This window comes from Schistocerca serialis, unplaced genomic scaffold (genome assembly GCF_023864345.2).
Source record: "Schistocerca serialis cubense isolate TAMUIC-IGC-003099 unplaced genomic scaffold, iqSchSeri2.2 HiC_scaffold_1417, whole genome shotgun sequence".
Taxonomy (NCBI): domain Eukaryota; kingdom Metazoa; phylum Arthropoda; class Insecta; order Orthoptera; family Acrididae; genus Schistocerca; species Schistocerca serialis.
The window spans coordinates 30,715,389-30,787,477 of record NW_026047644.1 but is presented as its reverse complement, the minus strand read 5'-3'; positions in this window follow the sequence as shown (position 1 = coordinate 30,787,477).

Genomic DNA, 72,089 nt, shown 5'->3' with positions numbered 1-72,089 from the left:
CGGCACTGTGCCTTTTGAATTTAATTCCGAAGCAATTTCTGTGTTTCATCGTCAATAAGAGGGGCCAAGGGATACAGTAAACCTGAAGTGAAGCATCGGAATGTAAATCTGACCTCACAGGAGAGGTTCGAATCATAGAAAGTGAGAGTGTCAGTCCTCTTGTACTTAAGTCGGCATTGTGCCATTTGTATTAAATTCGGATGCAATTTCTGTGTTTCATCGTCAATAAGAAGGTCCAACAGATACAGTAAACCTGAGGTGAAGCATCGGAATCTAAAACTGTACTCATAGGAGAGATTCAAATGTTCGAAAGTGAGAGTGTCAGTCCTCTTGTACTTAAGTCACCATTGTGACTTTTGTATTAATTTCGGATGCAATTTCTGTGTTTCATCGTCAATATGAAAGTCCAAGGGATACAGTAATCCTGAAGTGAAGCATCGGAATCTAAAACTGGACTCACAGGAGAGGTTCAAATCATAGAATGTGAGAGTGTCAGTCCTCTTGTACTTAAGTCGGAATTGTGCCTTTTGTATTAAATTCGGATGCAAACTCTGTGTTTCATTGTCAATAAGAAGGTCCAAGGGAAACAGTAAAACTGAAGTGAAGCATCGGAATCTAAAACTGGACTCACTGGAGAAGTTCAAATCATAGAAAGGTAGAGTGTCAGTCTTCTTGTACTTAAGTCGGCATTGTGCCCTTTGAATTTAATTTTGATGCAATTTCTGTGTTTCATCGTCAATAAGAAGGTCCAAGGGATACAGTAGACCTGAAGTGAAGAATTGGAATCTAAAACTGAACTCGCAGGAGAGGTTCAAAGCAAAGAAAGTGAGAGTGTCAGTCCTCTTTTGCTTAAGTCGACATTGTGCGTTTTGAATTTAATTCCGATGCAATTTCTGTGTTTCATCGTCAATAAGAAGGTCCAAGGGATACAGTAAACCTGAAGTGAAGCATCGGAATCTAAAACTGGACTCACAGGAGAGGTTCCAATCATAGAAAGTTAGAGTGTCAGTCCTCTTGTACTTAAGTCGGCATTGTGCCTTTTGTATTAAATCCAGATGCAAACTCTGTGTTTCATCGTCAATAAGAAGGTCCAAGGAATACAGTAAACCTGAAGTGAAGCATCGGAATCTAAAACTGGACTCACAGGAGAGGTTCAAATCATAAACAGTTAGAGTGTCAGTCCTCTTGTACTTAAGTCGGCATTGTGCCTTTTGAAATTAATTCCGATGCTATTTCTGTGTTCCATTGTCAATAAGAAGGTCCAAGGGATACAGTAAACCTGAAGTGAAGCATCGGAATCTAAAACTGGACTCACAGGAGAGATTCAAATCATAGAAAGTGAGAGTGTCAATCCTCTTTTACTTAAGTTGGCATTGTGCGTCTTAAATTTAATTCCGATGCAATATCTGTGTTTCATCGTCAATTAGAAGGTCCAAGGGATAAAGTAAACCTGAAGTGAAGCATCGGAATCTCGAACTGGACTCACAGGAGATGTTCAAATCATAGAATGTGAGAGGGTCAGTCCTCTTGTACTTAAGCCGCCATTGTGATTTTTGTATTAAATTCGGATGCTATTTCTGTGTTTCATCGTCAATAAGAGGGTCCAAGGGATACAGTAAACCTGAAGTGAAACATCGGAATCTAAAACTGGACTCACAGGAGAGGTGCAAATCATAGAAAGTTAGAGTGTCAGTATTCTTGTACTTAAGACGGCATTGTGCTTTTTGAATTTAATTCCGATGGAATTTCTGTGTTTCATCGTCAATACGAAGGTGCAAGGTATACAGTAAACCTGAAGTGAAGCATCGGAATCTAAATCTGACTTCACAGGAGAAGTTCGAATCATGGAAAGTGAGAGTGTCAGTGACCTTGTACTTAAGTCGGCATTGTGCCATTTGTGTTAAATTCGGATGCAATTTCTATGTTTCATCGTCAATAAGGAGGTCCAAGGGATACAGTAAACCTGAAGTGAAGCATCGGAATCTAAAACTGGACTCACAGGAGGGATTCAAATCATAGAAAGTGAGAGTGTCAGTCCCCTTTTACTTCAGTCGGCATTGTGCGTTTTAAATTTAATTCCAATGCAATATCTGTGTTTCATCGTCAATAAGAAGGTCCAAGGGATAAAGTAAACCTGAAGTGAAGCATCGGAATCTAGTACTGGACTCACAGGAGATGTTCAAATCATAGAATGTGAGAGTGTCAGTCCTCTTGTACTTAGGCCGCCATTGTGACTTTTGTATTAAATTCGGATGCAGTTTCTGTGTTTCATCGTCAATAAGAAGGTCCAAGGGATACAGTAAACCTGAAGTGAAGCATCGGAATCTAAAACTGGACTCAAAGGAGAGGTGCAAATCATAGAAAGTTAGAGTGTCAGTCCTCTTGTACTTAAGTCGGCATTGTACCTTTTGTATTAAATTCGGAAACAAACTCTGTGTTTCATCGTCAATTAGAAGGTCCAAGGGATACAGTAAACCTGAAGTGAAGCATCGGAATGTAAAACTGGACTCACAGGAGGGGTTCAAATCATAGAAAGTGAGAGTGTCAGTCCTCTTGTACTTAAGACGGCATTGTGCCTTTTGAATTTAATTCCGATTCAATTTCTGTGTTTCATCATCAATAAGAAGCTGCAAGGTATACAGTAAACCTGAAGTGAAGCATCGGAATCTAAAACTGGACTCACAGGAGCGGTTCAAATCATAGAAAGTGAGAGTGTCAGTCCTCTTGTACTTAAGTCGGCATTGTGCCTTTTGTATTAAATTCGGATGCAAACTCTGTGTTTCATCGTCAATAAGAAGGACCAAGGGATACAGTAAACCTGAAGTGAAGCGTCGGACTGTATAATTGGACTCACAGGAGTGGTTCAAATCATAAAAAGTTAGAGTGTCAGTCCTCTTGTACTTAAGTCGGCATTGTGCCTTTTGAATTTAATTACGATGCTATTTCTGTGATTCATTGTCAATAAGAATGTCCAAGGGATACAGTAAACCTGAGGTGAAGCATCGGAATCTAAAACTGGACTCACAGGAGAGGTTCAAATCATAAAAAGTTAGAGTGTCAGTCCTCTTGTACTTAAGTCGGCATTGTGCCTTTTGAAATTAATTCCTATGCTATTTCTGTGTTCCATTGTCAAGAAGAAGGTCCAAGGGATACAGTAAACCTGAAGTGAAGCATCGGAATCTAAAACTGGACTCACAGGAGAGATTCAAATCATAGAAAGTGAGAGTGTCAGTCCTCTTTTACTTAAGTCGGCATTGTGCGTTTTAAATTTAATTCCGATGCAATATCTGTGTTTCATCGTCAATAAGAAGGTCCAAGGGATGAAGTAAACCTGAAGTGAAGCATCGGAATCTAAAACTGGATTCACAGGAGATGTTCAAATCATAGAAAGTGAGAGGGTCAGTCCTCTTGTACTTAAGCCGCCATTGTGATTTTTGTATTAAATTCGGATGCTATTTCTGTGTTTCATCGTCAATAAGAAGGTCCAAGGGATACAGTAAACCTGAAGTGAAACATCGGAATCTAAAACTGGACTCACAGGAGAGGGGCAAATCATAGAAAGTTAGAGTGTCAGTATTCTTGTACTTAAGACGGCATTGTGCTTTTTGAATTTAATTCCGATGGAATTTCTGTGTTTCATCGTCAATAAGAAGGTGCAAGGTATACAGTAAACCTGAAGTGAAGCATCGGAATCTAAATCTGACCTCACAGGAGAGGTTCGAATCATAGAAAGTGAGAGTGTCAGTCCTCTTGTACTTAAGTCGGCATTGTGCCATTTGTATTAAATTCGGATGCAATTTCTGTGTTTCGTCGTCAATAAGAAGGTCCAAGGGATACAATAAACCTGAAGTGAAGCATCGGAATCTAAAACTGGACTCACAGGGGAGGTTCAAATCATAGAAAGTGAGAGTGTCAGTCCTCTTGTACTTAAGTCGCCATTGTGCCTTTTGTATTAAATTCGGATGCAATTTCTGTTTTCATCGTCAATAAGAAGGTCTAAGGGATACAGTAAACCTGAAGTAAAGCATCGGAATCTAAAACTGGACTCACAGGAGAGGTTCCCATCATAGGAAGTTAGAGTGTCAGTCCTCTTGTACTTAAGTCGGCATTGTGCCTTTTGTATTAAATCCAGATGCAAACTCTGTGTTTCATCGTCAATAAGAAGGTCCAAGGGATACAGTAAACCTGAAGTGAAGGATGGGAATCTGAAACTGGACTCACAGAGAGGTTCAAATTATAAAAAGTTAGAGTGTCAGTCCTCTTGTACTTAAGTCGGCATTGTGCCTTTTGAAATTAATTCCGACGCTATTTCTGTGTTCCATTGTCAAGAAGAAGGTCCAAGGGATACAGTAAACATGAAGTGAAGCATCGGAATCTAAAACTGGACTCACAGGAGAGATTCAAATCATCGAAAGTGAGAGTGTCAGTCCTCTTTTACTTAAGTCGGCATTGTGCGTTTTAAATTTAATTCCGATGCAATATCTGTTTTTCATCGTCAATAAGAAGGTCCAAGGGATAAAGTAAACCTGAAGTGAAGCATCGGAATCTAAAACTGGACTCACAGGAGATGTTCAAATCATAGAAAGTGAGAGGGTCAGTCCTCTTGTACTTAAGCCGCCATTGTGATTTTTGTATTAAATTCGGATGCTATTTCTGTGTTTCATCGTCAATAAGAAGGTCCAAGGGATACAGTAAACCTGAAGTGAAACATCGGAATCTAAAACTGGACTCACAGGAGAGGTGCAAATCATAGAAAGTTAGAGTGTCAGTATTCTTGTACTTAAGACGGCATTGTGCTTTTTGAATTTAATTCCGATGGAATTTCTGTGTTTCATCGTCAATAAGAAGGTGCAAGGTATACAGTAAACCTGAAGTGAAGCATCGGAATCTGAAATTTGTCTCACAGGAGAGGTTCAAATCATAGAAAGTTAGAGTGTCAGTCCTCTTGTACTTAAGTCGCCATTGTGCCTTTTGTATTAAATTCGGATGCAATTTCTGTTTTTATCGTCAATAAGAAGGTCCAAGGGATACAGTAAACTTGAAGTAAAGCATCGGAATCTAAAACTGGACTCACAGGAGTGGTTCAAATCATAAAAAGTTAGAGTGTCAGTCCTCTTGTACTTAAGTCGGCATTGTGCCTTTTGAATTTAATTACGATGCTATTTCTGTGTTTCATTGTCAATAAGAAGGTCCAAGGGATACAGTAAACCTGAAGTGAAGCATCGGAATCTAAAACTGGACTCACAGGAGGGATTCAAATCATAGAAAGTGAGAGTGTCAGTCCTCTTTTACTTAAGTCGGCATTGTGCGTTTTAAATTTAATTCCGATGCAATATCTGTGTTTCATCGTCAATAAGAAGGTCCAAGGGATAAAGTAAACCTGAAGTGAAGCATCGGAATCTAGAACTGGACTCACAGGAGATGTTCAAATCATAGAAAGTGAGAGTGTCAGTCCTCTTGTACTTATGCCGCCATTGTGATTTTTGTATTAAATTCGGATGCAGTTTCTGTGTTTCATCGTCAATAAGAAGGTCCAAGGGATACAGTAAACCTGAAGTGAAGCATCGGAATGTAAAACTGGACTCACAGGAGAGAATCAAATCATAGAAAGTGAGAGTGTCAGTCCTCTTGTACTTAAGACGGCATTGTGCCTTTTGAATTTAATTACGATGCTATTTCTGTGTTTCATTGTCAATAAGAAGGTCCAAGGGATACAGTAAACCTGAAGTGAAGCATCGGAATCTAAAACTGGACTCACAGGAGGGATTCAAATCATAGAAAGTGTGAGTGTCAGTCCTCTTTTACTTAAGTCGGCATTGTGCGTTTTAAATTTAATTCCGATGCAATATCTGTGTTTCATCGTGAATAAGAAGGTCCAAGGGATAAAGTAAACCTGAAGTGAAGCATCGGAATCTAGAACTGGACTCACAGGAGATGTTCAAATCATAGAAAGTGAGAGTGTCAGTCCTCTTGTACTTAGGCCGCCATTGCGATTTTTGTATTAAATTCGGATGCAGTTTCTGTGTTTCATCGTCAATAAGAAGGTCCAAGGGATACAGTAAACCTGAAGTGAAGCATCGGAATGTAAAACTGGACTCACAGGAGAGAATCAAATCATAGAAAGTGAGAGTGTCAGTCCTCTTGTACTTAAGACGGCATTGTGCCTTTTGAATTTAATTCCGATTCAATTTCTGTGTTTCATCATCAATAAGAAGCTGCAAGGTATACAGTAAACCTGAAGTGAAGCATCGGAATCTAAAACTGGAATCACAGGAGAGGTTCAAATCATAGAAAGTAAGAGTGTCAGTCCTCTTGTACTTAAGTCGGCATTGTGCCATTTGTATTAAATTCGGATGCAATTTCTGTGTTTCGTCGTCAATAAGAAGGTCCAAGGGATACAGTAAACCTGAAGTGAAGCATCGGAATCTATAACTGGACTCACAGGAGTGGTTCAAATCAAAAAAGTTAGAGTGTCAGTCCTCTTGTACTTAAGTCGGCATTGTGCCTTTTGAATTTAATTACGATGCTATTTCTGTGTTTCATTGTCAATAATAAGGTCCAAGGGATACAGTAAACCTGAAGTGAAGCATCGGAATCTAAAACTGGACTCACAGGAGGGGTTCAAATCATAGAAAGTGAGAGTGTCAGTCCTCTTTTACTTACGTCGGCATTGTGCGTTTTAAATTTAATTCCGATGCTATATCTGTGTTTCATCGTCAATAAGAAGGTCCAAGGGATAAAGTAAACCTGAAGTGAAGCATCGGAATCTAGAATTGGACTCACAGGAGATGTTCAAATCATAGAAAGTGAGAGTGTCAGTCCTCTTGTACTTAGGCCGCCATTGTGATTTTTGTATTAAATTCGAATGCAGTTTCTGTGTTTCATCGTCAATAACAAGGTCCAATTGATACAGTAAACCTGAAGTGAAGCATCGTAATCTAAAACTGGACTCACAGGAGTGGTTCAAATCATAAAAATTTAGAGTGTCAGTCCTCTTGTACTTAAGTCGGCATTGTGCCTTTTGAATTTAATTCCGATTCAATTTCTGTGTTTCATCGTCAATAAGAAGCCGCAAGGTATACACTAAACCTGAAGTGAAGCATCGGAATCTATAACTGGACTCACAGGAGATGTTCAAATCATAGAAAGTGAGAGTGTCAGTCCTCTTGTACTTAAGTCGGCATTGTGCCATTTGTATTAAATTCGGATGCAATTTCTGTGTTTCGTCGTCAATAAGAAGGTCCAAGGGATATAGTAAACCTGAAGTGAAGCATCGGAATCTAAAACTGAACTCACAGGGGAGGTTCAAATCATAGAAAGTGAGAGTGTCAGTCCTCTTGTACTTAAGTCGACATTGTGCCTTTTGTATTAAATTCGGATGCAATTTCTGTTTTCATCGTCAATAAGAAGGTCCAAGGGATACAGTAAACCTGAAGTAAAGCATCGGAATCTAAAACTGGACTCACAGGAGAGGTTCAAATCATAGAAAGTTAGAGTGTCAGTCCTCTTGTACTTAAGTCGGCATTGTGCCTTTTGTATTAAATCCGGATGCAAACTCTGTGTTTCATCGTCAATAAGAAGGTCCAAGGGATACAGTAAACCTGAAGTGAAGCATCGGAATCTATAACTGGACTCACAGGAGTGGTTCAAATCATAAAAATTTAGAGTGTCAGTCCTCTTGTACTTAAGTCGGCATTGTGCCTTTTGAATTTAATTACGATGCTATTTCTGTGTTTCATTGTCAATAAGAAGGTCCAAGGGATACAGTAAACCTGAAGTGAAGCATCGGAATCTAAGACTGGACTCACAGGAGGGATTCAAATCATAGAAAGTGAGAGTGTCAGTCCTCTTTTACTTAAGTCGGCATTGTGCGTTTTAAATTTAAATCCGATGCAATATCTGTGTTTCATCGTCAATAAGAAGGTCGAAGGGATAAAGTAAACCTGAAGTGAATCATCGGAATCTAGAACTGGACTCACAGGAGATGTTCAAATCATAGATAGTGAGAGTGTCAGTCCTCTTGTACTTAGGCCGCCATTGTGACTTTTGTATTAAATTCGGATGCAGTTTCTGTGTTTCATCGTCAATAAGAAGGTCCAAGGGATACAGTAAACCTGAAGTGAAGCATCGGAATCTAAAACTGGACTCACAGGAGAGGTGCAAATCATAGAAAGTTAGAGTGTCAGTCCTCTTGTACTTAAGTCGGCATTGTACCTTTTGTATTAAATTCGGATGCAAACTCTGTGTTTCATCGTCAATTAGAAGGTCCAAGGGATACAGTAAACCTGAAGTGAAGCATCGGAATGTAAAACTGGACTCACAGTAGAGGTTCAAATCATAGAAAGTGAGAGTGTCAGTCCTCTTGTACTTAAGACGGCATTGTGCCTTTTGAATTTAATTACGATGCTATTTCTGTGTTTCATTGTCAATAAGAAGGTACAAGGGATACAGTAAACCCGAAGTGAAGCATCGGAATCTACAACTGGACTCACAGGAGAGGTTCAAATCATAGAAAGTGAGAGTGTCAGTCCTCTTGTACTGAGGCCGGCATTGTGCCTTTTGAATTTAATTCCGATGCAATTTCTGTGTTTCATCGTCAATAAGAAGGTCCAAGGGATACAGGAAACGTGAAGTGAAGCATCGGAATCTAAAACTGGACTCACAGGAGAGGTTCAAATCATAGAAAGTGAGAGTGTCAGTTCTCTTCTACTTAAGTCGGCATTGTTTGTTTTGAATTTAAATCCGATGAAATTTCTGTGTTTCATCGTCAATAAGAAGGTGCAAGGTGTACAGTAAACCTGGAGCGAAGCATCGGAAACTAAATCTGACCTCACAGGAGAGGTTCGAATCATAGAAAGTGAGAGTGTCTGTCCTCTTGTACTTAAGTCGGTATTGTACCTTTTGTGTTAAATTCGGATGCAAACTCTGTGTTTCATCGTCAATTAGAAGGTCCAAGGGATACAGTAAACCTGAAGTGAAACATCGGAATCCAAAACTGGACTCACAGGAGAGGTGCAAATCATAGAAAGTTAGAGTGTCAGTATTCTTGTACTTTAGACGGCATTGTGCTTTTTGAATTTAATTCCGATGGAATTTCTGTGTTTCATCGTCAATAAGAAGGTGCAAGGTATACAGTAAACCTGAAGTGAAGCATCTGAATCTAAATCAGACCTCACAGGAGAAGTCCGAATCATGGAAAGTGAGAGTGTCAGTGCCCTTGTACTTAAGTCGGCATTGTGCCATTTGTATTAAATTCGGATGCAATATCTGTGTTTCATCGTCAATAAGAAGGTCCAAGGGATACAGTAAACCTGTAGTGAAGCATCGGAATCTAAAACTGGACTCACAGGATAGGTTCAAATCATATAAAGTGAGAGTGTCAGTCCCCTTGCATTTAAGTCGCCATTGTGCCTTTTGTATTAAATTCGGATGCAATTTCTGTTTTCATCGTCAATAAGAAGGTCCAAGGGACACAGTAAACCTGAAGTAAAGCATCGGAATCTAAAACTGGACTCACAGGAGAGGTTCAAATCATAGAAAGTTAGAGTGTCAGTCCTCTTGTACTTAAGTCGGCATTGTGCCTTTTGTATTAAATCCGGATGCAAACTCTGTGTTTCATCGTCAATAAGAAGGTCCAAGGGATACAGTAAACCTGAAGTGAAGCATCGGAATCTATAACTGGACTCACAGGAGTGGTTCAAATCATACAAAGTTAGAGTGTCAGTCCTCTTGTACTTAAGTCGCCATTGTGCCTTTTGAATTTAATTACGATGCTATTTCTGTGTTTCATTGTCAATAAGAAGGTCCAAGGGATACAGTAAACCTGAAGTGAAGCATCGGAATCTAAAACTGGACTCACAGGAGGGATTCAAATCATAGAAAGTGAGAGTGTCAGTCCTCTTTTACTTAAGTCGGGATTGTGCGTTTTAAATTTAATTCCGATGCAATATCTGTGTTTCATCGTCAATAAGAAGGTCCAAGGGATAAAGTAAACCTGAAGTGAAACATCGGAATCTAGAATTGGACTCACAGGAGATGTTCAAATCATAGAAAGTGAGAGTGTCAGTCCTCTTGTACTTAGGCCGCCATTGTGATTTTTGTATTAAATTCGGATGCAGTTTCTGTGTTTCATCGTCAATAACAAGGTCCAAGGGATACAGTAAACCTGAAGTGAAGCATCGGAATCTAAAACTGGACTCACAGGAGAGGTGCATATCATAGAAAGTTAGAGTGTCAGTCCTCTTGTACTTAAGTCGGCATTGTACCTTTTGTATTAAATTCGGATGCAAACTCTGTGTTTCATCGTCAATTAGAAGGTCCATTGGATACAGTAAACCTGAAGTGAAGCATCGGAATGTAAAACTGGACTCACAGGAGAGGTTCAAATCATAGAAAGTGAGAGTGTAAGTCCTCTTGTACTTAGGATGCCATTGTAATTTTTGTATTAAATTCGGATGCAGTTTCTGTGTTTCAATGTCAATAACAAGGTCCAAGGGATACAGTAAACCTGAAGTGAAGCATCGGAATCTAAAACTGGACTCACAGGAGAGGTGCATATCATAGAAAGTTAGAGTGCCAGTCCTCTTGTACTTAAGTCGGCATTGTACCTTTTGTATTAAATTCGGATGCAATTTCTGTGTTTCGTCGTCAATAAGAGGGTCCAAGGGATATAGTAAACCTGAAGTGAAGCATCGGAATCTAAAACTGAACTCACAGGGGAGGTTCAAATCATAGAAAGTGAGAGTGTCAGTCCTCTTGTACTTAAGTCGCCATTGTGCCTTTTGTATTAAATTCGGATGCAATTTCTGTTTTCATCGTCAAAAGAAGGTCCAAGGGATACAGTAAACCTGAAGTAAAGCATCGGAATCTAAAACTGGACTCACAGGAGAGGTTCAAATCATAGAAAGTTAGAGTGTCAGTCCTCTTGTACTTAAGTCGGCATTGTGACTTTTGTATTATATCCGGATGCAAACTCCGTGTTTCATCGTCAATAAGAAGGTCCAAGGGATACAGTAAACCCGAAGTGAAGCATCGGAATCTATAACAGGACTCACAGGAGTGGTTCAAATCATAAAAAGTTAGAGTGTCAGTCCTCTTGTACTTAAGTCGGCATTGTGCCTTTTGAATTTAATTACGATGCTATTTCTGTGTTTCATTGTCAATAAGAAGGTCCAAGGGATACAGTAAACCTGAAGTGAGGCATCGGAATCTAAGACTGGACTCACAGAAGGGATTCAAATCATAGAAAGTGAGGGTGTCAGTCCTCTTTTACTTAAGTCGACATTGTGCGTTTTAAATTTAATTCCGATGCAATATCTGTGTTTCATCGTCAATGAGAAGGTCGAAGGGATAAAGTAAACCTGAAGTGAAGTATCGGAATCTAGAACTGGACTCACAGGAGATGTTCAAATCATAGAAAGTGAGAGTGTCAGTCCTCTTGTACTTAGGCCGCCATTGTGACTTTTGTATTAAATTCGGATGCAGTTTCTGGGTTTCATCGTCAATAAGAAGGTCCAAGGGATACAGTAAACCTGAAGTGAAGCATCGGAATCTAAAACTGGACTCACAGGAGAGGTGCAAATCATAGAAAGTTAGAGTGTCAGTCCTCTTGTACTTAAGTCGGCATTGTACCTTTTGTATTAAATTCGGATGCAAACTCTGTGTTTCATCGTCAATTAGAAGGTCCAAGGGATACAGTAAAACTGAAGTGAAGCATCGGAATGTAAAACTGGACTCACAGGAGAGGTTCAAATCATAGAAAGTGAGAGTGTCAGTCCTCTTGTACTTAAGTCGGCATTGTGCCTTTTGAATTTAATTACGATGCTATTTCTGTGTTTCATCGTCAATAAGAAGGTCCAAGGGATAAAGTAAACCTGAAGTGAAACATCGGAATCTAGAATTGGACTCACAGGAGATGTTCAAATCATAGAAAGTGAGAGTGTCAGTCCTCTTGTACTTAGGCCGCCATTGTGATTTTTGTATTAAATTCGGATGCAGTTTCTGTGTTTCATCGTCAATAACAAGGTCCAAGGGATACAGTAAACATGAAGTGAAGCATCGGAATCTAAAACTGGACTCACAGGAGAGGTGCATATCATAGAAAGTTAGAGTGTCAGTCCTCTTGTACGTAAGTCGGCATTGTACCTTTTGTATTAAATTCGGATGCAAACTCTGTGTTTCATCGTCAATTAGAAGGTCCATTGGATACAGTAAACCTGAAGTGAAGCATCGGAATGTAAAACTGGACTCACAGGAGATTTTCAAATCATAGAAAGTGAGAGTGTCAGTCCTCTTGTACTTAGGCCGCCATTGTGATTTGTGTATTAAATTCGGATGCAGTTTCTGTGTTTCATCGTCAATAACAAGGTCCAAGGGATACAGTAAACCTGAAGTGAAGCATCGGAATTAAAACTGGACTCACAGGAGAGGTGCATATCATAGAAAGTTAGAGTGTCAGTCCTCTTGTACTTAAGTCGGCATTGTACCTTTTGTATTAAATTCGGATGCAATTTCTGTGTTTCGTCGTCAATAAGAAGGTCCAAGGGATATAGTAAACCTGAAGTGAAGCATCGGAATCTAAGACTGGACTCACAGAAGGGATTCAAATCATAGAAAGTGAGGGTGTCAGTCCTCTTTTACTTAAGTCGACATTGTGAGTTTTAAATTTAATTCCGATGCAATATCTGTGTTTCATCGTCAATGAGAAGGTCGAAGGGATAAAGTAAACCTGAAGTGAAGTATCGGAATCTAGAACTGGACTCACAGGAGATGTTCAAATCATAGAAAGTGAGAGTGTCAGTCCTCTTGTACTTAGGCCGCCATTGTGACTTTTGTATTAAATTCGGATGCAGTTTCTGTGTTTCATCGTCAATAAGAAGGTCCAAGGGATACAGTAAACCTGAAGTGAAGCATCGGAATCTAAAACTGGACTCACAGGAGAGGTGCAATTCATAGAAAGTTAGAGTGTCAGTCCTCTTGTACTTAAGTCGGCATTGTACCTTTTGTATTAAATTCGGATGCAAACTCTGTGTTTCATCGTCAATTAGAAGGTCCAAGGGATACAGTAAACCTGAAGTGAAGCATCGGAATGTAAAACTGGACTCACAGGAGAGGTTCAAATCATAGAAAGTGAGAGTGTCAGTCCTCTTGTACTTAAGACGGCATTGTGCCTTTTGAATTTAATTACGATGCTATTTCTGTGTTTCATTGTCAATAAGAAGGTCCAAGGGATACAGTAAACCTGAAGTGAAGCATCGGAATCTAAAACTGGACTCACAGGAGAGATTCAAATCATAGAAAGTGAGAGTGTCAGTCCTCTTTTACTTAAGTCGGCATTGTGCGTTTTAAATTTAATTCCGATGCAATATCTGTGTTTCAAAGTCAATAGGAAGGTCCAAGGGATAAAGTAAACCTGAAGTGAAGCATCGGAATCTAGAACTGGACTCACAGGAGATGTTCAAATCATAGAAAGTGAGAGTGTCAGTCCTCTTGTACTTAGGCCGCCATTGTGATTTTTGTATTAAATTCGGATGCAATTTCTGTGTTTCATCGTCAATAAGAAGGTCCAAGGGATACAGGAAACCTGAAGTGAAACGTCGGAATCTAAAACTGGACTCACAGGAGAGGTGCAAATCATAGAAAGTTAGAGTGTCAGTATTCTTGTACTTAAGACGGCATTGTGCTTGTTGAATTTAATTCCGATGGAATTTCTGTGTTTCATCGTCAATAAGAAGGTGCAAGGTATACAGTAAACCTGAAGTGAAGCATCTGAATCTAAATCAGACCTCACAGGAGAAGTCCGAAACATGCAAAGTGAGAGTGTCAGTGCCCTTGTACTTAAGTCGGCATTGTGTCATTTGTATTAAATTCGGATGCAATATCTGTGTTTCATCGTCAATAAGAAGGTCCAAGGGATACAGTAAACCTGAAGTGAAGCATCGGAATCTAAAACTGGACTCACAGGATAGGTTCAAATCATAGAAAGTGAGAGTGTCAGTCCCCTTGCATTTAAGTCGCCATTGTGCATTTTGTATTAAATTCGGATGCAATTTCTGTGTTTCATCGTCAATAAGGAGGTCCAAGGGATACAGTAAACCTGAAGTGAAGCATCGGAATCTGAAACTTGACTCACAGGAGAGGTTCAAATCATAGAAAGTTAGAGTGTCAGTCCTCTTGTACTTAAGTCGCCATTGTGCTTTTTGTATTAAATTCGGATGCAATTTCTGTTTTCATCGTCAATAAGAAGGTCCAAGGGATACAGTAAACCTGACGTAAAGCATCGGAATCTAAAACTGGACTCACAGGAGAGGTTCAAATCATAGAAAGTTAGAGTGTCAGTCCTCTTGTACTTAAGTCGGCATTGTGCCTTTTGTATTAAATCCGGATGCAAACTCTGTGCTTCATCGTCAATAAGAAGGTCCAAGAGATACAGTAAACCTGAAGTGAAGAATCGGAATCTATAACTGGACTCACAGGAGTGGTTCAAATCATTAAAAGTTAGAGTGTCAGTCCTCTTGTACTGAAGTCGCTATTGTGCCTTTTGAATTTAATTACGATGCTATTTCTGTGTTTCATTGTCAATAAGAAGGTCCAAGGGATACAGTAAACCTGAAGTGAAGCATCGGAATCTAAAAGTGGACTCACAGGAGGGATTCAAATCATAGAAAGTGAGAGTGTCAGTCCTCTTTTACTTAAGTCAGCATTGTGCGTTTTAAATTTAATTCCGATGCAATATCTGTGTTTCATCGTCAATAAGAAGGTCCAAGGGATAAAGTAAACCTGAAGTGAAGCATCGGAATCTAGAACTGGGCTCACAGGAGATGTTCAAATCATAGAAAGTGAGAGTGTCAGTCCTCTTGTACTTAGGCCGCCATTGTGATTTTTGAATTAAATTCGGATGCAGTTTCTGTGTTTCATCGTCAATAAGAAGGTCCAAGGGATACAGTAAACCTGAAGTGAAGCATCAGAATCTAAAACTGGACTCACAGGAGAGTTGCAAATCATAGAAAGTTAGAGTGTCAGTCCTCTTGTACTTAAGTCGGCATTGTACCTTTTGTATTAAATTCGGATGCAAACTCTGTGTTTCATCGTCAATTAGAAGGTCATAGGGATACAGTAAACCTGAAGTGAAGCATCGGAATGTAAAACTGGACTCACAGGAGAGGTTCAAATCATAGAAAGTGAGAGTGTCAGTCCTCTTGTACTTAAGACGGCATTGTGCCTTTTGAATTTAATTCCGATTCAATTTCTGTGTTTCATCGTCAATAAGAAGCTGCAAGGTATACAGTAAACCTGAAGTGAAGCATCGGAATCTAAAACTGGACTCACAGCAGAGGTTCAAATCATAGAAAGTGAGAGTGTCAGTCCTCTTGTACTTAAGTCGGCATTGTGCCATTTGTATTAAATTCGGATGCAATTTCTGTGTTTCGTCGTCAATAAGAAGGTCCAAGGGATATAGTAAACCTGAAGTGAAGCATCGGAATCTAAAACTGAACTCACAGGGGAGGTTCAAATCATAGAAAGTGAGAGTGTCAGTCCTCTTGTACTTAAGTCGCCATTGTACCTTTTGTATTAAATTCGGATGCAATTTCTGTTCTCATCGTCAATAAGAAGGTCCAAGGGATACAGTAAACCTGAAGTAAAGCATCGGAATCTAAAACTGGACTCACAGGAGAGGTTCAAGTCATAGGAAGTTAGAGTGTCAGTCCTCTTGTACTTAAGTCGGCATTGTGCCTTTTGTATTAAATCCGGATGCAAACTCTGTGTTTCATCGTCAATGAGAAGGTCCAAGGGATACAGTAAACCTGAAGTGAAGCATCGGAATCTATAACTGGACTCACAGGAGTGGTTCAAATCATAAAAAGTTAGAGTGTCAGTCCTCTTGTACTTAAGTCGGCATTGTGCCTTTTGAATTTAATTACGATGCTATTTCTGTGTTTCATTGTCAATAAGAAGGTCCAAGGGATACAGTAAACCTGAAGTGAAGCATCGGAATCTAAAACTGGACTCACAGGAGGGATTCAAATCATAGAAAGTGAGAGTGTCAGCCCTCTTTTACTTAAGTCGGCATTGTGCGTTTTAAATTTAATTCCGATGCAATACCTGTGTTTCATCGGCAATAAGAAGGTCCAAGGGATAAAGTAAACCTAAAGTGAAGCATCGGAATCTAGTACTCGACTCACAGGAGATGTTCAAATCATAGAAAGTGAGAGTGTCAGTACTCTTGTACTTAGGCCGCCATTGTGATTTTTGTATTAAATTCGGATGGAGTTTCTGTGTTTCATCGTCAATAAGAAGGTCCAAGGGATACAGTAAACCTGAAGTGAATCATAGGAATCTAAAACTGGACTCACAGGAGAGGTGCAAATCATAGAAAGTTAGAGTGTCAGTCCTCTTGTACTTAAGTCGGCATTGTACCTTTTGTATTAAATTCGGATGCAAACTCTGTGTTTCATCGTCAATAAGAAGGTCCAAGGTATACAGTAAACCTGAAGTGAAGCATCGTAATGTAAAACTGGACTCACAGGAGAGGTTCAAATCATAGAAAGTGAGAGTGTCAGTCCTCTTGTACTTAAGACGGCATTGTGCATTTTGAATTTCATTCCGATTCAATTTCTGTGTTTCATCGTCAATAAGAAGCTGCAAGGTATACAGTAAACCTGAAGTGAAGCATCGGAATCTAAAACTGAACTCACAGGGGAGGTTCAAATCATTGAAAGTGAGAGTGTCAGTCCTCTTGTACTTAAGTCGCCATTGTGCCTTTTGTATTATATTCGGATGCAATTTCTGTGTTTCGTCGTCAATAAGAAGGTCCAAGGAATATAGTAAACCGGAAGTGAAGCATCGGAAACTAAAACTGAACTCACAGGAGAGGTTCAAATCATAGAAGGTGAGAGTGTCAGTCCTCTTGTACTTAAGTCGCCATTGTGCCTTTTGTATTAAATTCGGATGCAATTTCTGTTTTCATCGTCAATAAGAAGGTCCAAGGGATACAGTAAACCTGAAGTAAAGCATCGGAATCTAAAACTGGACTCACAGGAGAGGTTCAAATCATAGAAAGTAAGAGTGTCAGTCCTCTTGTACTTAAGGCGCCATTGTGCCTTTTGTATTAAATCCGGATGCAAACTCTGTGTTTCATCGTCAATAAGAAGGTCCAAGGGATACAGTAAACCTGAAGTGAAGCATCGGAATCTAAAACTGGACTCACAGGAGAGGTGCAAATCATAGAAAGTTAGAGTGTCAGTCCTCTTGTACTTAAGTCGGCATTGTACCTTTTGTATTAAATTCGGATGCAAACTCTGTGTTTCATCGTCAATTAGAAGGTCCAAGGGATACAGTAAACCTGAAGTGAAGCATCGGAATGTAAAACTGGACTCACAGGAGGGGTTCAAATCATAGAAAGTGAGAGTGTAAGCCCTCTTGCATTTAAGTCGGCATTGTGCCATTTGTATTAAATTCGGATGCAATTTCTGTGTTTCGTCGTCAATAAGAAGGTCCAAGGGATACAGTAAACCTAAATGAAGCGTCTGAATCTAAAACTGAACTCACAGGGGAGGTTCAAATCATAGAAACTGAGAGTGTCAGTCCTCTTGTACTTAAGTCACCATTGTGCCTTTTGTATTAAATTCGGATGCAATTTCTGTTTTCATCGTCAATAAGAAGGTTCCAGGGATACAGTAAACCTGAAGTGAAGCATCGGAATCTAAAACTGGACTCACAGGAGAGGTGCAAATCATAGAAAGTTAGAGTGTCAGTCCTCTTGTACTTAAGTCGGCATTGTACCTTTTGTATTAAATTCGGATGCAAACTCTGTGTTTCATCGTCAATTAGAAGGTCCAAGGTATACAGTAAACCTGAAGTGAAGCATCGTAATGTAAAACTGGACTCACAGGAGAGGTTCAAATCATAGAAAGTGAGAGTGTCAGTCCTCTTGTACTTAAGACGGCATTGCGCATTTTGAATTTAATTCCGATTCAATTTCTGTGTTTCATCGTCAATAAGAAGCTGCAAGGTATACAGTAAACCTGAAGTGAAGCATCGGAATCTAAAACTGAACTCACAGGGGAGGTTCAAATCATTGAAAGTGAGAGTGTCAGTCCTCTTGTACTTAAGTCGCCATTGTGCCTTTTGTATTATATTCGGATGCAATTTCTGTGTTTCGTCGTCAACAAGAAGGTCCAAGGGATATAGTAAACCTGAAGTGAAGCATCGGAATCTAAAACTGAACTCACAGGAGAGGTTCAAATCATAGAAAGTGAGAGTGTCAGTCCTCTTGTACTTAAGTCGCCATTGTGCCTTTTGTATTAAATTCGGATGCAATTTCTGTTTTCATCGTCAATAAGAAGGTCCAAGGGATACAGTAAACCTGAAGTAAAGCATCGGAATCTAAAACTGGACTCACAGGAGAGGTTCAAATCATAGAAAGTTAGAGTGTCAGTCCTCTTTTACTTAGTCGGCATTGTGCTTTTTGAATTCAATTCCGATGCTATTTCTGTGTTTCATTGTCAATAAGAAGGTCCAAGGGATACAGTAAACCTGAAGTGAAGCATCGGAATCTAAAACTGGACTCACGGGAGAGATTCAAATCATAGAAAGTGAGAGTGTCAGTCATCTTTTACTTAAGTCGGCTATGTGCGTTTTAAATTTAATTCCGATGCAATATCTGTGTTTCATCGTCAATAAGAAGGTCCAAGGGATAAACTAAACCTGAAGTGAAGCATCGGAATCTCGAAGTGGACTCACAGGAGATGTTCAAATCATAGTAAGTGAGAGTGTCAGTCCTCTTCTACTTAAGCCGCCATTGTGATTTTTGTATTAAATTCGGATGCAATTTCTGTGTTTCATCGTCAATAAGAAGTTCCAAGGGATACAGTAAACCTGAAGTGAAGCATCGGAATCTAAATCTGGACTCACAGGAGAGGTGCAAATCATAGAAAGTTAGAGTGTCAGTCCTCTTGTACTTGAGTCGGCATTGTACCTTTAGTATTAAATTCGGATGCAAACTCTGTGTTTCATCGTCAATTAGAAGGTCCAAGGGATACAGTAAACCTGAAGTGAAGCATCGGAATCTTAAACTAGACTCACAGGAGAGGTTCGAATCATAGAAAGTGAGAGTGTCAGTCCTCTTGTACTTAAGTCGGCATTGTGCCATTTGTATTAAATTCGGATGCAATTTCTGTGTTTCATCGTCAATAAGAATGTCCAAGGGATACAGTAAACCTGAGGTGAAGCATCGGAATCTAAAACTGGACTCACAGGAGAGGTTCAAATCATAGATAGTGAGAGTGTCAGTCCTCTTGTACTTAAGTCACCATTGTGACTTTTGTATTAATTTCGGATGCAATTTCTGTGTTTCATCGTCAATAAGAAGGTCCAACGGATACAGTAAAGCTGAAGTGAAGCATCGTAATGTAAAACTGGACTCACAGGAGAGGTTCAAATCATAGAAAGTGAGAGTGTCAGTCCTCTTGTACTTAAGACGGCATTGTGCATTTTGAATTTAATTCCGATTCAATTTCTGTGTTTCATCGTCAATAAGAAGCTGCAAGGTATACAGTAAACCTGAAGTGAAGCATCGGAATCTAAAACTGAACTCACAGGGGAGGTTCAAATCATAGAAAGTGAGAGTGTCAGTCCTCTTGTACTTAAGTCGCCATTGTGCCTTTTGTATTAAATTCGGATGCAATTTCTGTTTTCATCGTCAATAAGAAGGTCCAATGGATACAGCAAACCTGAAGTAAAGCATCGGAATCTAAAACTGGACTCACAGGAGAGGTTCAAATCATAGAAAGTAAGAGTGTCAGTCCTCTTGTACTTAAGGCGCCATTGTGCCTTTTGTATTAAATCCGGATGCAAACTCTGTGTTTCATCGTCAATAAGAAGGTCCAAGGGATACAGTAAACCTGAAGTGAAGCATCGGAATCTAAAACTGGACTCACAGGAGAGGTGCAAATCATAGAAAGTTAGAGTGTCAGTCCTCTTGTACTTAAGTCGGCATTGTACCTTTTGTATTAAATTCGGATGCAAACTCTGTGTTTCATCGTCAATTAGAAGGTCCAAGGGATACAGTAAACCTGAAGTGAAGCATCGGAATGTAAAACTGGACTCACAGGAGAGGTTCAAATCATAGAAAGTGAGAGTGTAAGCCCTCTTGTATTTAAGTCGGCATTGTGCCATTTGTATTAAATTCGGATGCAATTTCTGTGTTTCGTCGTCAATAAGAAGGTCCAAGGGATACAGTAAACCTAAATGAAGCGTCTGAATCTAAAACTGAACTCACAGGGGAGGTTCAAATCATAGAAACTGAGAGTGTCAGTCCTCTTGTACTTAAGTCACCATTGTGCCTTTTGTATTAAATTCGGATGCAATTTCTGTTTTCATCGTCAATAAGAAGGTCCAAGGGATACAGTAAACCTGAAGTGAAGCATCGGAATCTAAAACTGGACTCACAGGAGAGGTGCAAATCATAGAAAGTTAGAGTGTCAGTCCTCTTGTACTTAAGTCGGCATTGTACCTTTTGTATTAAATTCGGATGCAAACTCTGTGTTTCATCGTCAATTAGAAGGTCCAAGGTATACAGTAAACCTGAAGTGAAGCATCGTAATGTAAAACTGGACTCACAGGAGAGGTTCAAATCATAGAAAGTGAGAGTGTCAGTCCTCTTGTACTTAAGACGGCATTGCGCATTTTGAATTTAATTCCGTTTCAATTTCTGTGTTTCATCGTCAATAAGAAGCTGCAAGGTATACAGTAAACCTGAAGTGAAGCATCGGAATCTAAAACTGAACTCACAGGGGAGGTTCAAATCATTGAAAGTGAGAGTGTCAGTCCTCTTGTACTTAAGTCGCCATTGTGCCTTTTGTATTATATTCGGATGCAATTTCTGTGTTTCGTCGTCAACAAGAAGGTCCAAGGGATATAGTAAACCTGAAGTGAAGCATCGGAATCTAAAACTGAACTCACAGGAGAGGTTCAAATCATAGAAAGTGAGAGTGTCAGTCCTCTTGTACTTAAGTCGCCATTGTGCCTTTTGTATTAAATTCGGATGCAATTTCTGTTTTCATCGTCAATAAGAAGGTCCAAGGGATACAGTAAACCTAAAGTAAAGCATCGGAATCTAAAACTGGACTCACAGGAGAGGTTCAAATCATAGAAAGTTAGAGTGTCAGTCCTCTTGTACTTAGTCGGCATTGTGCTTTTTGAATTCAATTCCGATGCTATTTCTGTGTTTCATTGTCAATAAGAAGGTCCAAGGGATACAGTAAACCTGAAGTGAAGCATCGGAATCTAAAACTGGACTCACGGGAGAGATTCAAATCATAGAAAGTGAGAGTGTCAGTCATCTTTTACTTAAGTCGGCTATGTGCGTTTTAAATTTAATTCCGATGCAATATCTGTGTTTCATCGTCAATAAGAAGGTCCAAGGGATAAACTAAACCTGAAGTGAAGCATCGGAATCTCGAAGTGGACTCACAGGAGATGTTCAAATCATAGTAAGTGAGAGTGTCAGTCCTCTTCTACTTAAGCCGCCATTGTGATTTTTGTATTAAATTCGGATGCAATTTCTGTGTTTCATCGTCAATAAGAAGTTCCAAGGGATACAGTAAACCTGAAGTGAAGCATCGGAATCTAAATCTGGACTCACAGGAGAGGTGCAAATCATAGAAAGTTAGAGTGTCAGTCCTCTTGTACTTGAGTCGGCATTGTACCTTTAGTATTAAATTCGGATGCAAACTCTGTGTTTCATCGTCAATTAGAAGGTCCAAGGGATACAGTAAACCTGAAGTGAAGCATCGGAATCTTAAACTAGACTCACAGGAGAGGTTCGAATCATAGAAAGTGAGAGTGTCAGTCCTCTTGTACTTAAGTCGGCATTGTGCCATTTGTATTAAATTCGGATGCAATTTCTGTGTTTCATCGTCAATAAGAATGTCCAAGGGATACAGTAAACCTGAGGTGAAGCATCGGAATCTAAAACTGGACTCACAGGAGAGGTTCAAATCATAGATAGTGAGAGTGTCAGTCCTCTTGTACTTAAGTCACCATTGTGACTTTTGTATTAATTTCGGATGCAATTTCTGTGTTTCATCGTCAATAAGAAGGTCCAACGGATACAGTGAAGCTGAAGTGAAGCATCGGAATCTAAAACTGGACTCACAGGAGAGGTTCAAATCATAGAAAGTGAGAGTGTCAGTCCTCTTGTACTTAAGTCGCCATTGTGCCTTTTGTATTAAATTCGGATGCAGTTTCTGTGTTTAATCGTCAATAAGAAGGTCCAAGGGATACAGCAAATCCTGAAGTAAAGCATCGGAATCTAAAACTGGACTCAAAGGAGAGGTTCAAATCATAGAAAGTTAGAGTGTCAGTCCTCTTGTACTTAAGTCGGCATTGTGCCTTTTGTATTAAATTCGGATGCAAACTCTGTGTTTCATCGTCAATAAGAAGGTCCAAGGGTTACAGTAAACCTGAAGTGAAGCATCGGAATCTAAAATAATACTCACAGGAGAGGTACAAATCATAGAAAGTTAGAGTGTCAGTCCTCTTGTACTTTAGTCGGCATTGTGCCTTTTGAATTTAATTCCGGTGCTATTTCTGTGGTTCATTGTCAAAAAGAAGGTCCATGGGATACAGTAAACCTGAAGTGAAGCATCGGAATCTAAAACTGGACTCACAGGAGAGGTTCAAATCATGGAAAGTGAGAGTGTCAGTCCTCTTTTACTTAAGTCGGCATTGTGCGTTTTAATTTGATTCCGATGCAATATCTGTGTTTCATCTTCTATAAGAAGGTCCATGGGATACAGTAAACCTGAAGTGAAGCATCGGAATCTAAAACTGGACTCACAGGAGATGTTCAAATCATAGAAAGTGAGATTGTCGGTCCTCTTCTACTAAAGTCGCCATTGTGATTTTTGTATTAAATTCGGATTCAATTTCTGTGTTTCATCGTCAATAAGAAGGTCCAAGGGATACAGTAAACCTGAAGTGAAGCATCGGAATCTAAAACTGGACTCACAGGAAAGGTGCAAATCATAGAAAGTTAGAGTGTCAGGCCTCTTGTACTTAAGTCGGCATTGTACTTTTGTATTAAATTCGGATGCAATATCTGTGTTTCATCGTCAATAAGAAGATCCAAGGGATACAGTAAACCTGAAGTGAAGCATCGGAATGTAAAACTGGACTCACAGGAGAGGTTCAAATCATAGAAAGTGAGAGTGTCAGTCCTCTTGTACTTAAGTCGGCATTGTGCCTTTTGAATTTAATTCCCATGCAATTTCTGTGATTAATCGTCAATAAGAAGGTGCAAGGTATACTGTAACCCTAAAGTGAAGCATCGGAATTTAAACCTGGACTCACAGGAGAGGTTCAAATCATAGAATGTGCGAGTGTTAGTCGTCTTCTACTTAGGTCGGCACTGTGCCTTTTGAATTTAATTCCGAAGCAGTTTCTGTGTTTCATCGTCAATAAGAACGTCCAAGGGATACAGTAAACCTGAAGTGAAGCATCGGAATCTAAAACTGGACTCACAGGAGAGATTCAAATCATAGAAAGTTAGAGTGTCACTCCGCTTGTACTTAAGTCGGTAATGTGCCTTTTGTATTAAATTAGGATGCAATTTCTGTGTTTCATCGTCATTAAGAAGGTCCAAGGTATACAGCAAATCTTCAGTGAAGCATCGGAATCTAAAACTGGACTCGCAGGAGAGGTTCAAATCACAGAATGTTAGAGCGTCAGTCCCCTTTTACTTAAGACGGCATTGTGCTATTTGTATTAATTTCGGATGCGATTTCTGAGTTTTATCGTCAACAAGAAGGTCCAAGGGATACAGTAACCATGAAGTGAAGCATCGGAATCTAAATCTGACCTCACAGGAGAGGTTCGAATCAAAGAGAGTGAGAGTGTCAGTCCTCTTGTACTTAAGTTGGCATTGTGCCATTTGTATTAAATTCGGATGCAATTTCTGTGTTTCATCGTCAATAAGAAGGTCCAACAGATACAGTAAACCTGAGGTGAAGCATCGGAATCTAAAACTGGACTCACAGGAGAGGTTCAACTCATACAAAGTGAGAGTGTCAGTCCTCTTGTAATTAAGTCCCCATTGTGACTTTTGTATTAATTTTGGATGCAATTTCTGTGTTACATCGTCAATAAGAAGGTCCAAAGGATACAGTAAACCTGAAGTGAAGCATCGGAATCTAAAACTGGACTCACGGGAGAGGTTCAAATCAAAGAAAGTTAGAATGTCAGTCCTCTAGTACTTAAGTCGGCATTGTGCCATTTGTATTAAATTCGGGTGCAAACTCTGTGTTTGATCGTCAATACAAAGGTCCAAGGGATACAGTAAACCTGAAGTGAAGCATCGGAATCTAAAACTGGACTTACATGAGTGGTTCAAATCATAGAAAGTTAGAGTGTCAGTCCTCTTGTACTTAAGTCGGCATTGTGCCTTTTGAATTTAATTCCGATGCAATTTATGTGTTTCATCGTCAATAAGAAGGTCCAAGGGATACAGTAAACCCGAAGTGAAGCATCGGAAACTAATAATGGACTCACAGCAGAGTTTCAAATCATAGAAAGTGAGAGTGTCAGTCCTCTTTTACTTAAGTCGATATTGTGCGGTTTGAATTTAATTCCGATGCAATTTTTATGTTTCATCGTCTATAAGAAGGTCCAAGGGAAACAGTAAACCTGAAGTGAAGCATCGGAATCTAAAACTGGACTCACAGGAGATGTTCAAATCATAGAAAGTGAGGAGTGTCAGTCCTCTTGTACTTAAGTCGCCATTGTGATTTTTGTATTTAATTCGGATGCAATTTCTGTGTTTCATCGTCAATACGAAGGTCCAAGGGATACAGTAAACCTGAAGTGTAGCATCGGAATCTAAGACTGGACTCACAGGAGAGGTTCAAATCATAGAAAGTTAGAGTGTCAGTCCTCTTGTACTTAAGTCGGCATTGTACCTTTTGTATTAAATTCGGATGCAAACTCTGTGTTTCATCGTCAATTAGAAGGTCCAAGGGATACAGTTAACCTAAAGTGAAGCATCGGAATCTAAAACTGGACTCACAGGAGAGGTTCAAATCATAGAAAGTGAGTGTGTCAGTCCTCTTGTACTTAAGTCGGAATTGTGCCTTTTGAATTTAATTCCGATGCAATTTCTGTTTTTCATCGTCAATAAGAACGTCCAAGGGATACAGTAAACCTGAAGTGAAGCATCGGAATCTAAAACTGGACTCACAGGAGATGTTCAAATCATTGAAAGTGAGAGTGTCAGTCCTCTTGTACTTAAGTCGCCATTGTGATTTTTGTATAAAATTCGGATGTAATTTCTGTGTTTCATCGTCAATAAGAAGGTCCAAGGTATACAGTAACCTGACGTGAAGCAAAGAAATGTAAAACTGGACTCACAGGAGAGGTTCAAATCATAGAAAGTGAGTGTGTCAGTCCTCTTGTACTTAAGTCGGCATTGAGCATTTTGAATTTAATTCCGATGCAATTTCTGTGTTTCATCGTCAATAAGAAGGTACAAGGTATACAGTAAACCTGAAGTGAAGCATCGAAATCTAAAACTGGACTTACAGGAGAGGTTCAAATCATAGAAAGAGAGAGTGTTAGTCCTCTTCTACTTAGGTCGTCATTGTGCCTTTTGAATTAAATTCCGATGCAATTACTGTGTTTCATCGTCTATAAGAACGTCCAAGGGATACAGTAAACCTGAAGTGAAGCATCGGAATCTAAAACTGGAGTCACAGGAGTGATTAAAATCATAGAAAGTTAGAGTGTCACTCCTCTTGTACTTGAGTCGGTATTGTGAGTTTTGTATTAAATTCGGATGCAATTTCTGTGTTTCATCGTCAATAAGAAGGCCCAAGGTATACAGTAAACCTGAAGTGAAGCATCGGATTCTAAAACTGGACTCACAGGAGAGGTTCAAATCACAGGAAGTTAGAGTGACACTCCTCTTGTACTCAAGTCGGTATTGTGCCATTTGTATTAAATTCGGATGCCATTTCTGTGTATCATCGTCAATAAGAAAGTCCAAGGGGTACAGTAAACCTGAAGTGAAGCATCGGAATCTAAAACTGGACTCAAAGGAGAGGTTCAAATCATAGAAATTTAGAATGTAAGTCCTCTTGTACGAAAGTCGGCATTGTGCCTTTTGTATTAAATTCAGATGCAATTTCTGTCTTTCATCGTCAATAAGAAGGTCCAAGGGATACAGTAAACCTTAAGTGAAGCATCGGAATCTAATACTGGACTCGCAGGAGAGGTTCAATCACAGAATGTTAGAGCGTCAGTCCTCTTTTACTTAAGACGGCATTGTGCTATTTGTTTTAATTTCTAATGCGATTTCAGTGTTTTATCGTCAACATGAAGGTCCAAGGGATACAGTAAACCTGAAGTGAAGCATCGGAATCTAAATCTGACCTCACAGGAGAGGTTCGAATCATAGAAAGTGAGAGTGTCAGTCCTCTTGTACTTAAGTCGCCATTGTGATTTTTGTATTGAATTCGGATGCAATTTCTGTGTTTCATCATCAATACGAAGGTCCAAGGGATACAGTAAACCTGAAGTGAAGCATCGGAATCTAAAACTGGACTCACAGGAGAGGTTCAAATCATAGAAAGTTAGAGTGTCAGTCCTCTTGTACTTAAGTCGGCATTGTACCTTTTGTATTAAATGCGGATGCAAACTCTGTGTTTCATCGTCAATTAGAAGGTCCAAGGGATACAGTAAACCTGAAGTGAAGCATCGAAATCTAAAACTTGACTCACAGGAGAGGTTCAAATCATAGAAAGTGAGAGTGTCAGTCCTCTTGTACTTAAGTCGGAATTGTGCCTTTTGAATTTAATTCCGATGCAATTTCTGTTTTTCATCGTCAATAAGAAGGTTCAAGGTATACAGTAAACCTGAAGTGAAGCATCGGAATCTAAATCTGCTATCACAGGAGAAGTTCGAATCATGGAAAGTGAGAGTATCAGTGCTCTTGTACTTAAGTCGGCATTGTGCCATTTGTATTAAATTCGGATGTAATTTCTGTGAATCATCGTCAATAAGTAGGTCCAAGGGATACATTAAACCTGAAGTGAAGCAGTGGAATCTAAAACTGGACTCACAGGATAGGTTCAAATCATAGAAAGTGAGAGTGTCAGTCCCCTTGTACTTAAGTCGCCATTGTGCCTTTTGTATTAAATTCGGATGCAATTTCTATGTTTCATCGTCAATAAGAAGGTCCAAGGGATACAGTAAATCTGAGGTGAAGCATCGGAATCTAAACTGGACTCACAGCAGAGGTTCAAATCATACAAAGCGAGAGTGTCAGTCCTCTTGTAATTAAGTCACCATTGTGAGTTTTGTATAATTTCGGATGCAATTTCTGTGTTTCATCGTCAATAAGAAGGTCCAAAGGATACAGTAAACCTGAAGTGAAGCATCGGAATCTAAAACTGGACTCACGGGAGATGTCCAAATCATAGAAAGTGAGAGTGTCAGTCCTCTTGTACTTAAGTCGCCATTGTGATTTTTGTATTAAATGCGGATGCAAACTCTGTGTTTCATCGTCAATTAGAAGGTCCAAGGGATAGAGTAAACCTGAAGTGAAGCATCGGAATCTAAAACTTGACTCACAGGAGAGGTTCAAATCATAGAAAGTGAGAGTGTCAGTCCTCTTGTACTTAAGTCGGAATTGTGCCTTTTGAATTTAATTCCGATGCAATTTCTGTTTTTCATCGTCAATTAGAAGGTCCAAGGGATACAGTAAACCTGAAGTGAAGCATCGGAATCTAAAACTGACTTCACAGGAGAGGTTCAAATCATAGAAAGTGAGAGTGTCTGTCCTATTGTACTTATGTCGGCATTGTGCCATTTGTATTAAATTCGGATGCAATTTCTGTGTTTCATCGTCAATAAGAAGGTCCAACGGAAACAGTAAACCTGAAGTGAAGCATCGGAATCTAAAACTGAATTCATTGGAGAGGATCGAATCATAGAGAGTGAGAGTGTCAGTCCTCTTGTACTTAAGTCGGCATTGTGCCATTTGTATTAAATTCGGATGCAATTTCTGTGTTTCATCGTCAATAAGAAAGTCTAACAGATACAGTAAACCTGAGGTGAAGCTTCGGAATCTAAACTGGACTCACAGCAGAGGTTCAAATCATACAAAGTGAGAGTGTCAGTCCTCTTGTAATTAAGTCACCATTGTGACTTTTGTATTAATTTCGGATGCAATTTCTGTGTTTCATCGTCAATAAGAAGGTCCAAAGGATACAGTAAACCTGAAGTGAAGCATCGGAATCTAAAACTGGACTCACGGGAGATGTCCAAATCATAGAAAGTGAGAGTGTCAGTCCTCTTGTACTTAAGTCGCCATTTTGATTTTTGTATTAAATTTTGATGCAATTTCTGTGGTTCATCGTCAATACGAAGGTCCAAGGGATAGAGTAAACCTGAAGTGAAGCATCGGATTCTAAAACTGGACTCACAGGAGAGGTTCAAATCATAGAAAGTTAGAGTGTCAGTCCTCTTGTACTTAAGTCGCCATTGTGATTTTTGTATAAAATTCGGATGTAATTTCTGTGTTTCATCGTCAATAAGAAGGTCCAAGGTATACAGTAACCTGAAGTGAAGCATCAGAATCTAAAACTGGACTCACAGGAGAATTTCAAACCATAGAAAGTGAGAGTGTCAGTCCTCTAGTACTTAAGTCGGCATTGAGACTTTTGAATTTAATTCCGATGCAATATCTGTGTTTCATCGTCAATAAGAAGGTGCAAGGTATACTGTAAACCTGAAGTGAAGCATCGGAATCTAAAACTGGACTTACAGGAGAGGTTCAAATCATAGAAAGTTAGAGTGTCACTCCTCTTGTACTCAAGTCGGTATTGTGCCATTTGTATTAAATTCGGATGCAATTTCTGTGTTTCATCGTCAATAAGAAAGTCCAAGTGGTACTGTAAACCTGAAGTGAAGCATCGGAATCTAAAACTGGACTCACAGGAGAGGTTCAAATCATAGAAAGTTAGAATGTAAGTCCTCTTGTACTTAAGTCGGCATTGTGCCTTTTGTATTAAATTCGGATGCAATTTCTGTCTTTCATCGTCAATAAGAAGGTCCAAGGGATTCAGTATACCTTAAGTGAAGCATCGGAATCTAAAACTGGACTCGCAGGAGAGGTTCAATCACAGAATGTTAGAGCGTCAGTCCTCTTTTACTTAAGACGGCATTGTGCTATTTGTATTAATTTCTAATGCGATTTCAGTGTTTTATCGTCAACAAGAAGGTCCAAGCGATACAGTAAACCTGAAGTGAAGCATCGGAATCTGAATCTGACCTCACAGGAGAGGTTCGAATCATAGAAAGTGAGAGTGTCAGTCCTCTTGTACTTAAGTCGCCATTGTGATTTTTGTATTAAATTCGGATGCAATTTCTGTGTTTCATCGTCAATACGAAGGTCCAAGGGATACAGTAAACCTGAAGTGAAGCATCGGAATCTAAAACTGGACTCACAGGAGAGGTTCAAATCATAGAAAGTTAGAGTGTCAGTCCTCCTGTACTTAAGTCGGCATTGTACCTTTTGTATTAAATTCGGATGCAAACTCTGTGTTTCATCGTCAATTAGAAGGTCCAAGGGATACAGTTAACCTAAAGTGAAGCATCGGAATCTAAAACTGGACTCACAGGAGAGGTTCAAATCATAGAAAGTGAGTGTGTCAGTCCTCTTGTACTTAAGTCGGAATTGTGCCTTTTGAATTTAATTCCGATGCAATTTCTGTTTTTCATCGTCAATAAGAACGTCCAAGGGATACAGTAAACCTGAAGTGAAGCATCGGAATCTAAAACTGGACTCACAGGAGATGTTCAAATCATTGAAAGTGAGAGTGTCAGTCCTCTTGTACTTAAGTCGCCATTGTGATTTTTGTATAAAATTCGGATGTAATTTCTGTGTTTCATCGTCAATAAGAAGGTCCAAGGTATACAGTAACCTGAAGTGAAGCAAAGAAATGTAAAACTGGACTCACAGGAGAGGTTCAAATCATAGAAAGTTAGAGTGTCAGTCCTCTTGCACTTAGGTCGGCATTGTACCTTTTGTATTAAATTCGGATGCAAACTCTGTGTTTCATCGTCAATTAGAAGGTCCAAGGGATACAGTAAACCTGAAGTGAAGCATCGGAATCTAAAACTGGACTCACAGGAGAGGTTCAAATCATAGAAAGTGAGAGTGTCAGTCCTCTAGTACTTAAGTCGGCATTGAGCATTTTGAATTTAATTCCGATGCAATTTCTGTGTTTCATCGTCAATAAGAAGGTGCAAGGTATACAGTAAACCTGAAGTGAAGCATCGAAATCTAAAACTGGACTTACAGGAGAGGTTCAAATCATAGAAAGAGAGAGTGTTAGTCCTCTTCTACTTAGGTCGTCATTGTGCCTTTTGAATTAAATTCCGATGCAATTACTGTGTTTCATCGTCTATAAGAACGTCCAAGGGATACAGTAAACCTGAAGTGAAGCATCGGAATCTAAAACTGGAGTCACAGGAGTGATTAAAATCATAGAAAGTTAGAGTGTCACTCCTCTTGTACTTAAGTCGGTATTGTGAGTTTTGTATTAAATTCGGATGCAATTTCTGTGTTTCATCGTCAATAAGAAGGCCCAAGGTATACAGTAAACCTTAAGTGAAGCATCGGAATCTAAAACTGGACTCGCAGGAGTGGTTCAATCACAGAATGTTAGAGCGTCAGTCCTCTTTTACTTAAGACGGCATTGTGCTATTTGTATTAATTTCTAATGCGATTTCAGTGTTTTATCGTCAACATGAACGTCCAAGGGATACACTAAACCTGAAGTGAAGCATCGGAATCTAAATCTAACCTCACAGGAGAGGTTCGAATCATAGAAAGTGAGAGTGTCAGTCCTCTTGTACTTAAGTCGCCATTGTGATTTTTGTATTGAATTCGGTTGCAATTTCTGTGTTTCATCATCAATACGAAGGTCCAAGGGATACAGTAAACCTGAAGTGAAGCATCGGAATCTAAAACTGGACTCACAGGAGAGGTTCAAATCATAGAAAGTTAGAGTGTCAGTCCTCTTGTACTTAAGTCGGCATTGTACCTTTTGTATTAAATGCGGATGCAAACTCTGTGTTTCATCGTCAATTAGAAGGTCCAAGGGATACAGTAAACCTGAAGTGAAGCATCGGAATCTAAAACTTGACTCACAGGAGAGGTTCAAATCATAGAAAGTGAGAGTGTCAGTCCTCTTGTACTTAAGTCGGAATTGTGCCTTTTGAATTTAATTCCGATGCAATTTCTGTTTTTCATCGTCAATAAGAAGGTTCAAGGTATACAGTAAACCTGAAGTGAAGCATCGGAATCTAAATCTGACCTCACAGGAGAAGTTCGAATCATGGAAAGTGAGAGTATCAGTGCTCTTGTACTTAAGTCGGCATTGTGCCATTTGTATTAAATTCGGATGTAATTTCTGTGAATCATCGTCAATAAGAAGGTCCAAGGGATACATTAAACCTGAAGTGAAGCATTGGAATCTAAAACTGGACTCACAGGATAGGTTCAAATCATAGAAAGTGAGAGTGTCAGTCCCCTTGTACTTAAGTCGCCATTGTGCCTTTTGTATTAAATTCGGATGCAATTTCTGTGTTTCATCGTCAATAAGAAGGTCCAAGGGATACAGTAAATCTGAGGTGAAGCATCGGAATCTAAACTGGACTCACAGCAGAGGTTCAAATCATACAAAGTGAGAGTGTCAGTCCTCTTGTAATTAAGTCTCCATTGTGACTTTTGTATTAATTTCGGATGCAATTTCTGTGTTTCATCGTCAATAAGAAGGTCCAAAGGATACAGTAAACCTCAAGTGAAGCATCGGAATCTAAAACTGGACTCACGGGAGATGTCCAAATCATAGAAAGTGAGAGTGTCAGTCCTCTTGTACTTAAGTCGCCATTGTGATTTTTGTATTAAATGCGGATGCAAACTCTGTGTTTCATCGTCAATTAGAAGGTCCAAGGGATAGAGTAAACCTGAAGTGAAGCATCGGAATCTAAAACTTGACTCACAGGAGAGGTTCAAATCATTGAAAGTGAGAGTGTCAGTCCTCTTGTACTTAAGTCGGAATTGTGCCTTTTGAATTTAATTCCGATGCAATTTCTGTTTTTCATCGTCAATTAGAAGGTCCAAGGGATACAGTAAACCTGAAGTGAAGCATCGGAATCTAAAACTGACTTCACAGGAGAGGTTCAAATCATAGAAAGTGAGAGTGTCTGTCCTATTGTACTTATGTCGGCATTGTGCCATTTGTATTAAATTCGGATGCAATTTCTGTGTTTCATCGTCAATAAGAAGGTCCAACGGAAACAGTAAACCTGAAGTGAAGCATCGGAATCTAAAACTGAACTCACTGGAGAGGATCGAATCATAGAGAGTGAGAGTGTCAGTCCTCTTGTACTTAAGTCGGCATTGTGCCATTTGTATTAAATTCGGATGCAATTTCTGTGTTTCATCGTCAATAAGAAAGTCCAACAGATACAGTAAACCTGAGGTGAAGCTTCGGAATCTAAACTGGACTCACAGCAGAGGTTCAAATCATACAAAGTGAGAGTGTCAGTCCTCTTGTAATTAAGTCACCATTGTGACTTTTGTATTAATTTCGGATGCAATTTCTGTGTTTTATCGTCAATAAGAAGGTCCAAAGGATACAGTAAACCTGAAGTGAAGCATCGGAATCTAAAACTGGACTCACGGGAGATGTCCAAATCATAGAAAGTGAGAGTGTCAGTCCTCTTGTACTTAAGTCGCCATTTTGATTTTTGTATTAAATTTGGATGCAATTTCTGTGGTTCATTGTCAATACGAAGGTCCAAGGGATAGAGTAAACCTGAAGTGAAGCATCGGAATCTAAAACTGGACTCACAGGAGAGGTTCAAATCATAGAAAGTTAGAGTGTCAGTCCTCTTGTACTTAAGGCGGCATTGTACCTTTTGTATTAAATTCGGATGCAAACTCTGTGTTTCATCGTCAATTAGAAGGTCCAAGGGATACAGTAAACCTGAAGTGAAGCATCGGAATCTAAAACTGGACTCACAGGAGAGGTTCAAATCATAGAAACTGAGAGTGTCAGTCCTCTTGTACTTAAGTCGGAATGGTGCCTTTTGAATTTAATTCCGATGCAATTTCTGTTTTTCATCGTCAATAAGAATGTCCAAGGGATACAGTAAACCTGAAGTGAAACATCGGAATCTAAAACTGGACTCACAGGAGAGGTTCAAAACAAAGAAAGTGAGAGTGTCAGTCCTCTTTTACTTAAGTCGGCATTGTGTGTTTTGAATTTAATTCCGATGCAATTTCTGTGTTTCATCGTCAATAAGAAGGTCCAAGAGATACAGTAAACTTGAAGTGAAGCATCGGAATCTAAAACTGGACTCACAGGAGATGTTCAAATCATTGAAAGTGAGAGTGTCAGTCCTCTTGTACTTAAGTCGCCATTGTGATTTTTGTATAAAATTCGGATGTAATTTCTGTGTTTCATCGTCAATAAGAAGGTCCAAGGTATACAGTAACCTGAAGTGAAGCAAAGGAATCTAAAACTGGACTCAGAGGAGAGGTTCAAATCATAGAAAGTTAGAGTGTCAGTCCTCTTGCACTTAAGTCGGCATTGTACCTTTTGTATTAAATTCGGATGCAAACTCTGTGTTTCATCGTCAATTTGAAGGTCAAAGGGATACAGTAAACCTGAAGTGAAGCATCAGAATCTAAAACTGGACTCACAGGAGAGGTTCAAATCATAGAAAGTGAGAGTGTCAGTCCTCTAGTACTTTAGTTGGCATTGAGACTTTTGAATTTAATTCCGATGCAATTTCTGTGTTTCATCGCCAATAAGAAGGTGCAAGGTATACTGTAAACCTGAAGTGAAGCATCGGAATCTAAAACTGGACTTACAGGAGAGGTTCAAATCATAGGAAGTGAGAGTGTTAGTCCTCTTCTACTTAGGTCGGCATTGGGCCTTTTGAATTTATTTCCGACGCAATTTCTGTGTTTCATCGTCTATTAGAACGTCCAAGGGATACAGTAAACCTGAAGTGAAGCATCGTAATCTAAAACTGGAGTCACAGGAGTGATTATAATCATAGAAAGTTAGAGTGTCACTCCTCTTGTAATTAAGTCGGTATTGTGAGTTTTGTATTAAATTCGGATGCAATTTCTGTGTTTCATCGTCAATAAGAAGGCCCAAGGTATACAGTAAACCTGAAGTGAGGCATCGGAATCTAAAACTGGACTCACAGGAGAGGTTCAAATCATAGAAAGTTAGAGTGTCACTCCTCTTGTACTCAAGTCGGTATTGTGCCATTTGTATTAAATTCGGATGCAATTTCTGTGTTTCATCGTCAATAAGAAAGTCCAAGTGGTACTGTAAACCTGAAGTGAAGCATCGGAATCTAAAACTGGACTCACAGGAGAGGTTCAAATCATAGAAAGTTAGAATGTAAGTCCTCTTGTACATAAGTCGGCATTGTGCCTTTTGTATTAAATTCGGATGCAATTTCTGTCTTTCATCGTCAATAAGAAGGTATAAGGGATTCAGTATACCTTAAGTGAAGCATCGGAATCTAAAACTGGACTCGCAGGAGAGGTTCAATCACAGAATGTTAGAGCGTCAGTCCTCTTTGACTTAAGACGGCATTGTGCTATTTGTATTAATTTCTAATGCGATTTCAGTGTTTTATCGTCAACAAGAAGGTCCAAGCGATACAGTAAACCTGAAGTGAAGCATCGGAATCTGAATCTGACCTCACAGGAGAGGTTCGAATCATAGAAAGTGAGAGTGTCAGTCCTCTTGTACTTAAGTCGCCATTGTGATTTTTGTATTAAATTCGGATGCAATTTCTGTGTTCCATCGTCAATACGAATGTCCAAGGGATACAGTAAACCTCAAGTGAAGCATCGGAATCTAAAACTGGACTCACAGGAGAGGTTCAAATCATAGAAAGTGAGAGTGTCAGTCCTCTTGTACTTAGGTCGGAATTGTGACTTTTGAATTTATTTCCGATGCAATTTCTGGTTTTCATCGTCAATAAGAAGGTTCAAGGTATACAGTAAACCTGAAGTGAAGCATCGGAATCTAAATCTGACCTCACAGGAGAGGTTCAAATCATAGAAAGTGAGAGTGTCAGTCCTATTGTACTTAAGTCGGCATTGTGCCATTTGTATTAAATTCGGATGAAATTTCTGTGTTTCATCGTCAATTAGAAGGTCCAACGGAAACAGTAAACCTGAAGTGAAGCATCGGAATCTAAAACTGGACTCACTCGAGAGGTTCAAATCATAGAAAGTTAGAGTGTCAGTCCTCTTGTACTTAAGTCGGCATTGTGCGTTTTGAATTTAATTACGATGCAATTTCTGTGTTTCATCGTCAATAAGAAGGTCCAAGGGATACAGTAAACCAGAAGTGAAGCATCGGAATCTAAAACTGGACTCACAGGAGAGGTTCAAAACAAAGAAAGTGAGAGTGTCAGTCCTCTTTCACTTAAGTCGGCATTGTGTTTTTTGAATTTAATTCCGATGCAATTTCAGTGTTTCATCGTCCATAAGAAGGTCCAAGGGATACAGTAAACCTGAAGTGAAGCATCGGAATCTAAAACTGGACTCACAGGAGATGTTGAAATCATAGAAAGTGAGAGTGTCAGTCCTCTTGTACTTAAGGCTCCATTGTGATTTTTGTATTAAATTCGGATGTAATTTCTGTGTTTCATCGTCAATAAGATGGTCCAAGGTATACAGTAACCTGAAGTGAAGCAAAGGTATCTAAAACTGGACTCACAGGAGAGGTTCAAATCATAGAATGTTAGAGTGTCAGTCCTCTTGCACTTAAGTCGGCATTGTACCTTTTGTATTAAATTCGGATGCAAACTCTGTGTTTCATCGTCAATTAGAAGGTCCAAGGGATACAGTAAACCTGAAGTGAAGCATCGGAATCTAAAACTGGACTCACAGGAGAGGTTCAAATCATAGAAAGTGAGAGTGTTAGTCCTCTTCTACTTAGGTCGGCATTGTGCCTTTTGAATTTAATTCCGATGCAATTTCTGTGTTTCATCGTCAATAAGAACGTCCAAGGGATACAGTTAGCCTGAAGTGAAGCATCGGAATCTAAAACTGGACTCACAGGAGAGATTCAAATCATAGAAAGTTAGAGTGACACTCCTCTTGTACTTAAGTCGGTATTGTGAGTTTTGTATTAAAGTCGGATGCAATTTCTGTGTTTCATCGTCAATAAGAAGGTCCAAGGTATACAGTAAACCTGAAGTGAAGCATCGGAATCTAAAACTGGACTCACAGGAGAGGTTCAAATCATAGAAAGATAGAGTGTCACTCCTCTTGTACTCAAGTCGGTATTGTGCGTTATGTATTAAATTCCGATGCAGTTTTGTATTTTATCGTCAATAAGAAGTTCCAAGGGATACAGTAAACCTGAAGTGAAGCATCGGAATCTAAAACTGACTTCACAGGAGAGGTTCAAATCATAGAAAGTGAGAGTGTCAGTCCTATTGTACTTAAGTCGGCATTGTGCCATTTGTATTTAATTCGGATGCAATTTCTGTGTTTCATCGTCAATAAGAAGGTCCAAGGGATACAGTAAACCTGAAGTGAAGCATCGGAATTTGAAACTGGACTCACAGGAGAGGTTCAAATCATAGAAAGTGAGAGTGTCAGTCCTCATTTACTTATGTCGGGATATTGCGGTTTGAATTTAATTCCGATGCAATTTTTATGTTTCATCGTCTATAAGAAGGTCCAAGGGAAACAGTAAACCTGAAGTGAAGCATCGGAATCTAAAACTGGACTCACAGGAGATGTTCAAATCATAGAAAGTGAGAGTGTCAGTCCTCTTGTACTTAAGTCGCCATTGTGATTTTTGTATTTAATTCGGATGCAATTTCTGTGTTTCATCGTCAATACGAAGGTCCAAGGGATACAGTAAACCTGAAGTGAAGCATCGGAATCTAAAACAGGACTCACAGGAGAGGTTCAAATCATAGAAAGTTAGAGTGTCAGTCCTCTTGTACTTAAGTCGGCATTGTACCTTTTGTATTAAATTCGGATGCAAACTCTGTGTTTCATCGTCAATTAGAAGGTCCAAGGGATACAGTTAACCTAAAGTGAAGCATCGGAATCTAAAACTGGACTCACAGGAGAGGTTCAAATCATAGAAAGTGAGTGTGTCGGTCCTCTTGTACTTAAGTCGGAATTGTGCCTTTTGAATTTAATTCCGATGCAATTACTGTGTTTCATCGTCTATAAGAACGTCCAAGGAATACAGTAAACCTGAAGTGAAGCATCGGAATCTAAAACTGGAGTCACAGGAGTGATTAAAATCATAGAAAGTTAGAGTGTCACTCCTCTTGTACTTAAGTCGGTATTGTGAGTTTTGTATTAAATTCGGATGCAATTTCTGTGTTTCATCGTCAATAAGAAGGCCCAAGGTATACAGTAAACCTGAAGTGAAGCATCGGAATCTAAAACTGGACTCACAGGAGAGGTTCAAATCACAGGAAGTTAGAGTGACACTCCTCTTGTACTCAAGTCGGTATTGTGCCATTTGTATTAAATTCGGATGCAATTTCTGTGTATCATCGTCAATAAGAAAGTCCAAGGGGTACAGTAAACCTGAAGTGAAGCATCGGAATCTAAAACTGGACTCAAAGGAGAGGTTCAAATCATAGAAAGTTAGAATGTAAGTCCTCTTGTACGTAAGTCGGCATTGTGCCTTTTGTATTAAATTTGGATGCAATTTCTGTCTTTCATCGTCAATAAGAAGGTCCAAGGGATACAGTAAACCTTAAGTGAAGCATCGGAATCTAAAACTGGACTCGCAGGAGAGGTTCAATCACAGAATGTTAGAGCGTCAGTCCTCTTTTACTTAAGACGGCATTGTGCTATTTGTATTAATTTCTAATGCGATTTCAGTGTTTTATCGTCAACATGAAGGTCCAAGGGATACAGTAAACCTGAAGTGAAGCATCGGGATCTAAATCTGACCTCACAGGAGAGGTTCGAATCATAGAAAGTGAGAGTGTCAGTCCTCTTGTACTTAAGTCGCCATTGTGATTTTTGTATTGAATTCGGATGCAATTTCTGTGTTTCATCATCAATACGAAGGTCCAAGGGATACAGTAAACCTGAAGTGAAGCATCGGAATCTAAAACTGGACTCACAGGAGAGGTTCAAATCATAGAAAGTTAGAGTGTCAGTCCTCTTGTACTTAAGTCGGCATTGTACCTTTTGTATTAAATGCGGATGCAAACTCTGTGTTTCATCGTCAATTAGAAGGTCCAAGGGATACGGTAAACCTGAAGTGAAGCATCGGAATCTAAAACTTGACTCACAGGAGAGGTTCAAATCATAGAAAGTGAGAGTGTCAGTCCTCTTGTACTTAAGTCGGAATTGTGCCTTTTGAATTTAATTCCGATGCAATTTCTGTTTTTCATCGTCAATAAGAAGGTTCAAGGTATACAGTAAACCTGAAGTGAAGCATCGGAATCTAAATCTGACCTCACAGGAGAACTTCGAATCATGGAAAGTGAGAGTATCAGTGCTCTTGTACTTAAGTCGGCATTGTGCCATTTGTATTAAATTTGGATGTAATTTCTGTGAATCATCGTCAATAAGAAGGTCCAAGGGATACATTAAACCTGAAGTGAAGCATTGGAATCTAAAACTGGACTCACAGGATAGGTTCAAATCATAGAAAGTGAGAGTGTCAGTCCCCTTGTACTTAAGTCGCCATTGTGCCTTTTGTATTAAATTCGGATGCAATTTCTGTGTTTCATCGTCAATAAGAAGGTCCAAGGGATACAGTAAATCTGAGGTGAAGCATCGGAATCTAAAACTGGACTCACAGGAGAGGTTCAAATCATAGAAAGATAGAGTGTCACTCCTCTTGTACTCAAGTCGGTATTGTGCGTTATGTATTAAATTCCGATGCAGTTTTGTATTTTATCGTCAATAAGAAGTTCCAAGGGATACAGTAAACCTGAAGTGAAGCATCGGAATCTAAAACTGACTTCACAGGAGAGGTTCAAATCATAGAAAGTGAGAGTGTCAGTCCTATTGTACTTAAGTCGGCATTGTGCCATTTGTATTTAATTCGGATGCAATTTCTGTGTTTCATCGTCAATAAGAAGGTCCAAGGGATACAGTAAACCTGAAGTGAAGCATCGGAATTTGAAACTGGACTCACAGGAGAGGTTCAAATCATAGAAAGTGAGAGTGTCAGTCCTCATTTACTTATGTCGGGATATTGCGGTTTGAATTTAATTCCGATGCAATTTTTATGTTTCATCGTCTATAAGAAGGTCCAAGGGAAACAGTAAACCTGAAGTGAAGCATCGGAATCTAAAACTGGACTCACAGGAGATGTTCAAATCATAGAAAGTGAGAGTGTCAGTCCTCTTGTACTTAAGTCGCCATTGTGATTTTTGTATTTAATTCGGATGCAATTTCTGTGTTTCATCGTCAATACGAAGGTCCAAGGGATACAGTAAACCTGAAGTGAAGCATCGGAATCTAAAACAGGACTCACAGGAGAGGTTCAAATCATAGAAAGTTAGAGTGTCAGTCCTCTTGTACTTAAGTCGGCATTGTACCTTTTGTATTAAATTCGGATGCAAACTCTGTGTTTCATCGTCAATTAGAAGGTCCAAGGGATACAGTTAACCTAAAGTGAAGCATCGGAATCTAAAACTGGACTCACAGGAGAGGTTCAAATCATAGAAAGTGAGTGTGTCGGTCCTCTTGTACTTAAGTCGGAATTGTGCCTTTTGAATTTAATTCCGATGCAATTACTGTGTTTCATCGTCTATAAGAACGTCCAAGGAATACAGTAAACCTGAAGTGAAGCATCGGAATCTAAAACTGGAGTCACAGGAGTGATTAAAATCATAGAAAGTTAGAGTGTCACTCCTCTTGTACTTAAGTCGGTATTGTGAGTTTTGTATTAAATTCGGATGCAATTTCTGTGTTTCATCGTCAATAAGAAGGCCCAAGGTATACAGTAAACCTGAAGTGAAGCATCGGAATCTAAAACTGGACTCACAGGAGAGGTTCAAATCACAGGAAGTTAGAGTGACACTCCTCTTGTACTCAAGTCGGTATTGTGCCATTTGTATTAAATTCGGATGCAATTTCTGTGTATCATCGTCAATAAGAAAGTCCAAGGGGTACAGTAAACCTGAAGTGAAGCATCGGAATCTAAAACTGGACTCAAAGGAGAGGTTCAAATCATAGAAAGTTAGAATGTAAGTCCTCTTGTACGTAAGTCGGCATTGTGCCTTTTGTATTAAATTTGGATGCAATTTCTGTCTTTCATCGTCAATAAGAAGGTCCAAGGGATACAGTAAACCTTAAGTGAAGCATCGGAATCTAAAACTGGACTCGCAGGAGAGGTTCAATCACAGAATGTTAGAGCGTCAGTCCTCTTTTACTTAAGACGGCATTGTGCTATTTGTATTAATTTCTAATGCGATTTCAGTGTTTTATCGTCAACATGAAGGTCCAAGGGATACAGTAAACCTGAAGTGAAGCATCGGGATCTAAATCTGACCTCACAGGAGAGGTTCGAATCATAGAAAGTGAGAGTGTCAGTCCTCTTGTACTTAAGTCGCCATTGTGATTTTTGTATTGAATTCGGATGCAATTTCTGTGTTTCATCATCAATACGAAGGTCCAAGGGATACAGTAAACCTGAAGTGAAGCATCGGAATCTAAAACTGGACTCACAGGAGAGGTTCAAATCATAGAAAGTTAGAGTGTCAGTCCTCTTGTACTTAAGTCGGCATTGTACCTTTTGTATTAAATGCGGATGCAAACTCTGTGTTTCATCGTCAATTAGAAGGTCCAAGGGATACGGTAAACCTGAAGTGAAGCATCGGAATCTAAAACTTGACTCACAGGAGAGGTTCAAATCATAGAAAGTGAGAGTGTCAGTCCTCTTGTACTTAAGTCGGAATTGTGCCTTTTGAATTTAATTCCGATGCAATTTCTGTTTTTCATCGTCAATAAGAAGGTTCAAGGTATACAGTAAACCTGAAGTGAAGCATCGGAATCTAAATCTGACCTCACAGGAGAACTTCGAATCATGGAAAGTGAGAGTATCAGTGCTCTTGTACTTAAGTCGGCATTGTGCCATTTGTATTAAATTTGGATGTAATTTCTGTGAATCATCGTCAATAAGAAGGTCCAAGGGATACATTAAACCTGAAGTGAAGCATTGGAATCTAAAACTGGACTCACAGGATAGGTTCAAATCATAGAAAGTGAGAGTGTCAGTCCCCTTGTACTTAAGTCGCCATTGTGCCTTTTGTATTAAATTCGGATGCAATTTCTGTGTTTCATCGTCAATAAGAAGGTCCAAGGGATACAGTAAATCTGAGGTGAAGCATCGGAATCTAAACTGGACTCACAGCAGAGGTTCAAATCATACAAAGTGAGAGTGTCAGTCCTCTTGTAATTAAGTCACCATTGTGACTTTTGTATTAATTTCGGAATCAATTTCTGTGTTTCATCGTCAATAAGAAGGTCCAAAGGATACAGTAAACCTGAAGTGAAGCATCGGAATCTAAAACTGGACTCACGGGAGATGTCCAAATCATAGAAAGTGAGAGTGTCAGTCCTCTTGTACTTAAGTCGCCATTGTGATTTTTGTATTAAATGCGGATGCAAACTCTGTGTTTCATCGTCAATTAGAAGGTCCAAGGGATAGAGTAAACCTGAAGTGAAGCATCGGAATCTAAAACTTGACTCACAGGAGAGGTTCGAATCATAGAAAGTGAGAGTGTCAGTCCTCTTGTACTTAAGTCGGAATTGTGCCTTTTGAATTTAATTCCGATGCAATTTCTGTTTTTCATCGTCAATTAGAAGGACCAAGGGATACAGTAAACCTGAAGTGAAGCATCGGAATCTAAAACTGACTTCACAGGAGAGGTTCAAATCATAGAAAGTGAGAGTGTCTGTCCTATTGTACTTATGTCGGCATTGTGCCATTTGTATTAAATTCGGATGCAATTTCTGTGTTTCATCGTCAATAAGAAGGTCCAACGGAAACAGTAAACCTGAAGTGAAGCATCGGAATCTAAAACTGAACTCACTGGAGAGGATCGAATCATAGAGAGTGAGAGTGTCAGTCCTCTTGTACTTAAGTCGGCATTGTGCCATTTGTATTAAATTCGGATGCAATTTCTGTGTTTCATCGTCAATAAGAAAGTCCAACAGATACAGTAAACCTGAGGTGAAGCTTCGGAATCTAAACTGGACTCACAGCAGAGGTTCAAATCATACAAAGTGAGAGTGTCAGTCCTCTTGTAATTAAGTCACCATTGTGACTTTTGTATTAATTTCGGATGCAATTTCTGTGTTTCATCGTCAATAAGAAGGTCCAAAGGATACAGTAAACCTGAAGTGAAGCATCGGAATCTAAAACTGGACTCACGGGAGATGTCCAAATCATAGAAAGTGAGAGTGTCAGACCTCTTGTACTTAAGTCGCCATTGTGATTTTTGTATTAAATTTGGATGCAATTTCTGTGGTTCATCGTCAATACGAAGGTCCAAGGGATAGAGTAAACCTGAAGTGAAGCATCGGAATCTAAAACTGGACTCACAGGAGAAGTTCAAATCATAGAAATTTAGAGTGTCAGTCCTCTTGTACTTAGGTCGGCATTGCACCTTTTGTATTAAATTCGGATGCAAACTCTGTGTTTCATCGTCAATTAGAAGGTCCAAGGGATACAGTAAACCTGAAGTGAAGCATCGGAACTCAAAACTGGACTCACAGGAGAGGTTCAAATCATAGAAACTGAGAGTGTCAGTCCTCTTGTACTTAAGTCGGAATGGTGCCTTTTGAATTTAATTCCGATGCAATTTCTGTTTTTCATCGTCAATAAGAATGTCCAAGGGATACAGTAAACCTGAAGTGAAACATCGGAATCTAAAACTGGACTCACAGGAGAGGTTCAAAACAAAGAAAGTGAGAGTGTCAGTCCTCTTTTACTTAAGTCGGCATTGTGTGTTTTGAATTTAATTCCGATGCAATTTCTGTGTTTCATCGTCAATAAGAAGGTCCAAGGGATACAGTAAACCTGAAGTGAAGCATCGGAATCTAAAACTGGACTCACAGGAGTTGTTCAAATCATTGAAAGTGAGAGTGTCAGTCCTCTTGTACTTAAGTCGCCATTGTGATTTTTGTATAAAATTCGGATGTAATTTCTGTGTTTCATCGTCAATAAGAAGGTCCAAGGTATACAGTAACCTGAAGTGAAGCAAAGGAATCTAAAACTGGACTCAGAGGAGAATTTCAAATCATAGAAAGTTAGAGTGTCAGTCCTCTTGCACTTAAGTCGGCACTGTACCTTTTGTATTAAATTCGGATGCAAACTCTGTGTTTCATCGTCAATTAGAAGGTCCAAGGGATACAGTAAACCTGAAGTGAAGCATCAGAATCTAAAACTGGACTCACAGGAGAGGTTCAAATCATAGAAAGTGTGAGTGTCAGTCCTCTAGTACTTAAGTCGGCATTGAGACTTTTGAATTTAATTCCGATGCAATTTCTGTGTTTCATCGTCAATAAGAAGGTGCAAGGTATACTGTAAACCTGAAGTGAAGCATCGGAATCTAAAACTGGACTTACAGGAGAGGTTCAAATCATAGGAAGTGAGAGTGTTAGTCCTCTTCTACTTAGGTCGGCATTGTGCCTGTTGAATTTATTTCCGACGCAATTTCTGTGTTTCATCGTCTATAAGAACGTCCAAGGGATACAGTAAACCTGAAGTGAAGCATCGTAATCTAAAACTGGAGTCACAGGAGTGATTATAATCATAGAAAGTGAGAGTGTCAGTCCTCTTGTACTTAAGTCGCCATTGTGATTTTTGTATTAAATTCGGATGTAATTTCTGTGTTCCATCGTCAATACGAAGGTCCAAGGGATACAGTAAACCTCAAGTGAAGCATCGGAATCTAAAACTGGACTCACAGGAGAGGTTCAAATCATAGAAAGTGAGAGTGTCAGTCCTCTTGTACTTAGGTCGGAATTGTGCCTTTTGAATTTAATTCCGATGCAATTTCTGTTTTTCATCGTCAATAAGAAGGTTCAAGGTATACAGTAAACCTGAAGTGAAGCATCGGAATCTAAATCTGACCTCACAGGAGAGGTTCAAATCATAGAAAGTGAGAGTGTCAGTCCTATTGTACTTAAGTCGGCATTGTGCCATTTGTATTAAATTCGGATGCAATTTCTGTGTTTCATCGTCAATAAGAGGGTCCAACGGAAACAGTAAACCTGAAGTGAAGCATCGGAATCTAAAACTGGACTCACTCGAGAGGTTCAAATCATAGAAAGTTAGAGTGTCAGTCCTCTTGTACTTAAGTCGGCATTGTGCGTTTTGAATTTAATTACGATGCAATTTCTGTGTTTCATCGTCAATAAGAAGGTCCAAGGGATACAGTAAACCTGAAGTGAAGCATCGGAATCTAAAACTGGACTCACAGGAGATGTTCAAATCATAGAAAGTGAGAGTGTCAGTCCTCTTGTACTTAAGGCTCCATTGTGATTTTTGTATTAAATTCGGATATAATTTCTGTGTTTCATCGTCAATAAGATGGTCCAAGGTATACAGTAACCTGAAGTGAAGCAAAGGAATCTAAAACTGGACTCACAGGAGAGGTTCAAATCATAGAATGTTAGAGTGTCAGTCCTCTTGCACTTAAGTCGGCATTGTACCTTTTGTATTAAATTCGGATGCAAACTATGTGTTTCATCGTCAATTAGAAGGTCCAAGGGATACAGTAAACCTGAAGTGAAGCATCGGAATCTAAAACTGGACTCACATGAGAGGTTCAAATCATAGAAAGTGAGAGTGTTAGTCCTCTTCTACTTAGGTCGGCATTGTGCCTTTTGAATTTAATTCCGATGCAATTTCTGTGTTTCATCGTCAATAAGAACGTCCAAGGGATACAGTAAACCTGAAGTGAAGCATCGGAATCTAAAACTGGACTCACAGGAGAGATTCAAATCATAGAAAGTTAGAGTGACACTCCTCTTGTACTTAAGTCGGCATTGTGAGTTTTGTATTAAATTCGGATGCAATTTCTGTATTTCATCGTCAATAAGAAGGTCCAAGGTATACAGTAAACCTGAAGTGAAGCATCGGAATCTAAAACTGGACTCACAGGAGAGGTTCAAATCATAGAAAGATAGAGTGTCACTCCTCTTGTACTCAAGTCGGTATTGTGCGTTTTGTATTAAATTCCGATGCAGTTTTGTATTTTATCGTCAATAAGAAGTTCCAAGGGATACAGTAAACCTGAAGTGAAGCATCGGAATCTAAAACTGACTTCACAGGAGAGGTTCAAATCATAGAAAGGTAGAGTGTCAGTCCTCTTTTACTTATGTCGGGATATTGCGTTTTGAATTTAATTCCGATGCAATTTCTGTGTTTCATCGTCAATAATAAGGTCCAAGAAATACAGTAGACCTGAAGTGAAGCATCGGAATCTAAAACAGGACTCACAGGAGAGGTTCAAATCATAGAAAGTGAGAGTGTTAGTCCTCTTCTACTTAGGTCGGCATTGTGCCTTTTGAATTTAATTCCGATGCAATTTCTGTATTTCATCGTCAATAAGAACGTCCAAGGGATACAGTAAACCTGAAGTGAAGCATCGGAATCTAAAACTGGACTCACAGGAGGGATTCAAATCATAGAAAGTTAGAGTGACACTCCTCTTGTACTTAAGTCGGTATTGTGAGTTTTGTATTAAATTCGGATGCAATTTCTGTATTTCATCGTCAATAAGAAGGTCCAAGGTATACAGTAAACCTGAAGTGAAGCATCGGAATCTAAAACTGGACTCACAGGTGAGGTTCAAATCATAGAAAGTTAGAGTGTCACTCCTCTTGTACTTAAGTCGACATTGTGCCATTTGTATTAAATTCGGATGCTATTTCTGTGTTTCATCGTCAATAAGAAGGTCCAAGGGATACAGTAAACCTGAAGTGAAGCAGCGGAATCCTAAAATGGACTCACAGGAGAGGTTCAAATCATAGAAAGTGAGAATGTCAGTCCTCTTGTACTTAAGTCGGCATTGTGCCATTTGTATTAAATTCGGATGCAATTCCTGTGTTTCATAGTCAATCAGAAGGTCCAAGGGATACACTAAACCTGACGTGAAACATCGGAATCTAAAACTGGACTCACAGGAGAGGTTCAAATCATAGAAAGTAAGAGTGTAACTCCTCTTGTACTTAAGTCGGTATTGTGCGTTTTGTATTAAATTCCGATGCAGTTTTGTATTTTATCGTCAATAAGACGGTCCAAGGGATACAGTAAACCTGAAGTGAAGCATCGGAATCTAAAACTGACTTTACAGGAGAGGTTCAAATCATAGAAAGTGAGAGTGTCAGTCCTATTGTACTTCAGTCGGCATTGTGCATTTGTATTAAATTCGGATGCAATTTCTGTGTATCATCGTCAATAAGAAGGTCCAAGGGATACAGTAAACCTGAAGTGAAGCATCAGAATCGCAAACTGGACTCACGGAGAGATTCAAATCATAGAATGTTAGAGTGGCAGTCCTCTTTTACTTAAGACGGCATTGTGCCATTTGTTTTAAATTCGGATGCAAATTTCTGTGTTTCATCGTCAATAAGAAGGTCCAAGGGATACAGTAAACCTGAAGTGAAGCATCAGAATCTAAAACTGGACTCACAGGAGAGGTTCAAATCATAGAAAGTTAGACTGTCTGTCCTCTTTTACTTAAGTCGGCATTGTGCCTTTTGTATTAAATTCCGATGCAATTTCCGTGTTTCATCGTCAATCAGAAAGTGCAAGGTATACAGTAAACCTGAAGTGGAGCATTGGAATCTAAAACTGGACTCACAGGAGAGGATCAAATCATAGAAAGTGAGAGTGTCAGTCCTCTTGTACTTAAGTCGGCATTGTGCCATTTGTATTAAATTCGGATCCAATTCCTGTGTCTCATAATGAATAAGAAGGTCCAAGGGATACACTAAACCTGAAGTGAAACATCGGAATCTAAAACTGGACTCACAGGAGAGGTTCAAATCATAGAAAGTGAGATTGTCAGTCCTCTTTTACTTGAGTCGTTATTGTGCGGTTTGAATTTAATTCCGATGCAATTTCTATGTATCATCGTCTATAAGAAGGTCCAAGGGATACAGTAAACCTGAAGTGAAGCATCGGAATCTAAAACTGGACTCACAGGAGAGGTTCAAATCATAGAAACTGAGAGTGTCAGTCCTCTTGTACTTAAGTCGGAATGGTGCCTTTTGAATTTAATTCCGATGCAATTTCTGTTTTTCATCGTCAATAAGAAGGTCCAAGGGATACAGTAAACCTGAAGTGAAACATCGGAATCTAAAACTGGACTCACAGGAGAGGTTCAAAACAAAGAAAGTGAGAGTGTCAGTCCTCTTATACTTAAGTCGGCATTGTGTGTTTTGAATTTAATTCCGATGCAATTTCTGTGTTTCATCGTCAATAAGAAGGTCCAAGAGATACAGTAAACCTGAAGTGAAGCATCGGAATCTAAAACTGGACTCACAGGAGATGTTCAAATCATTGAAAGTGAGAGTGTCAGTCCTCTTGTACTTAAGTCGCCATTGTGATTTTTGTATAAAATTCGGATGTAATTTCTGTGTTTCATCGTCAATAAGAAGGTCCAAGGTATACAGTAACCTGAAGTGAAGCAAAGGAATCTAAAACTAGACTCAGAGGAGAGGTTCAAATCATAGAAAGTTAGAGTGTCATTCCTCTTGCACTTAAGTCGGCATTGTACCTTTTGTATTAAATTTGGATGCAAACTCTGTGTTTCATCGTCAATTAGAAGGTCCAAGGGATACAGTAAACCTGAAGTGAAGCATCAGAATCTAAAACTGGACTCACAGGAGAGGTTCAAATCATAGAAAGTGAGAGTGTCAGTCCTCTAGTACTTAAGTCGGCATTGATCCTTTTCAATTTAATTCCGATGCAATTTCTGTGTTTCATCGTCAATAAGAAGGTGCAAGGTGTACTGTAAACCTGAAGTGAAGTATCGGAATCTAAAACTGGACTCACAGGAGAGGTTCAAATCATAGAAAGTTAGAATGTAAGTCCTCTTGTACTTAAGTCGGCATTGTGCCTTTTGTATTAAATTCTTATGCAATTTCTGTCTTTCATCGTCAATAAGAAGGTCCAAGGGATTCAGTATACCTTAAGTGAAGCATCGGAATCTAAAACTGGACTCGCAGGAGAGGTTCAATCACAGAATGTTAGAGCGTCAGTCCTCTTTTACTTAAGACGGCATTGTGCTATTTGTATTAATTTCTAATGCGATTTCAGTGTTTTATCGTCAACACGAAGGTCCAAGCGATACAGTAAACCTGAAGTGAAGCATCGGAATCTGAATCTGACCTCACAGGAGAGGTTCGAATCATAGAAAGTGAGAGTGTCAGTCCTCTTGTACTTAAGTCGCCATTGTGATTTTTGTATTAAATTCGGATGCAATTTCTGTGTTTCATCGTCAATACGAAGGTCCAAGGGATACAGTAAACCTGAAGTGAAGCATCGGAATCTAAAACTGGACTCACAGGAGAGGTTCAAATCATAGAAAGTGAGAGTGTCAGTCCTCTTGTACTTAGGTCGGAATTGTGCCTTTTGAATTTAATTCCGATGCAATTTCTGTTTTTCATCGTCAATAAGAAGGTTCAAGGTATACAGTAAACCTGAAGTGAAGCATCGGAATCTAAATCTGACCTCACAGGAGAGGTTCAAATCATAGAAAGTGAGAGTGTCAGTCCTATTGTATTTAAGTCGGCATTGTGCCATTTGTATTAAATTCGGATGCAATTTCTGTGTTTCATCGTCAATAAGAAGGTCCAACGGAAACAGTAAACCTGAAGTGAAGTTTCGGAATCTAAAACTGGACTCACTCGAGAGGTTCAAATCATAGAAAGTTAGAGTGTCAGTCCTCTTGTACTTAAGTCGGCATTGTGCGTTTTGAATTTAATTACGATGCAATATCTGTGTTTCATCGTCAATAAGAAGGTCCAAGGGATACAGTGAACCAGAAGTGCAGCATGGGAATCTAAAACTGGACTCACAGGAGAGGTTCAAAACACAGAAAGTGAGAGTGTCAGTCCTCTTTCACTTAAGTCGGCATTGTGTTTTTTGAATTTAATTCCGATGCAATTTCAGTGTTTCATCGTCAATAAGAAGGTCCAAGGGATACAGTAAACCTGAAGTGAAGCATCGGAATCTAAAACTGGACTCACAGGAGATGTTCAAATCATAGAAAGTGAGAGTGTCAGTCCTCTTGTACTTAAGGCTCCATTGTGATTTTTGTATTAAATTCGGATGTAATTTCTGTGTTTCATCGTCAATAAATGGTCCAAGGTATACAGTAACCTGAAGTGAAGCAAAGGAATCTAAAACTGGACTCACAGGAGAGGTTCAAATCATAGAATGTTAGAGTTTCAGTCCTCTTGCACTTAAGTCGGCATTGTACCTTTTGTATTAAATTCGGATGCAAACTCTGTGTTTCATCGTCAATTAGAAGGTCCAAGGGATACAGTAAACCTGAAGTGAAGCATCGGAATCTAAAACTGGACTCACAGGAGAGGTTCAAATCATAGAAAGTGAGAGTGTTAGTCCTCTTCTACTTAGGTCGGCATTGTGCCTTTTGAATTTAATTCCGATGCAATTTCTGTGTTTCATCGTCAATAAGAACGTCCAAGGGATACAGTAAACCTGAAGTGAAGCATCGGAATCTAAAACTGGACTCACAGGAGAGATTCAAATCATAGAAAGTTAGAGTGACACTCCTCTTGTACTTAAGTCGGTATTGTGAGTTTTGTATTAAATTCGGATGCAATTTCTGTGTTTCATCGTCAATAAGAAGGTCCAAGGTATACAGTAAACCTGAAGTGAAGCATCGGAATCTAAAACTGGACTCACAGGAGAGGTTCAAATCATAGAAAGATAGAGTGTCACTCCTCTTGTACTCAAGTCGGTATTGTGCGTTTTGTATTAAATTCCGATGCAGTTTTGTATTTTATCGTCAATAAGAAGGTCCAAGGGATACAGTAAACCTGAAGTGAAGCATCGGAATCTAAAACTGACTTCACAGGAGAGGTGCAAATCATAGAAAGTGAGAGTGTCAGTCCTATTGTACTTAAGTCGGCATTGTGCCATTTGTATTAAATTCGGATGCAATTTCTGTGTTTCATCGTCAATAAGAAGGTCCAAGGGATACAGTAAACCTGAAGTGAAGCATCGGAATTTGAAACTGGACTCACAGGAGAGGTTCAAATCATAGAAAGTGAGAGTGTCAGTCCTCTTTTACTTATGTCGGGAAATTGCGTTTTGAATTTAATTCCGATGCAATTTCTGTGTTTCATCGTCAATAAGATGGTCCAAGAAATACAGTAGACCTGAAGTGAAGCATCGGAATCTAAAACTGGACTCACAGGAGAGGTTCAAATCATAGAAAGTGAGAGTGTCAGTCCTATTGTACTTAAGTCGGCATTGTGCCATTTGTATTAAATTCGGATGCAATTTCTGTGTTTCATCGTCAATAAGACGGTCCAAGGGATACAGTAAACCTGAAGTGAAGCATCGGAATTTGAAACTGGACTCACAGGAGAGGTTCAAATCATAGAAAGTGAGAGTGTTAGTCCTCTTTTACTTATGTCGGGATATTGCGTTTTGAATTTAATTCCGATGCAATTTCTGTGTTTCATCGTCAATAAGAAGGTCCAAGAAATACAGTAGACCTGAAGTGAAGCATCGGAATCTAAAACTGGACTCACAGGAGAGGTTCAAATCATAGAAAGTGAGAGTGTTAGTCCTCTTCTACTTAGGTCGGAATTGTGCCTTTTGAATTTAATTCCGATGCAATTTCTGTTTTTCATCGTCAATAAGAAGGTTCAAGGTATACAGTAAACCTGAAGTGAAGCATCGGAATCTAAATCTGACCTCACAGGAGAGGTTCAAATCATAGAAAGTGAGAGTGTCAGTCCTATTGTACTTAAGTCGGCATTGTGCCATTTGTATTAAATTCGGATGCAATTTCTGTGTTTCATCGTCAACAAGAAGGTCCAATGGAAACAGTAAACCTGAAGTGAAGCATCGGAATCTAAAACTGGACTCACTCGAGAGGTTCAAATCATAGAAAGTTAGAGTGTCAGTCCTCTTGTACTTAAGTCGGCATTGTGCGTTTTGAATTTAATTACGATGCAATTTCTGTGTTTCATCGTCAATAAGAAGGTCCAAGGGATACAGTAAACCAGAAGTGCAGCATCGGAATCTAAAACTGGACTCACAGGAGAGGTTCAAAACACAGAAAGTGAGAGTGTCAGTCCTCTTTCACTTAAGTCGGCATTGTGTATTTTGACTTTAATTACGATGCAATTTCAGTGTTTCATCGTCAATAAGAAGGTCCAAGGGATACAGTAAACCTGAAGTGAAGCATCGGAATCTAAAACTGGACTCACAGGAGATGTTCAAATCATAGAAAGTGAGAGTGTCAGTCCTCTTGTACTTAAGGCTCCATTGTGATTTTTGTATTAAATTCGGATGTAATTTCTGTGTTTCATCGTCAATAAATGGTCCAAGGTATACAGTAACCTGAAGTAAAGCAAAGGAATCTAAAACTGGACACACAGGAGAGGTTCAAATCATAGAATGTTAGAGTTTCAGTCCTCTTGCACTTAAGTCGGCATTGTACCTTTTGTATTAAATTCGGATGCAAACTCTGTGTTTCATCGTCAATTAGAAGGTCCAAGGGATACAGTAAACCTGAAGTGAAGCATCGGAATCTAAAACTGGACTCACAGGAGAGGTTCAAATCATAGAAAGTGAGAGTGTTAGTCCACTTCTACTTAGGTCGGCATTGTGCCTTTTGAATTTAATTCCGATGCAATTTCTGTGTTTCATCGTCAATAAGAACGTCCAAGGGATACAGTAAACCTGAAGTGAAGCATCGGAATCTAAAACTGGACTCACAGGAGAGATTCAAATCATAGAAAGTTAGAGTGACACTCCTCTTGTACTTAAGTCGGTATTGTGAGTTTTGTATTAAATTCGGATGCAATTTCTGTGTTTCATCGTCAATAAAAGGGTCCAAGGTATACAGTAAACCTGAAGTGAAGCATCGGAATCTAAAACTGGACTCACAGGAGAGGTTCAAATCATAGAAAGTGAGAGTGTCAGTCCTCTTTTACTTATGTCGGGATATTGCGTTTTGAATTTAATTCCGATGCAATTTCTGTGTTTCATCGTCAATAAGAAGGTCCAAGAAATACAGTAGACCTGAAGTGAAGCATCGGAATCTAAAACTGGACTCACAGGAGAGGTTCAAATCATAGAAAGTGAGAGTGTCAGTCCTATTGTACTTAAGTCGGCATTGTGCCATTTGTATTAAATTCGGATGCAATTTCTGTGTTTCATCGTCAATAAGAAGGTCCAAGGGATACAGTAAACCTGAAGTGAAGCATCGGAATTTGAAACTGGACTCACAGGAGAGGTTCAAATCATAGAAAGTGAGAGTGTCAGTCCCCTTTTACTTATGTCGGGATATTGCGTTTTGAATTTAATTCCGATGCAATTTCTGTGTTTCATCGTCAATAAGAAGGTCCAAGAAATACAGTAGACCTGAAGTGAAGCATCGGAATCTAAAACTGGACTCACAGGAGAGGTTCAAATCATAGAAAGTGAGAGTGTTAGTCCTCTTCTACTTAGGTCGGCATTGTGCCTTTTGAATTTAATTCCGATGCAATTTCTGTATTTCATCGTCAATAAGAACGCCCAAGGGATACAGTAAACCTGAAGTGAAGCATCGGAATCTAAAACTGGACTCACAGGAGGGATTCAAATCATAGAAAGTTAGAGTGACACTCCTCTTGTACTTAAGTCGGTATTGTGAGTTTTGTATTAAATTCGGATGCAATTTCTGTATTTCATCGTCAATAAGAAGGTCCAAGGTATACTGTAAACCTGAAGTGAAGCATCGGAATCTAAAACTGGACTCACAGGTGAGGTTCAAATCATAGAAAGTTAGAGTGTCACTCCTCTTGTACTTAAGTCGACATTGTGCCATTTGTATTAAATTCGGATGCTATTTCTGTGTTTCATCGTCAATAAGAAGGTCCAAGGGATTCAGTAAACCTGAAGTGAAGCAGCGGAATCCTAAACTGGACTCACAGGAGAGGTTCAAATCATAGAAAGTGAGAATGTCAGTCCTCTTGTACTTAAGTCGGCATTGTGCCATTTGTATTAAATTCGGATGCAATTCCTGTGTTTCATAGTCAATAAGAAGGTCCAAGGGATACACTAAACCTGAAGTGAAACATCGGAATCTAAAACTGGACTCACAGGAAAGGTTCAAATCATAGAAAGTAAGAGTGTAACTCCTCTTGTACTTAAGTCGGTATTGTGCGTTTTGTATTAAATTCCGATGCAGTTTTGTATTTTATCGTCAATAAGAAGTTCCAAGGGATACAGTAAACCTGAAGTGAAGCATCGGAATCTAAAACTGACTTCACAGGAGAGGTTCAAATCATAGAAAGTGAGAGTGTCAGTCCTATTGTACTTAAGTCGGCATTGTGCCATTTGTATTAAATTCGGATGCAATTTCTGTGTTTCATCGTCAATAAGAAGGTCCAAGGGATAAAGTAAACCTGAAGTGAAGCATCGGAATTTGAAACTGGACTCACAGGAGAGGTTCAAATCATAGAAAGTGAGAGTGTCAGTCCTCTTCTACTTATGTCGGGATATTGCGTTTTGAATTTAATTCCGATGCAATTTCTGTGTTTCATCGTCAATAAGAAGGTCCAAGAAATACAGTAGACCTGAAGTGAAGCATCGGAATCTAAAACTGGACTCACAGGAGAGGTTCAAATCATAGAAAGTGAGAGTGTTAGTCCTCTTCTACTTAGGTCGGCATTGTGCCTTTTGAATTTAATTCCGATGCAATTTCTGTATTTCATCGTCAATTAGAACGTCCAAGGGATACACTGAACCTGAAGTGAAGCATCGGAATCTAAAACTGGACTCACAGGAGGGATTCAAATCATAGAAAGTTAGAGTGACACTCCTCTTGTACTCAAGTCGGTATTGTGAGTTTTGTATTACATTCGGATGCAATTTCTGTATTTCATCGTCAATAAGAAGGTCCAAGGTATACAGTAAACCTGAAGTGAAGCATCGGAATCTAAAACTGGACTCACAGGTGAGGTTCAAATCATAGAAAGTTAGAGTGTCACTCCTCTTGTACTTAAGTCGACATTGTGCCATTTGTATTAAATTCGGATGCTATTTCTGTGTTTCATCGTCAATAAGAAGGTCCAAGGGATACAGTAAACCTTAAGTGAAGCAGCGGAATCCTAAACTGGACTCACAGGAGAGGTTCAAATCATAGAAAGTGAGAATGTCAGTCCTCTTGTACTTAAGTCGGCATTGTGCCATTTGTATTAAATTCGGATGCAATTCCTGTGTTTCATAGTCAATAAGAAGGTCCAAGGGATACACTAAACCTGAAGTGAAACATCGGAATCTAAAACTGGACTCACAGGAGAGGTTCAAATCATAGAAAGTAAGAGTGTAACTCCTCTTGTACTTAAGTCAGTATTGTGCGTTTTGTATTAAATTCCGATGCAGTTTAGTATTTTATCGTCAATAAGAAGGTCCAAGGGATACAGTAAACCTGAAGTGAAGCATCGGAATCTAAAACTGACTTTACAGGAGAGGTTCAAATCATAGAAAGTGAGAGTGTCAGTCCTATTGTACTTAAGTCGGCATTGTGCATTTGTATTAAATTCGGATGCAATTTCTGTGTATCATCGTCAATAAGAAGGTGCAAGGGATACAGTAAACCTGAAGTGAAGCATCGGAATCTAAAACTGACTTCACAGGAGAGGTTCAAATCATAGAAAGTGAGAGTGTCAGTCCCCTTGTACTTAAGTCGCCATTGTGCCTTTTGTATTAAATTCGGATGCAATTTCTGTGTTTCATCGTCAATAAGAAGGTCCAAGGGATACAGTAAATCTGAGGTGAAGCATCGGAATCTAAACTGGACTCACAGCAGAGGTTCAAATCATACAAAGTGAGAGTGTCAGTCCTCTTGTAATTAAGTCACCATTGTGACTTTTGTATTAATTTCGGATGCAATTTCTGTGTTTCATCGTCAATAAGAAGGTCCAAAGGATACAGTAAACCTGAAGTGAAGCATCGGAATCTAAAACTGGACTCACGGGAGATGTCCAAATCATAGAAAGTGAGAGTGTCAGTCCTCTTGTACTTAAGTCGCCATTGTGATTTTTGTATTAAATGCGGATGCAAACTCTGTGTTTCATCGTCAATTAGAAGGTCCAAGGGATAGAGTAAACCTGAAGTGAAGCATCGGAATCTAAAACTTGACTCACAGGAGAGGTTCGAATCATAGAAAGTGAGAGTGTCAGTCCTCTTGTACTTAAGTCGGAATTGTGCCTTTTGAATTTAATTCCGATGCAATTTCTGTTTTTCATTGTCAATTAGAAGGACCAAGGGATACAGTAAACCTGAAGTGAAGCATCGGAATCTAAAACTGACTTCACAGGAGAGGTTCAAATCATAGAAAGTGAGAGTGTCTGTCCTATTGTACTTATGTCGGCATTGTGCCATTTGTATTAAATTCGGATGCAATTTCTGTGTTTCATCGTCAATAAGAAGGTCCAACGGAAACAGTAAACCTGAAGTGAAGCATCGGAATCTAAAACTGAACTCACTGGAGAGGATCGAATCATAGAGAGTGAGAGTGTCAGTCCTCTTGTACTTAAGTCGGCATTGTGCCATTTGTATTAAATTCGGATGCAATTTCTGTGTTTCATCGTCAATAAGAAAGTCCAACAGATACAGTAAACCTGAGGTGAAGCTTCGGAATCTAAACTGGACTCACAGCAGAGGTTCAAATCATACAAAGTGAGAGTGTCAGTCCTCTTGTAATTAAGTCACCATTGTGACTTTTGTATTAATTTCGGATGCAATTTCTGTGTTTCATCGTCAATAAGAAGGTCCAAAGGATACAGTAAACCTGAAGTGAAGAATCGGAATCTAAAACTGGACTCACGGGAGATGTCCAAATCATAGAAAGTGAGAGTGTCAGTCCTCTTGTACTTAAGTCGTTATTGTGATTTTTGTATTAAATTTGGATGCAATTTCTGTGGTTCATCGTCAATACGAAGGTCCAAGGGATAGAGTAAACCTGAAGTGAAGCATCGGCATCTAAAACTGGACTCACAGGAGAAGTTCAAATCATAGAAAGTTAGAGTGTCAGTCCTCTTGTACTTAAGTCGGCATTGTACCTTTTGTATTAAATTCGGATGCAAACTCTGTGTTTCATCGTCAATTAGAAGGTCCAAGGGATACAGTAAACCTGAAGTGAAGCATCGGAACCTAAAACTGGACTCACAGGAGAGGTTCAAATCATAGGAACTGAGAGTGTCAGTCCTCTTGTACTTAAGTCGGAATGGTGCCTTTTGAATTTAATTCCGATGCAATTTCTGTTTTTCATCGTCAATAAGAATGTCCAAGGGATACAGTAAACCTGAAGTGAAACATCGGAATCTAAAACTGGACTCACAGGAGAGGTTCAAAACAAAGAAAGTGAGAGTGTCAGTCCTCTTTTACTTAAGTCGGCATTGTGTGTTTTGAATTTAATTCCGATGCAATTTCTGTGTTTCATCGTCAATAAGAAGGTCCAAGAGATACAGTAAACCTGAAGTGAAGCATCGGAATCTAAAAGTGGACTCACAGGAGTTGTTCAAATCATTGAAAGTGAGAGTGTCAGTCCTCTTGTACTTAAGTCGCCATTGTGATTTTTGTATAAAATTCGGATGTAATTTCTGTGTTTCATCGTCAATAAGAAGGTCCAAGGTATACAGTAACCTGAAGTGAAGCAAAGGAATCTAAAACTGGACTCAGAGGAGAGGTTCAAATCATAGAAAGTTAGAGTGTCAGTCCTCTTGCACTTAAGTCGGCATTGTACCTTTTGTATTAAATTCGGATGCAAACTCTGTGTTTCATCGTCAATTAGAAGGTCCAAGGGATACAGTAAACCTGAAGTGAAGCATCAGAATCTAAAACTGGACTCACAGGAGAGGTTCAAATCATAGAAAGTGTGAGTGTCAGTCCTCTAGTACTTAAGTCGGCATTGAGACTTTTGAATTTAATTCCGATGCAATTTCTGTGTTTCATCGTCAATAAGAAGGTGCAAGGTATACTGTAAACCTGAAGTGAAGCATCGGAATCTAAAACTGGACATACAGGAGAGGTTCAAATCATAGGAAGTGAGAGTGTTAGTCCTCTTCTACTTAGGTCGACATTGTGCCTGTTGAATTTATTTCCGACGCAATTTCTGTGTTTCATCGTCTATAAGAACGTCCAAGGGATACAGTAAACCTGAAGTGAAGCATCGTAATCTAAAACTGGAGTCACAGGAGTGATTATAATCATAGAAAGTTAGAGTGTCACTCCTCTTGTACTTAAGTCGGTATTGTGAGTTTTGTATTAAATTCGGATGCAATTTCTGTGTTTCATCGTCAATAAGAAGGCCCAAGGTATACAGTAAACCTGAAGTGAGGCATCGGAATCTAAGACTGGACTCACAGGAGAGGTTCAAATCATAGAAAGTTAAAGTGTCACTCCTCTTGTACTCAAGTCGGTATTGTGCCATTTGTATTAAATTCGGATGCAATTTCTGTGTTTCATCGTCAATAAGAAAGTCCAAGTGGTACTGTAAACCTGAAGTGAAGCATCGGAATATAAAACTGGACTCACAGGAGAGGTTCAAATCATAGAAAGTTAGAATGTAAGTCCTCTTGTACTTAAGTCGGCATTGTGCCTTTTGTATTAAATTCGGATACAATTTCTGTCTTTCATCGTCAATAAGAAGGTCCAAGGGATTCAGTATACCTTAAGTGAAGCATCGGAATCTAAAACTGGACTCGCAGGAGAGGTTCAATCACAGAATGTTAGAGCGTCAGTCCTCTTTTACTTAAGACGGCATTGTGCTATTTGTATTAATTTCTAATGCGATTTCAGTGTTTTATCGTCAACAAGAAGGTCCAAGCGATACAGTAAACCTGAAGTGAAGCATCGGAATCTGAATCTGACCTCACAGGAGAGGTTCGAATCATAGAAAGTGAGAGTGTCAGTCCTCTTGTACTTAAGTCGCCATTGTGATTTTTGTATTAAATTCGGATGTAATTTCTGTGTTCCATCGTCAATACGAAGGTCCAAGGGATACAGTAAACCTCAAGTGAAGCATCGGAATCTAAAACTGGACTCACAGGAGAGGTTCAAATCATAGAAAGTGAGAGTGTCAGTCCTCTTGTACTTAGGTCGGAATTGTGCCTTTTGAATTTAATTCCGATGCAATTTCTGTTTTTCATCGTCAATAAGAAGGTTCAAGGTACACAGTAAACCTGAAGTGAAGCATCGGAATCTAAATCTGACCTCACAGGAGAGGTTCAAATCATAGAAAGTGAGAGTGTCAGTCCTATTGTACTTAAGTCGGCATTGTGCCATTTGTATTAAATTCGGATGCAATTTCTGTGTTTCATCGTCAATAAGAAGGTCCAACGGAAACAGTAAACCTGAAGTGAAGCATCGGAATCTAAAACTGGACTCACTCGAGAGGTTCAAATCATAGAAAGTTAGAGTGTCAGTCCTCTTGTACTTAAGTCGGCATTGTGCGTTTTGAATTTAATTACGATGCAATTTCTGTGTTTCATCGTCAATAAGAAGGTCCAAGGGATACAGTAAACCTGAAGTGAAGCATCGGAATCTAAAACTGGACTCACAGGAGATGTTCAAATCATAGAAAGTGAGAGTGTCAGTCCTCTTGTACTTAAGGCTCCATTGTGATTTTTATATTAAATTCGGATATAATTTCTGTGTTTCATCGTCAATAAGATGGTCCAAGGTATACAGTAACCTGAAGTGAAGCAAAGGAATCTAAAACTGGACTCACAGGAGAGGTTCAAATCATAGAATGTTAGAGTGTCAGTCCTCTTGCACTTAAGTCGGCATTGTACCTTTTGTATTAAATTCGGATGCAAACTATGTGTTTCATCGTCAATTAGAAGGTCCAAGGGATACAGTAAACCTGAAGTGAAGCATCGGAATCTAAAACTGGACTCACAGGAGAGGTTCAAATCATAGAAAGTGAGAGTGTTAGTCCTCTTCTACTAAGGTCGGCATTGTGCCTTTTGAATTTAATTCCGATGCAATTTCTGTGTTTCATCGTCAATAAGAACGTCCAAGGGATACAGTAAACCTGAAGTGAAGCATCGGAATCTAAAACTGGACTCACAGGAGAGATTCAAATCATAGAAAGTTAGAGTGACACTCCTCTTGTACTTAAGTCGGCATTGTGAGTTTTGTATTAAATTCGGATGCAATTTCTGTGTTTCATCGTCAATAAGAAGGTCCAAGGTATACAGTAAACCTGAAGTGAAGCATCGGAATCTAAAACTGGACTCACAGGAGAGGTTCAAATCATAGAAAGATGGAGTGTCACTCCTCTTGTACTCAAGTCGGTATTGTGCGTTTTGTATTAAATTCCGATGCAGTTTTGTATTTTATCGTCAATAAGAAGTTCCAAGGGATACAGTAAACCTGAAGTGAAGCATCGGAATCTAAAACTGACTTCACAGGAGAGGTTCAAATCATAGAAAGTGAGAGTGTCAGTCCTATTGTACTTATGTCAGCATTGTGCCATTTGTATTAAATTCGGATGCAATTTCTGTGTTTCATCGTCAATAAGAAGGTCCAAGGGATACAGTAAACCTGAAGTGAAGCATCGGAATTTGAAACTGGACTCACAGGAGAGGTTCAAATCATAGAAAGTGAGAGTGTCAGTCCTCTTTTACTTATGTCGGGATATTGCGTTTTGAATTTAATTCCGATGCAATTTCTGTGTTTCATCGTCAATAATAAGGTCCAAGAAATACAGTAGACCTGAAGTGAAGCATCGGAATCTAAAACTGGACTCACAGGAGAGGTTCAAATCATAGAAAGTGAGAGTGTTAGTCCTCTTCTACTTAGGTCGGCATTGTGCCTTTTGAATTTAATTCCGATGCAATTTCTGTATTTCATCGTCAATAAGAACGTCCAAGGGATACAGTAAACCTGAAGTGAAGCATCGGAATCTAAAACTGGACTCACAGGAGGGATTCAAATCATAGAAAGTTAGAGTGACACTCCTCTTGTACTTAAGTCGGTATTGTGAGTTTTGTATTAAATTCGGATGCAATTTCTGTATTTCATCGTCAATAAGAAGGTCCAAGGTATACAGTAAACCTGAAGTGAAGCATCGGAATCTAAAACTGGACTCACAGGTGAGGTTCAAATCATAGAAAGTTAGAGTGTCACTCCTCTTGTACTTAAGTCGACATTGTGCCATTTGTATTAAATTCGGATGCTATTTCTGTGTTTCATCGTCAATAAGAAGGTCCAAGGGATACAGTAAACCTGAAGTGAAGCAGCGGAATCCTAAACTGGACTCACAGGAGAGGTTCAAATCATAGAAAGTGAGAATGTCAGTCCTCTTGTACTTAAGTCGGCATTGTGCCATTTGTATTAAATTCGGATGCAATTCCTGTGTTTCATAGTCAATAAGAAGGTCCAAGGGATACACTAAACCTGAAGTGAAACATCGGAATCTAAAACTGGACTCACAGGAGAGGTTCAAATCATAGAAAGTGAGATTGTCAGTCCTCTTTTACTTAAGTCGTTATTGTGCGGTTTGAATTTAATTCCGATGCAATTTCTATGTATCATCGTCTATAAGAAGGTCCAAGGGATACAGTAAACCTGAAGTGAAGCATCGGAATCTAAAACTGGACTCACAGGAGAGGTTCAAATCATAGAAACTGAGAGTGTCAGTCCTCTTGAACTTAAGTCAGAATGGTGCCTTTTGAATTTAATTCCGATGCAATTTCTGTTTTTCATCGTCAATAAGAAGGTCCAAGGGATACAGTAAACCTGAAGGGAAACATCGGAATCTAAAACTGGACTCACAGGAGAGGTTCAAAACAAAGAAAGTGAGAGTGACAGTCCTCTTATACTTAAGTCGGCATTGTGTGTTTTGAATTTAATTCCGATGCAATTTCTGTGTTTCATCGTCAATAAGAAGGTCCAAGAGATACAGTAAACCTGAAGTGAAGCATCGGAATCTAAAACTGGACTCACAGGAGATGTTCAAATCATTGAAAGTGAGAGTGTCAGTCCTCTTGTACTTAAGTCGCCATTGTGATTTTTGTATAAAATTCGGATGTAATTTCTGTGTTTCATCGTCAATAAGAAGGTCCAAGGTATACAGTAACCTGAAGTGAAGCAAAGGAATCTAAAACTGGACTCAGAGGAGAGGTTCAAATCATAGAAAGTTAGAGTGTCATTCCTCTTGCACTTAAGTCGGCATTGTACCTTTTGTATTAAATTTGGATGCAAACTCTGTGTTTCATCGTCAATTAGAAGGTCCAAGGGATACAGTAAACCTGAAGTGAAGCATCAGAATCTAAAACTGGACTCACAGGAGAGGTTCAAATCATAGAAAGTGAGAGTGTCAGTCCTCTAGTACTTAAGTCGGCATTGATCCTTTTCAATTTAATTCCGATGCAATTTCTGTGTTTCATCGTCAATAAGAAGGTGCAAGGTGTACTGTAAACCTGAAGTGAAGTATCGGAATCTAAAACTGGACTCACAGGAGAGGTTCTAATCATAGAAAGTTAGAATGTAAGTCCTCTTGTACTTAAGTCGGCATTGTGCCTTTTGTATTAAATTCTTATGCAATTTCTGTCTTTCATCGTCAATAAGAAGGTCCAAGGGATTCAGTATACCTTAAGTGAAGCATCGGAATCTAAAACTGGACTCGCAGGAGAGGTTCAATCACAGAAAGTTAGAGCGTCAGTCCTCTTTTACTTAAGACGGCATTGTGCTATTTGTATTAATTTCTAATGCGATTTCAGTGTTTTATCGTCAACAAGAAGGTCCAAGCGATACAGTAAACCTGAAGTGAAGCATCGGAATCTGAATCTGACCTCACAGGAGAGGTTCGAATCATAGAAAGTGAGAGTGTCAGTCCTCTTGTACTTAAGTCGCCATTGTGATTTTTGTATTAAATTCGGATGCAATTTCTGTGTTTCATCGTCAATACGAAGGTCCAAGGGATACAGTAAACCTCAAGTGAAGCATCGGAATCTAAAACTGGACTCACAGGAGAGGTTCAAATCATAGAAAGTGAGAGTGTCAGTCCTCTTGTACTTAGGTCGGAATTGTGCCTTTTGAATTTAATTCCGATGCAATTTCTGTTTTTCATCGTCAATAAGAAGGTTCAAGGTATACAGTAAACCTGAAGTGAAGCATCGGAATCTAAATCTGACCTCACAGGAGAGGTTCAAATCATAGAAAGTGAGAGTGTCAGTCCTATTGTATTTAAGTCGGCATTGTGCCATTTGTATTAAATTCGGATGCTATTTCTGTGTTTCATCGTCAATAAGAAGGTCCAACGGAAACAGTAAACCTGAAGTGAAGTTTCGGAATCTAAAACTGGACTCACTCGAGAGGTTCAAATCATAGAAAGTTAAAGTGTCAGTCCTCTTGTACTTAAGTCGGCATTGTGCGTTTTGAATTTAATTACGATGCAATATCTGTGTTTCATCGTCAATAAGAAGGTCCAAGGGATACAGTGAACCAGAAGTGCAGCATGGGAATCTAAAACTGGACTCACAGGAGAGGTTCAAAACACAGAAAGTGAGAGTGTCAGTCCTCTTTCACTTAAGTCGGCATTGTGTTTTTTGAATTTAATTCCGATGCAATTTCAGTGTTTCATCGTCAATAAGAAGGTCCAAGGGATACAGTAAACCTGAAGTGAAGCATCGGAATCTAAAACTGGACTCACAGGAGATGTTCAAATCATAGAAAGTGAGAGTGTCAGTCCTCTTGTACTTAAGGCTCCATTGTGATTTTTGTATTAAATTCGGATGTAATTTCTGTGTTTCATCGTCAATAAATGGTCCAAGGTATACAGTAACCTGAAGTGAAGCAAAGGAATCTAAAACTGGACTCACAGGAGAGGTTCAAATCATAGAATGTTAGAGTTTCAGTCCTCTTGCACTTAAGTCGGCATTGTACCTTTTGTATTAAATTCGGATGCAAACTCTGTGTTTCATCGTCAATTAGAAGGTCCAAGGGATACAGTAAACCTGAAGTGAAGCATCGGAATCTAAAACTGGACTCACAGGAGAGGTTCAAATCATAGAAAGTGAGAGTGTTAGTCCTCTTCTACTTAGGTCGGCATTGTGCCTTTTGAATTTAATTCCGATGCAATTTCTGTGTTTCATCGTCAATAAGAACGTCCAAGGGATACAGTAAACCTGAAGTGAAGCATCGGAATCTAAAACTGGACTCACAGGAGAGATTCAAATCATAGAAAGTGAGAGTGTCAGTCCTCTAGTACTTAAGTCGGCATTGATCCTTTTCAATTTAATTCCGATGCAATTTCTGTGTTTCATCGTCAATAAGAAGGTGCAAGGTGTACTGTAAACCTGAAGTGAAGTATCGGAATCTAAAACTTGACTCACAGGAGAGGTTCAAATCATAGAAAGTTAGAATGTAAGTCCTCTTGTACTTAAGTCGGCATTGTGCCTTTTGTATTAAATTCTTATGCAATTTCTGTCTTTCATCGTCAATAAGAAGGTCCAAGGGATTCAGTATACCTTAAGTGAAGCATCGGAATCTAAAACTGGACTCGCAGGAGAGGTTCAATCACAGAATGTTAGAGCGTCAGTCCTCTTTTACTTAAGACGGCATTGTGCTATTTGTATTAATTTCTAATGCGATTTCAGTGTTTTATCGTCAACAAGAAGGTCCAAGCGATACAGTAAACCTGAAGTGAAGCATCGGAATCTGAATCTGACCTCACAGGAGAGGTTCGAATCATAGAAAGTGAGAGTGTCAGTCCTCTTGTACTTAAGTCGCCATTGTGATTTTTGTATTAAATTCGGATGCAATTTCTGTGTTTCATCGTCAATACGAAGGTCCAAGGGATACAGTAAACCTCAAGTGAAGCATCGGAATCTAAAACTGTACTCACAGGAGATGTTCAAATCATAGAAAGTGAGAGTGTCAGTCCTCTTGTACTTAAGGCTCCATTGTGATTTTTGTATTAAATTCGGATGTAATTTCTGTGTTTCATCGTCAATAAATGGTCCAAGGTATACAGTAACCTGAAGTGAAGCAAAGGAATCTAAAACTGGACTCACAGGAGAGGTTCAAATCATAGAATGTTAGAGTTTCAGTCCTCTTGCACTTAAGTCGGCATTGTACCTTTTGTATTAAATTCGGATGCAAACTCTGTGTTTCATCGTCAATTAGAAGGTCCAAGGGATACAGTAAACCTGAAGTGAAGCATCGGAATCTAAAACTGGACTCACAGGAGAGGTTCAAATCATAGAAAGTGAGAGTGTTAGTCCTCTTCTACTTAGGTCGGCATTGTGCCTTTTGAATTTAATTCCGATGCAATTTCTGTGTTTAATCGTCAATAAGAACGTCCAAGGGATACAGTAAACCTGAAGTGAAGCATCGGAATCTAAAACTGGACTCACAGGAGAGATTCAAATCATAGAAAGTTAGAGTGACACTCCTCTTGTACTTAAGTCGGTATTGTGAGTTTTGTATTAAATTCGGATGCAATTTCTGTGTTTCATCGTCAATAAGAAGGTCCAAGGTATACAGTAAACCTGAAGTGAAGCATCGGAATCTAAAACTGGACTCACAGGAGAGGTTCAAATCATAGAAAGATAGAGTGTCACTCCTCTTGTACACAAGTCGGTATTGTGCGTTTTGTATTAAATTCCGATGCAGTTTTGTATTTTATCGTCAATAAGAAGGTCCAAGGGATACAGTAAACCTGAAGTGGAGCATCGGAATCTAAAACTGACTTCACAGGAGAGGTTCAAATCATAGAAAGTGAGAGTGTCAGTCCTATTGTACTTAAGTCGGCATTGTGCCATTTGTATTAAATTCGGATGCAGTTTCTGTGTTTCATCGTCAATAAGAAGGTCCAAGGGATACAGTAAACCTGAAGTGAAGCATCGGAATTTGAAACTGGACTCACAGGAGAGGTTCAAATCATAGAAAGTGAGAGTGTCAGTCCTCTTTTACTTATGTCGGGATATTGCGTTTTGAATTTAATTCCGATGCAATTTCTGTGTTTCATCGTCAATAAGATGGTCCAAGAAATACAGTAGACCTGAAGTGAAGCATCGGAATCCTAAACTGGACTCACAGGAGAGGTTCAAATCATAGAAAGTGAGAATGTCAGTCCTATTGTACTTAAGTCGGCATTGTGCCATTTGTATTAAATTCGGATGCAATTTCTGTGTTTCATCGTCAATAAGACGGTCCAAGGGATACAGTAAACCTGAAGTGAAGCATCGGAATTTGAAACTGGACTCACAGGAGAGGTTCAAATCATAGAAAGTGAGAGTGTCAGTCCTCTTTTACTTATGTCGGGATATTGCGTTTTGAATTTAATTCCGATGCAATTTCTGTGTTTCATCGTCAATAAGAAGGTCCAAGAAATACAGTAGACCTGAAGTGAAGCATCGGAATCTAAAAGTGGACTCACAGGAGAGGTTCAAATCATAGAAAGTGAGAGTGTTAGTCCTCTTCTACTTAGGTCGGAATTGTGCCTTTTGAATTTAATTCCGATGCAATTTCTGTTTTTCATCGTCAATAAGAAGGTCCAACGGAAACAGTAAACCTGAAGTGAAGCATCGGAATCTAAAACTGGACTCACTCGAGAGGTTCAAATCATAGAAAGTTAGAGTGTCAGTCCTCTTGTACTTAAGTCGGCATTGTGCGTTTTGAATTTAATTACGATGCAATTTCTGTGTTTCATCGTCAATAAGAAGGTCCAAGGGATACAGTAAACCAGAAGTGCAGCATCGGAATCTAAAACTGGACTCACAGGAGAGGTTCAAAACACAGAAAGTGAGAGTGTCAGTCCTCTTTCACTTAAGTCGGCATTGTGTATTTTGACTTTAATTACGATGCAATTTCAGTGTTTCATCGTCAATAAGAAGGTCCAAGGGATACAGTAAACCTGAAGTGAAGCATCGGAATCTAAAACTGGACTCACAGGAGATGTTCAAATCATAGAAAGTGAGAGTGTCAGTCCTCTTGTACTTAAGGCTCCATTGTGATTTTTGTATTAAATTCGGATGTAATTTCTGTGTTTCAACGTCAATAAAAGGGTCCAAGGTATACAGTAAACCTGAAGTGAAACATCGGAATCTAAAACTGGACTCACAGGAGAGGTTCAAATCATAGAAAGTGAGAGTGTCAGTCCTCTTTTACTTATGTCGGGATATTGCGTTTTGAATTTAATTCCGATGCAATTTCTGTGTTTCATCGTCAATAAGAAGGTCCAAGAAATACAGTAGACCTGAAGTGAAGCATCGGAATCTAAAACTGGACTCACAGGAGAGGTTCAAATCATAGAAAGTGAGAGTGTCAGTCCTATTGTACTTAAGTCGGCATTGTGCCATTTGTATTAAATTCGGATGCAATTTCTGTGTTTCATCGTCAATAAGAAGGTCCAAGGGATACAGTAAACCTGAAGTGAAGCATCGGATTTTGAAACTGGACTCACAGGAGAGGTTCAAATCATAGAAAGTGAGAGTGTCAGTCCCCTTTTACTTATGTCGGGATATTGCGTTTTGAATTTAATTCCGATGCAATTTCTGTGTTTCATCGTCAATAAGAAGGTCCAAGAAATACAGTAGACCTGAAGTGAAGCATCGGAATCTAAAACTGGACTCACAGGAGAGGTTCAAATCATAGAAAGTGAGAGTGTTAGTCCTCTTCTACTTAGGTCGGCATTGTGCCTTTTGAATTTAATTCCGATGCAATTTCTGTATTTCATCGTCAATAAGAACGCCCAAGGGATACAGTAAACCTGAAGTAAAGCATCGGAATCTAAAACTGGACTCACAGGAGGGATTCAAATCATAGAAAGTTAGAGTGACACTCCTCTTGTACTTAAGTCGGTATTGTGAGTTTTGTATTAAATTCGGATGCAATTTCTGTATTTCATCGTCAATAAGAAGGTCCAAGGTATACTGTAAACCTGAAGTGAAGCATCGGAATCTAAAACTGGACTCACAGGTGAGGTTCAAATCATAGAAAGTTAGAGTGTCACTCCTCTTGTACTTAAGTCGACATTGTGCCATTTGTATTAAATTCGGATGCTATTTCTGTGTTTCATCGTCAATAAGAATGTCCAAGGGATTCAGTAAACCTGAAGTGAAGCAGCGGAATCCTAAACTGGACTCACAGGAGAGGTTCAAATCATAGAAAGTGAGAATGTCAGTCCTCTTGTACTTAAGTCGGCATTGTGCTATTTGTATTAAATTCGGATGCAATTCCTGTGTTTCATAGTCAATAAGAAGGTCCAAGGGATACACTAAACCTGAAGTGAAACATCGGAATCTAAAACTGGACTCACAGGAGAGGTTCAAATCATAGAAAGTAAGAGTGTAACTCCTCTTGTACTTAAGTCGGTATTGTGCGTTTTGTATTAAATTCCGATGCAGTTTAGTATTTTATCGTCAATAAGAAGGTCCAAGGGATACAGTAAACCTGAAGTGAAGCATCGGAATCTAAAACTGACTTTACAGGAGAGGTTCAAATCATAGAAAGTGAGAGTGTCAGTCCTATTGTACTTAAGTCGGCATTGTGCATTTGTATTAAATTCGGATGCAATTTCTGTGTTTCATCGTCAATAAGAAGGTCCAAGGGATACAGTAAACCTTAAGTGAAGCAGCGGAATCCTAAACTGGACTCACAGGAGAGGTTCAAATCATAGAAAGTGAGAGTGTCAGTCCTCTTCTACTTATGTCGGGATATTGCGTTTTGAATTTAATTCCGATGCAATTTCTGTGTTTCATCGTCAATAAGAAGGTCCAAGAAATACAGTAGACCTGAAGTGAAGCATCGGAATCTAAAACTGGACTCACAGGAGAGGTTCAAATCATAGAAAGTGAGAGTGTTAGTCCTCTTCTACTTAGGTCGGCATTGTGCCTTTTGAATTTAATTCCGATGCAATTTCTGTATTTCATCGTCAATAAGAACGTCCAAGGGATACACTGAACCTGAAGTGAAGCATCGGAATCTAAAACTGGACTCACAGGAGGGATTCAAATCATAGAAAGTTAGAGTGACACTCCTCTTGTACTCAAGTCGGTATTGTGAGTTTTGTATTACATTCGGATGCAATTTCTGTATTTCATCGTCAATAAGAAGGTCCAAGGTATACAGTAAACCTGAAGTGAAGCATCGGAATCTAAAACTGGACTCACAGGTGAGGTTCAAATCATAGAAAGTTAGAGTGTCACTCCTCTTGTACTTAAGTCGACATTGTGCCATTTGTATTAAATTCGGATGCTATTTCTGTGTTTCATCGTCAATAAGAAGGTCCAAGGGATACAGTAAACCTTAAGTGAAGCAGCGGAATCCTAAACTGGACTCACAGGAGAGGTTCAAATCATAGAAAGTGAGAATGTCAGTCCTCTTGTACTTAAGTCGGCATTGTGCCATTTGTATTAAATTCGGATGCAATTCCTGTGTTTCATAGTCAATAAGAAGGTCCAAGGGATACACTAAACCTGAAGTGAAACATCGGAATCTAAAACTGGACTCACAGGAGAGGTTCAAATCATAGAAAGTAAGAGTGTAACTCCTCTTGTACTTAAGTCGGTATTGTGCGTTTTGTATTAAATTCCGATGCAGTTTAGTATTTTATCGTCAATAAGAAGGTCCAAGGGATACAGTAAACCTGAAGTGAAGCATCGGAATCTAAAACTGACTTTACAGGAGAGGTTCAAATCATAGAAAGTGAGAGTGTCAGTCCTATTGTACTTAAGTCGGCATTGTGCATTTGTATTAAATTCGGATGCAATTTCTGTGTATCATCGTCAATAAGAAGGTGCAAGGGATACAGTAAACCTGAAGTGAAGCATCGGAATCGCAAACTGGACTCACAGGAGAGATTCAAATCATAGAATGTTAGAGTGGCAGTCCTCTTTTACTTAAGACGGCATTGTGCCATTTGTATTAAATTCGGATGCAAATTTCTGTGTTTCATCGTCAATAAGAAGGTCCAAGGGATACAGTAAACCTGAAGTGAAGCATCAGAATCTAAAACTGGACTCACAGGAGAGGTTCAAATCATAGAAAGTTAGACTGTCTGTCCTCTTTTACTTAAGTCGGCATTGTGCCTTTTGTATTAAATTCCGATGCAATTTCCGTGTTTCATCGTCAATCTGAAAGTGCAAGGTATACAGTAAACCTGAAGTGGAGCATTGGAATCTAAAACTGGACTCACAGGAGAGGTTCAAATCATAGAAAGTGAGAGTGTCAGTCCTCTTGTACTTAAGTCGGCATTGTGCCATTTGTATTAAATTCGGATCCAATTCCTGTGTCTCATAATGAATAAGAAGGTCCAAGGGATACACTAAACCTGAAGTGAAACATCGGAATCTAAAACTGGACTCACAGGAGAGGTTCAAATCATAGAAACTGAGAGTGTCAGTCCTCTTGTACCTAAGTCGGAATGGTGCCTTTTGAATTTAATTCCGATGCAATTTCTGTTTTTCATCGTCAATAAGAAGGTCCAAGGGATACAGTAAACCTGAAGTGAAACATCGGAATCTAAAACTGGACTCACAGGAGATGTTCAAATCATTGAAAGTGAGAGTGTCAGTCCTCTTGTACTTAAGTCGGAATGGTGCCTTTTGAATTTAATTCCGATGCAATTTCTGTTTTTCATCGTCAATAAGAAGGTCCAAGAAATACAGTAGACCTGAAGTGAAGCATCGGAATCTAAAACTGGACTCACAGGAGAGGTTCAAATCATAGAAAGTGAGAGTGTTAGTCCTCTTCTACTTAGGTCGGCATTGTGCCTTTTGAATTTAATTCCGATGCAATTTCTGTATTTCATCGTCAATAAGAACGTCCAAGGGATACACTGAACCTGAAGTGAAGCATCGGAATCTAAAACTGGACTCACAGGAGGGATTCAAATCATAGAAAGTTAGAGTGACACTCCTCTTGTACTCAAGTCGGTATTGTGAGTTTTGTATTACATTCGGATGCAATTTCTGTATTTCATCGTCAATAAGAAGGTCCAAGGTATACAGTAAACCTGAAGTGAAGCATCGGAATCTAAAACTGGACTCACAGGTGAGGTTCAAATCATAGAAAGTTAGAGTGTCACTCCTCTTGTACTTAAGTCGACATTGTGCCATTTGTATAAAATTCGGATGCTATTTCTGCGTTTCATCGTCAATAAGAAGGTCCAAGGGATACAGTAAACCTGAAGTGAAGCAGCGGAATCCTAAACTAGACTCACAGGAGAGGTTCAAATCATAGAAAGTGAGAATGTCAGTCCTCTTGTACTTAAGTCGGCATTGTGCCATTTGTGTTAAATTCGGATGCAATTCCTGTGTTTCATAGTCAATAAGAAGGTCCAAGGGATACACTAAACCTGAAGTGAAACATCGGAATCTAAAACTGGACTCACAGGAGAGGTTCAAATCATAGAAAGTAAGAGTGTAACTCCTCTTGTACTTAAGTCGGTATTGTGCGTTTTGTATTAAATTCCGATGCAGTTTTGTATTTTATCGTCAATAAGAAGGTCCAAGGGATACAGTAAACCTGAAGTGAAGCATCGGAATCGCAAACTGGACTCACAGGAGAGATTCAAATCATAGAATGTTAGAGTGGCAGTCCTGTTTTACTTAAGACGGCATTGTGCCATTTGTATTAAATTCGGATGCAAATTTCTGTGTTTCATCGTCAATAAGAAGGTCCAAGGGATACAGTAAACCTGAAGTGAAGCATCAGAATCTAAAACTGGACTCACAGGAGAGGTTCAAATCATAGAAAGTTAGACTGTCTGTCCTCTTTTACTTAAGTCGGCATTGTGCCTTTTGTATTAAATTCCGATGCAATTTCCGTGTTTCATCGTCAATCAGAAGGTGCAAGGTATACAGTAAACCTGAAGTGGAGCATTGGAATCTAAAACTGGACTCACAGGAGAGGTTCAAATCATAGAAAGTGAGAGTGTCAGTCCTCTTGTACTTAAGTCGGCATTGTGCCATTTGTATTAAATTCGGATGCAATTCCTGTGTCTCATAATCAATAAGTAGGTCCAAGGGATACACTAAACCTGAAGTGAAACATCGGAATCTAAAACTGGACTCACAGGAGAGGTTCAAATCATAGAAAGTTAGAGTGTCACTCCTCTTGTACTTAAGTCGGTATTGTGCTTTTGTATTAAATTCGGATGCAATTTCTGTGTTTTATCGTCAATAAGAAGGTCCAATGGATACAGTAAACCTGAAGTGAAGCATCGGAATCTAAAACTGACGTCACAGGAGTGGTTCGAATCGTAGAAAGTGAGAGTGTCAGTCCTCTTGTACTTAAGTCGGTATTGTGCCATTTGTATTAAATACGGATGCAATTTCTGTGTCTCATCGTAAATAAAAAGGTCCAAGGTATACAGTAAACCTGAAGTGAAGCATCGGAATCTAAAACTGGACTCACAGGAGGGGTTCAAATCATAGAAAGTGAGAGTGTCAGTCCTCTTCTACTTAGGTCGGAATTGTGCCCTTTGAATTTCATTCCGATGCAATTTCTGTGTTTCATCTTCAATAAGAAGGCCCAAGGGATACAGTAAACCTGAAGTGAGGCATGGGAATCTAAAACTGGACTCACAGGAGAGATTCAAATTATAGAAAGTTATAGTGTCAGTCCTCTTGTACTTAAGTCGGCATAGTGATTTTTGTATTAAATTCGGATGCAAACTCTGTGTTTTATCGTCAATAAGAAGGTCCAAGGGATACATTAAACCTGAAGCGAAGCATCGGAATCTAAAACTGTACTCACAGGAGAGGTTCAAATCATAGAGAGTGAGAGTGTCAGTCCTCTTCTACTTAGATC